A 60,948-nucleotide genomic window follows, 5' to 3' on the forward strand; every position below is an offset into this window, starting at 1 on the left:
ATGTTGCTCAAATCAGTGACTCGTTCAAACTCCTCCAAAACCAAAATCAGTTTGTAAAGTTACAGTTGAAATGTGTCCATTTTTCACTCACATTTTCACCATATTATTCCTACATTTCAGGTCTGGGCTAAATAATTTTAGAAAGTAAACATTTAGTTTGAAAATGAAAAGTTTGGTTTGGATAAGTATTTATCTAACAATACACATATAGTTTAAGAACTAAATGTATGGTTTCAGACTAAATATTTTACATGACAGAAATATAAAATATCAGTCAGAAATGAGGAATGCAAGAGACATAATTTTGAGTAATCTTAAAAGGGCGTATTTATCTATTTACAACAATCCTGGTTTAAATATCTGTTTAGATGCAGTCTGAGTAACTTTCCACCTTTAACTGGTTGAAATGTGTCATTAATCTGATCTGTACTAAGTGAACAGCTCTCTGCATCCCTGACCTGAAATTAGCTAGCTTTATTTATGGGTGGTAATATTCAGCGATGCTGCCGACAACTCCTCTGACAATGCAGCGGCTGAATTTATGAAGTAATATCTGTCGACCAAGAAAAAAATAGAATTACTTTTTGTTGCTCAGATGTGTGCGTCCCAACATCTCCCATCATAACTCGTCTCTGAGAAAGTTTTAATGAACTCGGTCGCATGAGGATGCAAGTGTTGGTGAAACAGTGGAGCACTTACATCATTAGGAATTGCCAGCTCCTGTGTACTGGTGGGTGCAGAAGCATCCAGTCCTGCAAAGTAGGACAAGAAGCGCTAATAACAGCATTGTGCTGGTGGTTCACACATTCAGGACATGAAACATCAACGTGGCTGGGTCACGACTACTATGCATCTTGAACATATAAATTACAAACATATACACAGAGCTCATCCTTTTTCTTGCTGCAGTTTTAAATCGGAGTTGAGGATTGCTATCGCATAAAACCTGAAATCTAATGTGCAGCTGCTTCTCCGTCTAATGGAATCTCATCAAAAAGTTCATTTATTTAAAAAAAATGAAACTCAAATGAGTGTAAGCACTCATTACACAGAGTGATTATATTTCAAGCACTTAATTCTGATTACAGCTAAAGAAAAAAAAGCTAATTTAGTTTAAGAGCAACAGAAAAGGAGAATTTAAATAAAGAAATGTCGTAGTGAGATGGAAACTTGCGGCCCACATCCTGAAGAAAAGGAGGCTGCACTGCAAAAACAAAATCTTACAAAGTATTTCTGCTCCACACTCTAATGCCAATATCTTAAAATAATATCTTCATTAGAAAGATGAAGGAGCTTGTTTTATGTCAACTGTGTCTTAATATTAATGAAAAAGTTTTAGTTCCACTGGCAGATTATTTCACTGACGAGACATTTTTCCATGTAAGAAGTGAAATAATCTGCCAGGAGCTTTAAGCTCCTATCTTTCTGAAAAGTTACTTGTAAGTCTTTGTCTTCAAGTGCACTAAGATATGATAGAAACTCGACCAGATTTTACCTGGTAACATTTTTTGCAGTGAGGTGATCTATTTGTTCATACAGAAATAATGAAATTCATGTTGAAGCACAGCATATGCACTCAGCATATGAGGCTCGTTTTGCATGAATTACTCCATCAATGCGGCGTGACATGGAGCCGATCAGCCTGTGGTTCTGCTGAGGCCTTCAGGAAGTCCAGGTTAAAACCTTCAGTTCATCTCATCCCGTCCTGACAGCCACACCCACCCATCGGCACCAAGTCCAGGCTTTGAGTTCTGCTGCTGCCGCTGTTTGGATGAATTTCCTCCTGGACAAGTCAAGACGTTTTGAAACCACCTGAGCAATCATTTTTCCTTTGATTCAGCTGTATAGAAAAGTTGCAGAACAAAGGACTAAGTTGGAGACTTTTTCTCTCTGCTCAATTTTAAAATACTGTTCTTGCACAGATCACTCTGCATACACCAAAAGCTAACCTTTTAGAAATATACCACTCTGTGTTTTGTATCTCTATAATTTGAGTTTCACTTTTCTTAACTTGAAATTGTAAAATAAACCAAACGTTTGATGACGTTCTAAGTGACCGAGAAGCACCTGGATGTGGATCTGTGTTTCCGTTTGCTGCGTTTCCAGTCCAAATAGGCGCATAACGTCGATATTCCACGAATGTCAAGAAAACACTTTCATTATCGCGGTGTTTCCATTAAATAAGAAACGCAAATAAAGTCATACATAAATAAGTTTGTTCAGACAATAAATCATTAAAAAGCATGTTGCCGTCATCCTTCTGCCACTTCCTGTTGCCTTTTTTCATCTTTCCGCCTTTACTAACATCCGGTTGTTGATCACATGAAATGTGATGCAAAAAAGATGTTTATATTGCAGTTTTATATATTGATACAGCTGACAAAACAACTCATCCTACAGCAAAAACTTATTAAAATGCATGAGGATTTTTCTCTTTCAAAACTGCCGTGTTTTTATTTTGCACAATAATATGGTGAACGGAGACGCAGCTTGTGATGCAGTGTAATGTTTGTGGTTAGTCGGGGCAGATTAAATGAGTTTGGGACGACTGAGGTCGGGGATGATGTGGCCAAGATGATGTTAGATTTATAGGAGAAATGTTGTGAAGGTAAAGGATTTTTTGGATGGGGGGGTCACTGGGTGAATGGGCTTAAACTTGATGAGAAATTGTGAGGAATATTTACTGATCTGTAAATATTCCTGTCATTTTTCCCATTTTCCTCGCCCAAAGAAGCTGCCAGGACTCTGAAATATCTCAGTCTGTCTGCTTCCGTCTAAAATATTCCCCTTCAGAGTGTAAATATCTCAGTGGCTAACTTTCAGGATTATTGATGAAACAATACTCTGGTGGCTTGACCTTTAAACTGGCTGCCTTTTTCTCTCTCCTTTCATCTGCAAAAAGCAGAGTACGACTAGAAAAGCCACCACCTACAAAGATAAAAACCTGAGAGAGTCTGTAAACTCCGAGTATGGAGACATCCTTGATCCTCACTGAGGTAACGGCGGTGATTTCCGAGAGGAGTGAAGACAGAGGGATAGATGGACTTCCCCGGGGAGCCGTGGGTACGTACCAGGAAAGGTAGGGTTGCTCTGCCCAAGGGAAGGGAGGGGGATATGCTGCATAGCCAACTGGTGAAGCTTGGTCAACTGCAGGGTAGGAAGGAAGTTAGAGCTAACCAATCAAAGTGGATTATTTCAGAGGAGCTGAAAACTACAATCTGAAGTTCACAAACATCACAGATGGTGTCAGTGTGAAAGAGATCAATCTGCCTTTAGAAAGCATGCAGAATACAGTCACAACTGATCATAAATGAGATCATTTCCATTTCAATCAATGCAGGTTACTACAGTGGGTTAGTGTTAGTCATGTCAACAGATCAGGGTTACTGAAGTTTCCTCTCTGCAGAGTGGGACACAGAAAGGGCGTATTGGTGCGCTTGGAAGGAGTGGGCAGGAGTAGATCGTTAGGACGGACGGCGGTCGCTCAGACTGGCTCTACTTACATCTTGATGTGCAAATGCATACTGTCCTGGAATTGCAAACGCCTGGAAGGACACAAGACACAAAGAGTGACTAACTGACATGTCGGAACATGAAACACGAAACAGAAGCAGCCGAGTCTGAAGTGTGACCCGGCCGGGCGCAGTGGAAATCCATTCCCTTCCCGCCTCTAATGTGTATGGATCTGATGGAATTTCATCTAAATGTCATCTGCTGTTTTTCTGCCCCCTTTGACTGTGGCTTGAAATCCAATAACATAAACAGATGTCTGATAGGTCAAAGCGCACACAGCCAAAATTTAGGACAGCAGCTTGCCAGGCAGACCAACACGTGAACTTTACACGCAGCCCGTCTTCCAGGTTTCTCTCTGCCGTGCAACAACTCATGTCTCTCACTTTTTACACATCTTGTTATGCAGCAGCCACAAACCTGTGGATATTTTAATAGCTTGGTACATAATTGTGAATTGAAGGGGAAGCAATACATATTTTTCACTGAGAAAAATAAGAGGATGTAGTGTTTGTTTTGTATTCAACCCCCCAGAGTCCAAACTTTGTTCCAGCTGCAGTTCTCTACTGGCTTTGAATGTCTGCAAACTGAGATCTGTTCATCCTCCCTGGCAAAATAGCTCAAAAGTATGTGTATGGTTTATTCATTAGTTGTTCCATTTTTGGAAAATATGCATGTCTTTTTTTTTGTTTTCTTTTTGAAACATAAGTGTAAAATTAACCCAATTAAAAATACTCAGTATTTGATTTTTGCTTCAGCTAAATCCAAAATGAAGTGTAGTTTAAATTATTTAGCGGTTGCTGAAATGACGGAAGTGTCTGGAAGACGGCGTAAAAATGGAAATTTCACACAGATGTCAGTGATGTTGTTCATGGTGAAATCCTGGGCTCTCACTGAGATGCGTTGACTCAAAGACAAACAGCTTCATGTTGAGACTTTGGCCGTTTCTGAAGTGCTAAATGAAAATGTGATGCGTGTTAGTTCATCGTGAGGGTGAGCAACCTGCAGCTCTCAAAGCCAAACAAATGGATGCAATAAGAAACGGTCAGATGAGGAGCTTTTCAGTAAGTTTCTTATGCAAAATTTGCATTTAATATCTGTAATAAACTAACTGGCTTCAAACTATGTGACCTTTCCGCCTTCATTTTTCAGATCACTTCATTCTAGAAAATAGTTTTTGTTTTGTAACAAACCATTTTGGTGTAAAATCTGAAAGCAAAAATACATTTTAAATTAACTTTGCTGGCTTTTTTAGTAAAACGTAACTAAACATTGAAAAGGTGAGGGTTTTTAGCTGTAGGTGAGTTTTATTTTGTTGTTGCAGGACAGAAAAAGTTGCTAATCTGGTTTATCCTTGAAATCCTTTTAAAATACAGTAACAATTATGTGACAATGTAAAAAGTGATGCAAGACGTTGCAAAAGTCACATATTTCCACATAATCTTCTGCCTTCAGCCTCCTTAACATCTTTCCTTTATTATGTCTCTACATGAAGATATTACCTCAGAGCACTTTGTTCTCACAAACGAGTCCCTCTGGTGATTATTGACCGGTGTTATTCAGGTGCTGCATTTGTTTAATTTTCATATACCTTAAAAGACTGATTACTCCTGTTTGACCACTTACTTGTGCAGAGTGCTGAGGGGCCAACACAGCGTGAGCTCCGGCAGGAAGGAGCTTGGGACGGTAAGGAATAGTTGCTCCTTTCGGTGGAGACTGGAGGCACAGGCGAGCAAACCATAGAGGAGAAAACATTATGCACTCCCACAGCTGGCAGCGGTGCATTTGATCCGCTACTTTATACCACTCAATCAGCATTTTTAGGCCCTGTACATCTGCAGTGAAAGGAACATGAGACCCTGAAGCATAGAGAGCTGTGAGCAGAACCCATAATTAGGAGCAAGTTGAAGCTCCAATCCAAACCCAGAGCTGCGCTTGATGCAGCAGGAATACATTAACAGTAACTTCTCCAGCTGACAGGCTGCAAGAAACACTAAGAAGCAAAACAAAGAGGTTCATACACTCAGCAGGCAGCGACTGATAGAATGGATAAGGAATTAGAACATGAATGCAAACCTGCTGCCAGTAAAATATGACAGAAAATGCACCGACGTTTATTTCTGTTTTGGATTTTTTTAACAAAAGCAAAAACCTTCATTTTGCTTTCGAGGCTCATTAGTACTGAACATATTCTATATTTCCAGATTGAACCCGAAACGTTTCCAGCCACAGAACCGGCAGCAGAACTCACCTCCAGCATTACGGAGCAGATGTGCCTCACACACTGAGTGATGGCCTGTGGAGTGCCGGAGATTGTGACGGCCCGCTCTGTGGAGTCCGGCAGCATGTCTCCTGCCACCTGAACCTGAGCGCCTGTGGTCTTCACATCAACCCAAAACACAGACGAGACAAAGGCTGTTTATTCCTGAAAATAAGGCGCTGAAAAGCTGTCAGAAGATTATCCCAAACACTGTGTGACCTGCAGGGAGCAGCTGCAGCCTAAAAGGCAAAGCATGCTCCAATATTTGAAGAGACACTCGCAAATATTGTCCATTTGGACCTGAGGCTCAAACTGATCCATACAGGCACAATGCAGGATCTCACCAAGTATCTGCAGTTTCTAGTGGAAATAGAGCTCTTGAATAAGACAAAAATAACTTAAAAGTAACTTATCGGGGAGATGTAGAAGCTTAATTTAAGTAACTCCTTGATACTGATTTAAAACAACTCTAGTTCCATTGACAAATTATTTCAGTAGAAATTACAAAAGTAAAAACAACCAGAACTTTTACGTCAACATTAAGAAATAATTTACTTGTAAAATTCCCTTATGTCTTGCTGAAGTAATTCTTGTCAGTTAGTTTTGTCTTATTTCAAGTGCAATAAGATATTAACACTAGGAATCAGTCCTCATATCGAGGACTGCAGATATTTTGTAATATTAATTGTAATATTAATTGTAATATTAATTGTGCATACAGGGTGTTATTTTCAGACGCAGCAGAAAAAACAAGAATTGTTTGATTTCTGCGTCTCAGAGGATTTTTTATTCCTGTGTGGGTTCAGACGAACGAACGAAAAGAAGGAGGACAAGCAGAACCGTACCTCCCTGATCTCTTTGATCTTGGAGCCTCCTTTGCCGATGAGCGAGCCACACTGGCTCCCTGGGAAAACCAGACGAAGTGTCACAGGTGGCTTGCTTGTCACGTTGCTGTTTGTCATGGCTGCGGTGATATCCTGGGGGGAATTCAAAAATATGTCGCAGTTTTTTCCTCTGTTGAACCGACAGAACGTCAGCTCAGCTTGACGTGTCCTTTTCAGTTATTTTGCAAAGCCGGAGGAATGAAAACGCTTCTGGGAATGTTTTTGTAAAAGAGAATGATGGACGTTGATATGGAGTCATGGCGGAAAGAAAAGAAAGTATTCACTTCTAGGATTTTACCAAGTTCTGATATCATATAATCCCTTCATTCCTGTTTAATCTGGGCTGATGGATGTATTAATGTTTATCATTTTTGTTTTCTTTATTTTCTTATTTTTTCTACTTTTGCTTTAGTTATACAGTACAAACCCATTCAATAAATTAGAATAAACTGAAAAGTTCAGGAACTTCATCACTAAGTGAAACATATAATATGGATTAACTGCACACAGATGCATGGTTGAAAGCTTAAGTTCTGTTAATTGTGATAATTTTTCCACTTCCAGTTGATGAACAAAATATTACATCAGACCAATAGAAAAAATATTTCTAATTCCTGCCAAGAGGTTATTTTCCAAAGGTAGATTTAATCTGACAAACAAGACTCATCATGTATTTTAATTTAACAAAGTCTTGCCGAGTGTTTTTGGTTTCTGCTGTAAATATCTTTGTAAACTTGAAATGAGACAAAACTAACTTATAATTAACTTTTCAACAAGATATTTGATCTTGTTTTAAGTTAGTAATTCCTTAATATTGATGATGGAAAGTGCTGGTGGATTGGCAGATTATTTTGCTTATAGAAAAAATGTGAAATAATCTGACAATGGAGGAAGAACTTTTTCATCGATATTAAAAAAACTGATTTAAAACAAGCTCCTGAAAAGTTACTTGTAAGTTAGTTTTGTCTTGTTTCCAGTGTCTAGTGATAAATGTACTTTAAATCAGTCCAAAAAAGATTTTGTGTTTTTGCAGTGTATGGGAAACTTTGCAGATCAAATGTACCTCTGACGCCGCCGGGCAACCATTCAGTTTGCTTCGACATGAGACATAAAATATTAAAGTTCATGGCAGAAATGCAGCAGAAAGACCCAATGTCAATGGCTTGTTTGGACATGTTGTCAAGATGGCAATATTTCTTGAACAATCTCCTCTGGAGACTTTTGGTCATAAATACAGAATAAAAACCTTCACACTGTTGAGCACGGTGGGGGAGGGGTGGTGATTTGGGCTTGCTTTGCAGCCACTGATCATCCATGAGTTAATGTGTCAACTGAATTTGATTTTAAAGTCAAATGTGAAACTGATGGGCCAAACTGAATTATGCAGGAAATGAAGCACTATATGAGCTGAAAGGCCCATATATGGAAATCAGCTGTCGAGCTTTTCAATCTTTGGTGCACTTAGTTTCTTGAATACATTTTTTTGTATTTGCTTCATAACCTGTTAGTGGCCTTTGGGTAGAAAACATCCGACTTTCATCTTGAGATCAAAAGTCAGAATTCTGAGATAAAAGTCTAAATAATATTTACAAATCTAAGGTGTGTTTTTGTATTCTGGAGTTGGAACTCATTAACCTTTGACCCGATAACTTCTGAGGATGAATCTGTACCTCTTCAAACTTCTGTGCGATCATGGAGAAAGCTCTGAAGATTCCCTCTGTGGGTCCGGTGATGGTCACTATCCTCTCAGGAGACGACCCCTCTGATATGTTGATGCGGGCGCCGCTCTGCAAACCCGGGCTGTTGGTCATTCAAACTTTGTTTTGTTCTGACTGATGACTTCAAACAATACTCACCTCTTCCCTCATCTTCTTCACCGTTTCTCCTTTCTGAAAGCAAAGAGATTAAAAATATACATGTTGTGTTTTAAGGCAAATTTAATTAGCAAGTACAAAAACAATAAATGTAAATGAAATTGACCTTTCCAATGATGCTGCCCACTTCCTGTGAGAGAAAATAAAGGAATAAGAGGTGAACAACGTGGCGTCAGAATGAAATCACATCAGATGGGCTGCAGAGGATCTGCTGATTACCTTTCCGTGCATCAGCAGCCTCAGCGTTAGCGTGACGTTCAGGCCGCCGTCCAAGGTCATCTCTTCCTTGTCGGACATCCTCAGTGACTTCAGATCTTTGTGGTGAATACTGTGCAGAGAGGACGAAGACGTGTCTGTGTGTTAGTGGTTTAATGCTTCAGGATGTGGAGGAAATGATGTGTAAAATTGAGGAGGAAATCAGCCACATCCGACGGTGCAGTTTCATCTGGATTTCTTCTTTCTTCAGGTATCACTGAGTTTCTGTTTGAGGAGAAATGATCAGGTATGCGTCTATTTCGGGCTCTACTTCCATGTATTTCCACTTAAGAAGATTCAGATGCTCGTGCTAATGGCCATGTCATACATTGGTATCAGCAAAGGAAAAATGAAGTGAATCATTTCCTGTCTTCAACCGTTCTTCTGCGAAAGAGCAACCTGACGAAGCAAAGGTAAAAGCTTTTATTCTGTGGTAGAAATGGCAATTCTCTTGAGTCGTTATGGATGGACCTTAATAACACCTGCAGCTCTTGGCAAAAGTATGGACGCCCACTTAACTTTACAGCACATTGTCACATTATAATTCTTAGCATCAGTGTGTATTATTGGGATTTTATCTGACAAACCAACACAAGGCAGGGATGGTGAACGGGAATAATAAATTAATACATGTCTGAAAAAGGAGCTGAACATTTTATTAACAGCCCTTTGGTATAATGTCTTTACAAAAAATCTTTTCTTAACAAATACCTTCACTGTAAAAATCCAAAATCTGACCAAGTATTTATGTCTAAAATCATAAATAGTGCAATTTATCTTAGGACACTGGAAATAAGCAAAAATGTTTCAAAAGTAACTTTTCAGCAAAATATAGGAGCTGATATAAAGTAAATAAATAATACTGATGATAAACATATTAGTTTCATTAGAAAATGATTCCATTCATAATATTTTTCTCATATTTTCATATCGAAATAATCTGTCAGTGGAACTAGAATGTTTTATCAATATTGAAGAATTCAACATAATTTTACGTTTGTCTACCAAATAAGAAGCAAATAAACTAAAGCAGCTTTTTAGGTTGTAACTTGCAGAAAGTGAAGCACGTTCCAAAGTTTGAGCCGCTGCTTTCATCCTGTTTAAAGGATTCTTTGGAGAGTTTATCAGGGCTGGATGCTGTCTGAGGCGTTATGGATCGCTGCTGTTTGGCTTCTCATCGTGGAGCTGTGAGTCGGGGGTGGAGATAAGCCTATCACACGCTGCAATCTTCACGTGTCTTTAGTTCCAGCTAAATAAAAGTTGTGTGACTCCCTGGGATAAGATGAGACACAAAGGAAGCCACTTGTGCTGTCTGGAATCAAGTGATCAGAGTGTGACTTTCCTCTGAAACACCACACAGTGTCCACTCTGTTTCTGCTGCGTGTCCAATTCTTTATATTTGTGGAACAAATAAAGAATGGTGATGCATTACAGCAGTTTGTTGGACCTCACAGCTGCAGCTCTATAAAGTCATAGTGTTTGTAAGATTATCAGAGTTCTGAGAAGTTATTCTTCAGACTCTTACGAATGACGATGCATAACTAATTAGCAAACTAATCAAAGCGAGGGAGGGAAGTAATTTCAGTCTGAGACAGTCTGGATTTCAGTGAACATTCCCACCAGCTCCCTTTAGTTTAATGAAACTCCAGTTCATTAAACTAAAAGGTTCAGTTTGCTTGGAGAGATGTGAATCTGTCCTCGAACTGATGTGGACCAGTAAAGTGAACTCTTGTCCTCTGATAAACCTCGGTCCAGATTCTGTCGAAAAGAACCCTAACCCTACTGTAACCCTACCATAACCCTAACCCTACTGTAACCATAACCCTACTGTAACCATAACCCTACCATAACCATAACCCTACTGCAGTGCTTCTCAAATAGTGGGGTGGGCCCCCTTTGGGGGGCGTGTGATCGTGGGGAACAGGCTTTTTTTTGGCCGAACTAGTATAAAGTGTAATTGCGCACAGTAGGCGGCAGTGGCGCTCTCATTGTTACTTCTGTCACGTTTGCGACAGTGCAACATTTTACGACTTACAAGACAACAGGTTTGCCTTGGTTAGCAGTGTTAAGTCAACAAAAAGCTCCGACTGCGTTCTGTCTATGGCCTCCGTTATTCAACAACCCCCAACATGAAAAAGTTTTTCACAGGGATGAAAAGAAAAGCGGAGAGAGACAAAGATAATGAAACAACAAAAAGTCAACCGAAAGCTAAGAAGAGGAAATACGACGAAGCGTATTTAGCGCTTGGCTTCACTGTGACTACAGTTGGAGAAGAGGAAAGACCGGTGTGTTTGCTGTGTCTAAAAATGCTCGCAGCGGACAGCATGAAGCCAAATAAATTAGCGCGTCACTTAAGTACGTTACATCCCAATCACGCCGATAAGCCGCTAGAGTTTTTTCAGCGAAAAAAATGTTAATAAAGAAAAACTGTTATGCAGAGATGGATAGTCACGGTGGGGAGTGGGGGGCGCGAATAGTTTTCTTCTTGCTAGGGGGGCGTAACGGAAAATAATTGAGAAGCACTGCCCTACTGTAACCCTATCCTAACCATAACCCTACTGTAACCCTATCCTAACCATAACCCTACTGTAACCCTATCCTAACCCTAACCATAACCCTTACCACAGTTCGAATGCATAGTGTGAGCACCAAACTACTTGTAGAGCATTCTGGGTAAATACAATCAAAACAAATGTGCATTTCTAGCGCTGGCAGGAGAAATGATTTGTTGTCTTTTGCTAAAGAGGAATCCCGCTGACAGACAGATGAAGTCCTTTTCTGTTTGTCTGTATGAAGGTCAATGTTTATATGACATGAAACATAAGTTTTTTCACTTCCGATGTTCTGCTTCTGATGGCTTTTCCAGCCAGATCTCAAGACAAAAATGAAAAAAATAATAATAATAATACTTTTTTTTACCAGCTGTGCCGATGAAACAGAACTTGGATATCTTGCTTTGTTATTGCCAGACACAATCAGGAACGTGTGGTTTACATGTCCAGCAGAACTGGAGTAATGGGCGGAGCTTCACTGCTGGTAATCCGGTTAAAGGATGTTTTGATGTTGCTCTGCCATCCTGGACATAAACCGCATATTAATACATGGCTCTTAAATCTTCCACTGAATCGTTCTTTGGCAGGGAATTAATGTGTATACACAAAACAACTGAAAGCTACTGTCAAGGTAGGTATTCAGCACTGTTTAGTTCACGTTCATTGAATTCTGGTTGCTGTGTCTGGAAAGTCTGGTTCGTTTGCAAAGGTGTGAATGACAATCAAACTCTGATGCGAACCAAAGAAGCTGACTCTGTCCACAAACCTCAGTCTCGGCTCGGTTGAAATGAACTCTGATGCAGTTTGAATGCATATGTGAATGCCAAGTGGACCGGAGCCCAGTCCAAAAGTAGGAAGTAAAACACAGGGCATTCTGGGTAAATGCAACCCAAACAAACTGCAAAATGGACAATAACCCTCAGAAGCTAAAGTGGATATAAAGTGTGTGATTGAGGCAGCCTGCCCACTTTCACCAGATCTGCAACCAGAACTGTTGAGAAGGATGAAGGAAAACCAAAACGTTTGACCCAAGTCATGCAATTCAAAGGCCAAATACAGAAGAAACATATGCAAATTTCTGGTTTCCAAAATATAAATCAATAAATCTGATATATTTATTCATCATTACCACTTTTAGCAAACAGAACTAAATTTGGTGATTCTAACTGACCTAAAACAAGAGAAATTTGGTCTGGTTTACAGACAGAAACAAAAAAATAATCTCTGTGTTTTTTTATTTGTTGGATGTAAACTTCAGGTTTCTGCTGTATGTATTTCAGTAGTTGTTGTTTACTTGTGTAATTTACAACTTCTAATTCAAACTCCTCCATAAATCCACCAAAAACTGAGTCAGTCAGTCAGACCACCGACAGCACAATCCAGTTAGCAATAATCATCATGAAATGTGTCAGGATCAACTGACCCAAATAACGCAGTAAATTAACAGGATCAGGAAATGAAACAATCCCAACCGATGAAGCTGCAAGGAGCTCAACCATCTGATCAAACACACACACAAAAAATAAAAGAGAGACGGACATCTTTCAGCAAACATCCACAGCGTTCCCGTCTCTGTTGGTACAATGGCTACATCAAACAAACAGCGGCGTCTCGCTCTAATCCTGCAGGCCCAAGATTTGTTTAGTTAATGCTAAGACCCTTTTGACCTATTTCTGTCATCCGAAGCAAGTCAAGACTTCTGAACAAAACCCCGATGCACAACGGCAACCGAAGAGTTTACACGATAAAAAAGAGATCACCTGTGGGGAAACTCTGCTCTGTGAACGCTGACAGACAGAAGTATTCCTCAGACAATTAAAACACACACACACTCACGCACACACACACACACACACACACACACACACACACACACACACACACACACACAGGGCCTTAATCCTGGAGGGAAATGGGGAACAATGTCTAAGTGGATTACTGGAGGGATTTTGTTAGACTATGAATTCAAAATCTAAGAGTAAAACAAGGAATGTCTAATTTTGAACAATGTGATACCATGAGACACTATATTACAAACTGTATTCCACTTTGTTTAAAGGGGTCTTCAGATCAACAAAAGCACACTTTATATTTAATGAAATGTGACAATTACCACATTAAAAATGTTCAAGCAACCCATGAGAGAGATTACAGCGTGACTATCTGGAGTGGCGACTATTTATAGCATTTTGTGAGCCTCCTCATATCATGAGGTGATACAGAACTCAGCATGAAGGTTAGAACAACGGAGATACATCAGAAGTTTGGCTTTAGGTCTAAATTCAAACAATCCTGGGCTGTTTGAAGTGGAGAGTTTAAGAGAAAAACCCAGGAGAGGAGAGAAAAACAAGCTGAAGCTGAAAATATCTGAGCCTAATAGGAGTCAGGGGCAGCGCGTTAAAACAAAGCCTCGCTTTGTCTGGCGCCCATTAGATGTGCAGAAGCAATACCTTCAAGTTTCTCTCTGGCTAAGCTTCAGCATTGCCATTAACAGCCATCTGAGCAACCTGCAGCCACGAAGGCCGACTCTTGACCAAACTGACCTTGGAGTGGGAGAAATTCCTACTCGTCTTCTTTGGTTCTGGTATCTTTGGGATGAAAGGCCTTTTAGTTTGAAGTCCGAGTTCGGTGTTTGGTCCCTTTGTTTTTCAGTGATCCACAGAGTGGACAGATGGCTCCCTGTGCCCTCAGAGCGGCTGGAGCGAAGGCAGGCTTTGCTATTAGTCCCTCAGCTTAGACCGAGATAAGCCCCTACGCAGGCAGGGCGAGTGGGCCCGCATCTCTCGCCTAATTCCCCCTGTCACAGCCACCGAGGAGGCGTTCCTCTGACCGGAGATCCACGAGGCCCGGCGGCAGGCAGGGCAGGGCGAGGGGTGAGGAGGCTCACCGCCTGGAGACCGTCCAGCACAGACACAGCGATCAGCAGCAGCGAAAAACCCAAGAAGATCAAGGATTCTCAGAGAGACAGTGAAGAGACGCCCTGTTAACCGATGAGTCTTTCTGACCCTGCAGGACGGCTGCGCCTCTCATTAGGATCTCAGAAAGATTCCTGCCTGCTTAAAAATAACCTAACTGATGGAGAACAATGTGGCGTCTGAAGTATTTAGTGATGTTAAGCACAATGTCTTCATGGGGTGCGCCCCCCGGTGCCCCCCCTCCACGCGGCCTCTGCCCTCCCCCCACAACAAGCCCTTGTGGCCTCGTAATGAGGCCAAACTGGATACAATAAAACCATTCTGCGCTGAAAAATGTATTCATCTGAGCTCAGAAACTGTGAAGGAAATGAAGCAGTGAAGCAGAAGTGGCATGTTTAATTATCACTCAGTCTCACCAAGACAATAATGGCCTCATGGCTTGAATAGCACATATCTAGAAACACATTAGATCCACTTTACAAGTAGCATCCTTCTTCCGCCTTGCATTGAACGGAGCGGCTTCAATTACAGGTAATTCTGCTCTTATAAGAAGGTTAGGGTTAGTTTTACAGCTTAACTGTGAGCTAAGTGTCTACTGTAGACACGTTTTGGTTTATTAGAGCCAAGTGCCATGCAAACATAAACATTTTTAGGTTACAATTATGAATGTATTCCCATGAGATTCTATGTGCCAATCGTTTAACTTTAAGATATTTTAATATTTCAGTTTCCAGAAGAAAAAATGCAAACTATTTACAAAATATGAAGAGATTTTAATACAAGTGATGTGGCTCAGCACCCAGGGCGACGGGCCTGGAACGACCCAAAAAGGTTTTCTATTGCTTGTCTGCTAATTTGGAGGAAACTGGGAGAGTGGGCGGAGCTCAAAAGTAATCCTGGATAACCAATTAATATCTGTTCTTAATAAGAGTGGATCAGTCTGGATCCACTGAGCGGTACCACACAGACAACGAGCAGCATCAGATAGTTGCTATGGTAACACAACAGTCAATCAATTAAAACTATTCTTTGAACTTCTACAAAGGAAACTTCCCAAGTCCTTTAAATTTTAAATTTCTGTTTTAAAAAATTTGAAATCTATTTTTTATTCATGCTGAAACTTTAACAGTATTCTGATTGTCGTGAAGTAAATATTTTAATTTTAGATCTAAGTTCTGTGCTAAAATTCAAGCTGTGCTGGGAGGCCCATGATGCTCTGGGGCCCTGAGCGTATTCTTTGGGCCGGCTCTGTGCTGATCCTTTGGGCCGGCTCTCTGCTGATCCTTTGGGCCGGCTCTGTGCTGATGCTTTGGGCCGGCTCTGTGCTGATGCTTTGGGCCGGCTCTGTGCTGATGATTTGGGCCGGCTCTCTGCTGACGATTTGGGCCGGCTCTGTGCTGATCCTTTGGGCCAGCTCTGTGCTGATGATTTGGGCCGGCTCTGTGCTGATTCTTTGGGCCGGCTCTGTGCTGATCCTTTGGGCCGGCTCTGTGCTGATTTTTTGGGCCGGCTCTGTGCTGATCCTTTGGGCCGGCTCTGTGCTGATGCTTTGGGCCGGCTCTGTGCTGATTCTTTGGGCCGGCTCTGTGCTGATGATTTGGGCCGGCTCTGTGCTGATGATTTGGGCCGGCTCTCTGCTGATCCTTTGGGCCGGCTCTGTGCTGATGCTTTGGGCCGGCTCTGTGCTGATTCTTTGGGCCGGCTCTGTGCTGATGATTTGGGCCGGCTCTGTGCTGATGATTTGGGCTGGCTCTGTGCTGATGATTTGGGCCGGCTCTGTGCTGATGATTTGGGCTGGCTCTGTGCTGATGATTTGGGCCGGCTCTGTGCTGATGATTTGGGCCGGCTCTCTGCTGATCCTTTGGGCCGGCTCTGTGCTGATGATTTGGGCCGGCTCTGTGCTGATGATTTGGGCCGGCTCTGTGCTGATGATTTGGGCCGGCTCTGTGCTGATGATTTGGGCCGGCTCTGTGCTGATGATTTGGGCTGGCTCTGTGCTGATGATTTGGGCCGGCTCTGTGCTGATGATTTGGGCTGGCTCTGTGCTGATGATTTGGGCCGGCTCTGTGCTGATGATTTGGGCCGGCTCTCTGCTGATCCTTTGGGCCGGCTCTGTGCTGATGATTTGGGCCGGCTCTGTGCTGATGATTTGGGCCGGCTCTCTGCTGATCCTTTGGGCTGGCTCTGTGCTGATTCTTTGGGCCGGCTCTGTGCTGATGATTTGGGCCGGCTCTGTGCTGATGATTTGGGCCGGCTCTGTGCTGATGCTTTGGGCCGGCTCTGTGCTGATCCTTTGGGCCATCTCTGTGCTGATGATTTGGGCCGGCTCTCTGCTGATGCTTTGGGCCGGCTCTGTGCTGATTCTTTGGGCCGGCTCTGTGCTGATGATTTGGGCCGGCTCTGTGCTGATGATTTGGGCTGGCTCTGTGCTGATGATTTGGGCCGGCTCTGTGCTGATGATTTGGGCTGGCTCTGTGCTGATGATTTGGGCCGGCTCTGTGCTGATGATTTGGGCCGGCTCTCTGCTGATCCTTTGGGCCGGCTCTGTGCTGATTCTTTGGGCCGGCTCTGTGCTGATGATTTGGGCCGGCTCTGTGCTGATTTGGGCCGGCTCTGTGCTGATGCTTTGGGCCGGCTCTGTGCTGATCCTTTGGGCCATCTCTGTGCTGATGATTTGGGCCGGCTCTCTGCTGATGCTTTGGGCCGGCTCTGTGCTGATGATTTGGGCCGGCTCTGTGCTGATGATTTGGGCCGGCTCTGTGCTGATCCTTTGGGCCAGCTCTGTGCTGATGATTTGGGCCGGCTCTGTGCTGATCCTTTGGGCCAGCTCTGTGCTGATGATTTGGGCCATCTCTGTGCTGATGATTTGGGCCGGCTCTGTGCTGATGATTTGGGCCGGCTCTGTGCTGATGCTTTGGGCCATCTCTGTGCTGATGATTTGGGCCGGCTCTGTGCTGATGATTTGGGCCGGCTCTGTGCTGATGCTTTGGGCCGGCTCTGTGCTGATGATTTGGGCCGGCTCTGTGCTGATCCTTTGGGCCGGCTCTGTGCTGATGCTTTGGGCCGGCTCTGTGCTGATTCTTTGGGCCGGCTCTCTGCTGACGATTTGGGCCGGCTCTGTGCTGATTCTTTGGGCCGGCTCTGTGCTGATTCTTTGGGCCGGCTCTGTGCTGATGCTTTGGGCCGGCTCTGTGCTGATCCTTTGGGCCGGCTCTGTGCTGATCCTTTGGGCCGGCTCTGTGCTGATGATTTGGGCCGGCTCTGTGCTGATGATTTGGGCCGGCTCTGTGCTGATGCTTTGGGCCGGCTCTGTGCTGATGCTTTGGGCCGGCTCTGTGCTGATTCTTTGGGCCGGCTCTGTGCTGATCCTTTGGGCCGGCTCTGTGCTGATTCTTTGGGCCGGCTCTGTGCTGATGCTTTGGGCCGGCTCTGTGCTGATTCTTTGGGCCGGCTCTGTGCTGATGATTTGGGCCGGCTCTGTGCTGATCCTTTGGGCCGGCTCTCTGCTGATCCTTTGGGCCGGCTCTCTGCTGATCCTTTGGGCCGGCTCTGTGCTGATGATTTGGGCCGGCTCTGTGCTGATTCTTTGGGCCGGCTCTGTGCTGATGCTTTGGGCCGGCTCTCTGCTGATCCTTTGGGCCGGCTCTGTGCTGATCCTTTGGGCCGGCTCTGTGCTGATTTTTTGGGCCGGCTCTGTGCTGATGATTTGGGCCGGCTCTGTGCTGATTCTTTGGGCCGGCTCTGTGCTGATGCTTTGGGCCGGCTCTGTGCTGATCCTGTGGGCCGGCTCTGTGCTGATCCTTTGGGCCGGCTCTGTGCTGATGCTTTGGGCCGGCTCTGTGCTGATGATTTGGGCCGGCTCTGTGCTGATCCTTTGGGCCGGCTCTGTGCTGATGCTTTGTGCCGGCTCTCTGCTGATCCTTTGGGCCGGCTCTGTGCTGATCCTTTGGGCCGGCTCTCTGCTGATCCTTTGGGCCGGCTCTCTGCTGATCCTTTGGGCCGGCTCTGTGCTGATGCTTTGGGCCGGCTCTGTGCTGATGCTTTGGGCCGGCTCTGTGCTGATGATTTGGGCCGGCTCTGTGCTGATGCTTTGGGCCGGCTCTGTGCTGATGATTTGGGCCGGCTCTGTCATCAATTCTAATGTCTAGCTTAATATTGAACACAGTTTGAAGTGTTTTGTACCAGCCTTTGTATTGGATTTTGCTCTGAAATTACAAACTTTATTTAAAGTTTTTGTAGAATTGAAATGTCAATCATTTATAGTTGATATAAAAGTCTCAACTTGTTTGTCTTTAATAATACGCTGCAGGAAAATAGCATTTATTTGAATGAACTCTCAAACTCCTGAACTGTGCGGTAAACATTTTGTTCTAATCTATCAATGTGGAACAGGAAGTCCTTCGGGTAATGACAGATGATGGGCAGGGACACTATTCTTTACCACGAAAGTACATGAGACAGCATCATAATGGAAATATGCAAACAAAAACAAGAGCTGGGTGTACTGAAGTAGAATGAAAATGCACGCATCTCCAGATGAGCAGTCTGGACTTCAGGAACACAATCCTTTTGTGTCAGTGATAGTAAAATCTGAGGCAGCCTGGTTTTACTCGGAGACACGGCCTCGTTGTAGAACGGAGACAGAAAGGCTTCTGTGGCAAACAGCCAGGGGAAATTCATACTTGGACCCGTCAGATGATGGGAAAGATGGAGATGACTCATCTTAGTGATCTTTGCACATGCATTACAAGATGACGTGAGGAAGAGGAGGAGGATACAGACACTCTGTGAACATTTAACTCATTGTCGTAAATTCAACCCAAAATATTATCCATCAAAACTATTTGATTTTTATTTATCAAAATTATGTAATCAAAAGTATCTTATGTTTCTCCTACATATTATAATGTTTCTAAGTTATTTAAGTGCCCAAAGGTCTGTATTATCATTATTATTATTATTGTTGTTTTCATTAATAATAATGAAAACAAGTGTTTCTTTACAGTGATTAAAATAAATAATACTAACAAATTTGGTCAAATATTTCCAAAACTTTGGTTTTCAAACTATTTCCAGTAACATTTATTGTTTTCTGCATTACTGCAGCTCCATATGGCTCAGGATATAGATAGATAGATAGATAGATAGATAGATAGATAGATAGATAGATAGATAGATAGATAGATAGATAGATAGATAGATAGATAGATAGATAGATAGATAGATAGATAGATAGATAGATAGATAGATAGATAGATAGATAGATAGATAGATAGATAGATAGATAGATAGATAGATAGATAGATAGATAGATAGATATTCTCTTCATGTAGGCAGATTTTCTGCTAATTTAATTTCCTGATAAACACTGAACAGAGATTAATTCCAGTCTTTGTTTCTGTTAATGAATAATATTTTTCACTAATGAAAAAAAATTAGCTGTTAAATTAAATTAATCAATTAAGACTTGAATATTACATCAGACAAATAATAATTTAAAAAAAAATAAAAACAGAATTTTGAGCTTAAGGAAAAATCAGACCTGTACTGCTTAAAGGTTGTTATCAATCAAGTTTCATTGGACCAAATTTTCTAAACTAATTATTGGTTTCAAACATGGAAAAGTGCGATTCAGGGATTCTGCTTTAATGCTTGTCTTATTGTAAAACACTTTGGTTCTGCATCAAGAACGTTTCCTGGCTGAATCCTGAGTGAATGTATTCATTTGCAATAAGGTCAATTATTTAACATCCCTTTTTATTTGATAATATTCTTAATAATTCCCAAAACCTTTTTTTCCCTTTTGCATTTTTTTCTTACTCCAGTGTTGATGCTTTTTCTTTCTATTGGGGCAACAGTCTGTCTGCCCCCCATGGCACTGGGAGGACTCGCCCCCATTTCTTCTAGAACCGCCTCTTACCGACACAGTTACTGAACCAAGTATCTGAAGAGCGTCAGATTGGAACTTCTTCTAATCTTTCTTTTCATTTGTTTGGACTGAATGAAGTCAGAACCGGAGGGAAGTCGCTCTGATGTCCGCATGTGACCGCAGGTTCTGGTTCCGGACGGTAACAGGACACAAAGAGCGACTTTAACCCAGACAGTTTATCTCTGGACTTTGGAGCCGATAATGACAGGAGCAGCGAGCTGAAGGGCCACGATGGATTTCCACGATCTCACTTCTTTTGAGTCTTTCCAGCAAAGCTGCGGTCGGTACGGCTACGGGCGGAACTTCCGGGCCGAGGTGGAGCAGGAGTTCCGCAGGTCCAAAGGTAGAGAGACGGTTCGCGGCGCTGATCGGAGGACATCCGGGTCCAGCTATAACAGGCCTGTTTTCTCTAACAAACAGGAGTCACATATCTGGACCATGCTGCAGCCACTCTGTACCCGGAGTCTCTGCTCAGAGACTACTTCCGGGACATTTCCACCAACATGTACGGTGAGGGAAGTCAGAAAGAGACATTTTGGTGCTTTTTGTTTCATTCGGTACCAGAATTCAGGTCATGAGTTAATAGTGCCACCATCAGGATGGGGAATGACCCACTGGACCTCCAGGTCTGTCCAACTGAACGCAACCAAACTATTTGAACGGTGCAAGAATTCTAGGGAAGACAATTAGGACCAAAAAAGTCCGAATTCAGATTTTAATACCAGATTTCTGAAAAATTTGCCTTTTTCACAGTTCTGACATGAAACTTTTTTCATTTATGAAGAGCTGTTTTATTCAACAATAAACAAATATTATTTACAAATAACTAATAAACACTCCAATAAATAATCATTCTAATGAAATGAAATAAAAATATATTGAGTAAGTTTCATTGGGAACTTTTCCCATCTATCACATTTACTGTATTCATTTCAGGATTGATTTATGTCCTATCATTTATAATTTTTTTAAATATATTTGTTTATTTTAGAACATTAATTATTTATCCACTTCACAGAGAAAACTCCACCCTCTCATTTAATGCTGTAGCAATGAACATTTTTTAAAAATTGTTGAAACTGTCTCTATGTTGTGAGAGCATGGTGTGACACAGATAATCTGTGAAAACATCAAACTTTGCCGCCTTATTCCAGTGCTAAATAAAAACAACCAATCAGAGCCAGGAGGCGGGTCTTAGCGCAGTCAATCAAGCCTATGTATGCACTGCTCGCTTACCAGCATAATTCTTGAAATGTTTTTTGGTTTTTTCCCCTTCAGGAAACCCCCACAGCCACAGTCCCAGCAGCAGCTTGACACACGACACTGTGGAGCGGGTCAGAGACAGGTAGCGCCTCGCCGTGTAACGCAGGAGCTCTGACATACTCCGGTCCAAAACACTGAAAACCGACTGTCTTCTTGCAGAGTGTTGCAGCATTTCAACACCACCTCCAAAGAATACTCAGTGATCTTCACTTCTGGCTGCACAGCTGCTCTCAAGTTGGTGGCTGAGAGCTTTCCCTGGAGCTGCGATGCTAAGAGGGAAGCTGGCAGTTTCTTCTGCTTTCTCACCGACAGCCACACGTCTGTAGTTGGCATAAGAGGACAGACTGCAGCTCTGGGGGTCGTTGCCCTTCCCGTTGCCCCGCAGGAGCTGACCGCCAGGGCAAAGGACAGAGTTCAGGGAGAAGATGCTTCCTGCCAAACACCGCACCTTTTCTGCTACCCGGCGCAGAGCAACTTCTCAGGGAGGAAGTATCCTCTCAGCCATGTGAGAGGCATCCAGGCGAGACGCCTCTACCCGGCGTGCGACCTGCCAGGCCGCTGGTTCGTGCTGCTCGATGCAGCTTCGCATGTCGGCTGTTCCCCTCTAAGCCTTCAGGACTGCCCCGCTGATTTCATTCCCATTTCCTTCTACAAGATATTCGGCTTCCCAACAGGTTTGGGGGCTCTTCTTGTCCGTAACGACGCAGCAGGCATACTAAAAAAGTCTTATTTTGGAGGAGGCACAGCAGCAGCTTACCTTTCTGGAGAGGATTATTATGTGCAGGTGGAAAACATTTCTGACAGGTGAAGTGCTGCAGTAAAACCGTCTGGATCCTTGGTTTTTATTCTGAGCTGTAGTTAGGCCCATCGCCATGTACAATAAATCACTTAATCGCATAATAAATGAAAACAAGCTCAGTCATTTCTATTTGCATGATTGATTGTTTTTCTCTTTTATCTCTTTCTACTAAAACTGGATAAGAAAAGTCTTCAGTCTGGTCCTTTTTGTAGGACAACTTTGTTTTAATGTGGAACGTCTTACAGTTTGAGAGATAAATATTCTTTGTTCTTGCATTTTTATCCCTTTACTGTTAAATTACCTGAAAATGTTCTCAAAACAACAATATTATCATTTATTGCAGTAATTAATGCAATTATCATCCAGTAACATTTATTACCGAGCCGGGCCTGATGGTAATATGTTTCATTTCTCTGATACAGATTTGAAGATGGCACCGTCTCCTTCCTGGACATCATCGCTTTAAACCATGCGTTTGAGTCTCTTTACAGGATAACAGGTCAGAATCATAATGCATCCAGTTTATTCCTGATGGGAACCTGAAACTCTGATCGTCTTCATCTGTTTTCGCCTGCAGGGAGCATGCACAGCATCCAGCAGCACACGTTTGGCTTGGCACGCTACACTTACATGCTGCTCTCAAGTCTTTGCCATGGCAACGGTAGGCCGGTGGCGCAGATCTACGCCGAGAGTCAGTTTGAGAGTCCAATCACTCAGGGAGCAATCCTGAACTTTAACCTCCTGGATTCAAGTGGACAGATAATTGGGTACTCACAGGTACAAGTGATTGAAGGATTCATTTCATATTTTAATTGCTTAATTAATGCGTGTTTATGCATAGGAAGCTCTAGGAAATACTACAGCAGTCCTCTCTCTCTCTCTCTCTCTCTCTCTCTCTCTTTGCTGCTAGGTGGACAGAATGGCCAGTCTGTACAATATTCACCTGCGAACTGGCTGCTTCTGCAACACCGGGGCCTGCCAGGCTTTCCTCGGCATCTCCAACCAGCAGATGAAGAGAAACCTGCAGGTAGGAAGCGCAAACGTTTTCACGTCTCTTCAGCTCTTTTATATTTTAGCATTTTACTGAAAATGCTAAAAAAAATGATGAGACAAAGTAGCACAGAATTGTGAACTAGAAGAAAACAATACATTTCCCCCCCAATCCATATCAAATAACTCTTTGACTGGTCCACTCTAACTCCTGGAAATAGGCTTGTTTTAAGATAGAGCCATAATGTTTTTCCTCTTGGACTAATTCTGGTTATTTCCTGAGTTTGCTTCCACTCCTGGGTTCCAACACAGGGCCACCCGGAGACTTTAAATCTGCGATATTGATCGACACCTCATATAAAGTCTCTACAAAATCCATGAAAAGCTGTAAAAACAACTCAGACTTCCTATTTTTTCTCTCTTTTGAGGACAGAAAGGATGAGAAAGTGCTTTATATTCACAAGATATAACTCTTCCCAGTAGAAATAAAATCGTTTCAGTGTCACCCATAGTTTGTGACGCTTTAAGGTATTTCATAATTAAATCCTGAGAGATGTGCCCCAAGAACAGAAACTAAACTCAAAATCTGTTAACAATCCACTGAGATTAGACTTGTTTTTATTTTTGCCTCAGAAAATAATCTGGTTAAAGCCCTAAAATATCACTTTGAATAAAAAGCCAGGCTGTGAACTACTTTAACCTGATAAGAAGGTGCATTAAAGCTGAGAAATGTAACTTATTCTAAAGGTTTAGCACATTTTAACCTCAACACTCCAAAAAATAGTAACTGGAAAATAAAACATTTAAGTTTTTGGTTTCAACGTAACAAAATGTGAAAAAGTTTGAAGGATAGAAATTCTTTTGTTGCATGAAAATGACAAAAGGTGAATGTTTCCTGAAATGAAGCGTGTTTTTTTTTTTTTATTTTACTCTACAAGGCCGGTCATGTCTGCGGGGACAACATGGACTTGGTGGACGGCCAGCCGACCGGATCCGTCCGCGTGTCCTTTGGCTACATGTCCACCTTCGAAGACTGTCAAAAGTTCCTGAAGTTTGTTGCCGAGTGCTTTGTGGAGAAACCCGTCATGGTAGACCAAGTCAGGCTGCAGAAGCTGAAAACAGCTGGGCCGCCATCAGAGGAATCCAATCAACACCCTTCAGATGAAATCTCTAATGGACAAGTCCACAAAGGAGCTGAGAAGAAATCCACAGAAGTGTCTTGTAAAGGATTTGGACATGGAGACTCAAAACGCTCTGGGGAGGCTTACACTCTGACCAACGTCTATATATACCCCGTCAAATCCTGCGGCGCATACGAGGTTGGAGCGCATAACTTAGCGCATCCCTTCTCGTCTTTGTGCGGTTCTCCGAGTGTGATTGGACTCTGCGGTTCTTCGTGCAGGTGCAGGACTGGCCGCTGGGGCCGCTGGGTTTGCTGTACGACAGAGGCTGGATGGTGGTAAACCACAACGGCGTGTGTCTGAGTCAGAAGAGAGAGACGCGTTTATGCCTCATTCGCCCACAAGTCAACCTCGCTGCAAATAAATTGTTCCTGCAGGCTTCGGGTCAGAGAGTCTCTGCACGTCTCACTAAAAATAATTCACTTCCTAACAAGAAAAGTCTCAATCAGGCAAATTTTCCTGAGAGGATTTTCCCTGTTCTCCCTCTGCCCTGCAGGGATGGAGACTGTGTCAGTCCCCCTGGAAGACGACGCTCAGCGGCACGCAGACTCTCGTGTGTGTCGCAGTAAAGTTTGTGGTGACAGGTGAAAACACATCAACATTTTTCTCTTCTCTCAGTGCTGCCTTGTTTTTTGTTTTCTTTTTTCTTGTCTTGGCCTCCTTCTCTCTGCTTCTTAGAAAAGTCTTGTTGCCCACGACTTTTTATGCCCAAACAAACAATAGGAATGAGATATTAATCTCCTCTGACATATCCCCACATGACATGTCACCATAAAAGAAGAAGAAGAAGAAGAAACACCATTTGTTCACTGATTCTTGGATTAGATGTCGCAGCAAATAGCAGGAAGCATGAAGCTCTGAAGAAATGCCTCCTGGGCCTCCTGAAAATAATCCTCTTCTGTCTCCCAGGGTGGAGACGATGGACTGCGGAGACGAAGCTGCGTCATGGCTTTCAGACTTCCTGGGACAGCCGTGCCGCCTGATAAGGCAACGTCCTGATTACACGCGAGAAATGAAGAAGAAGAAGCCGGCCGACGGTAGCTACAGCAAAAATGTCCATCCAGTATCTGTTTATCCGGGCTGAGGGGGGGGGCTGGTCTCTGTCCATCACAGACCAGACAAGCTAACAGTGATGTATGAAAAGAAACCAAGCACACATGGGGACAGGGCCGGTCCAAGCCTTTTTGGGTCCCCAGGCAGATTTTCCCCCCCATTCCCCACCCTCATCACCATTTATAAGCTGCTTTATGTGTGCAACATACCTGCTATCATTAGCATCATTTTAAATTAGCTTACATCACACCAGTGTTATTAAGGCTGTTGAAAAATATATTTTGAATTTGAAAGGCAGACTGATATTTAAAAGTACCATGTTGTTTTAAAATCAGCTGATACATTTACAGTTAACAAGTTTGGTATTTTATATTTCTCCTAAAATATTTATATTTATATGTATATTTATATGTATATATATTTATATGTATATTTATATGAGGCCACTGCTGGCCTCCTGTTGCAGTGGCCAGCAACAGGAGGGTATTAACATATTATTTGTGTAACAACTACAAAAGTCATATTGAAACTCTTTTTAAGTGTCATTGCACTTAGTTTGAATTATTTAATGCTATTTTATTTATTCAAGTCAAACTAGATATACCAGCTCAGAAATTTAATAATTTGTCAGAAAAATACACAATCAACTTCATGTTTTCCTTCAGTTTTTAGGGCTGAGTTATTTTCACACTTTTGAAAGTCTGTGATTTTTTCACATTTTGTCTTGCTACAAACAAAAACTGGACCGAGATTTTCTGTGCAAAACCAGAACAAAGTTGTGCGTAACTGTAACCTGGTGGGAGCGTTTCAACCTTCATTCCAAATAATCATTAGGAGTTCATCGATTGCATTTTTCTGGCCGATTTTTATGTCTGAAAAGTTGCTAAATGTAAGAGTAACTTTGTGGTATTAGTTGAGTTTTCGATAAATTTTTCACAGATATCTGATATCAAAATAGTTAAAGTACTAAAGTCCACTTTGCATTGCTTTGGTGTGAACTGCTTTGGCATCGCTGACATTTTCTCTTAGTAAAATAAAATAAAGTCACAAATCAAGTGAAGATGAAAAAATGAAGGCGACAATAAAGCTTTTAACTTTGGCTCAAATAGAAATTTTTAAAAATTCTATGTTCAGGATACCAACTTTATAAAGAAGTTAGATTTTTATCACAAAACCGCAAACAGGATCAACGTTTAATCACATTTTAAAGTCTACTGATATTTATTTCTGCTCTTATGGAGAAAATAATAAAACTAACAATCTGTCGTCTTTGACTAGAAGTTATGCATTTATGTAAAGTTATCATTAAAATGATAACAATAAGAATATATTTTTATTTGTATTGCAATTTTGAAACAAACAAAAATTATAAAATAAAAAACCTTGTTTTTATAAAACAGGTTAAGTTGAAATATTACACACATTTAATAATAGTAATAGTAATAATAATAATGCATGCATCACCTGCCATGGTCGCTCTGCAGAACGCTGGTTTGCATTCATGTATTGTTGCAACTCTTCATAACTCAGTAAAGCTTTACTGAAATTGAAACTGCTTAAACTTTGGGATATTTAAGGGATTTATAGCGTGCATTGCTCAGAGGCTTGGAGGTGCAATCAAACAAACCTTGATGATAAAATCAATACCTCCATGTTTTCAATTACAAAAGAATCTGGTGTTTTCTCTAGATTTAAATGCTTCTTTAGAGATCAGTCGTTTTTCGCTGTTCCAGCTTTATAATTTCAGATTTTATGTTGATTGGCTGAAAAACAACACCAACCATGAATATAAAAGGTGTTTTTTTTATTGCCTCATAACTTTATCTTTGTTCCTCTGTGACTTTTAAACCCACCGCTGTTCCACAAATAAACAAGACTTCTGTTGATCCCTCGTCTTCAAACGTTCATAGATTATGCCCGTTCTATTGATTATCATCCTACTGTCTGGAAACACCACATTTTAATTTCTTTCCAGTTTCCCACTCCCTGTGGAGCGTTACGATTATCGTCAAGGATCCACTAAAGTAAAATATTTTCAAGGGCGCTCGCCTTCTCTGATTGTTACTATTAAGAGATAATAACTGAAAGAAATTTGTCAAACAGAAGGATATATACTGAGAATTAAAGAGGTCATGTTATCCGTCTGGGTTAGTAACTTTCATTTGGTGGATTAAATGCTTCTTGTTTTATGTAAAACTTCTTCAAGGTCACAAAGGAGAGACAAAAAATCAATGCTAAAAGCTGCAGTTCTCCACAGGAAGCTCCTGACCTGCGTGAACCGCCTCTCTGCAGCCGTTTCAGACTGATTGACTCTGTTATGCCTCAGACTTTGAGTCAAAACATTTTCAATTTACATGTCAACAAAATAATCACCAGGTGAAAAATTTATATTTTGGCTCCTGATAAAATTGCAGATTTTTAAGACTTTGGAAATTCACCTAAATCATTTGTAGGTTTTCAGATCGGCTTTAACATCGTCTGTATCGCTGCGACAGTTGAAACTAAACACCAATGATTATTTACATCTTGTTGCTGTTTGCTACATAATATTTGTTTAATTGCTAATGGTGATGCATCGATGATTTCAATAATCGTCGATTAATTTAGAAACAGCTTGTTTATTTTTTAGTTGAATTGTACAGAAAATTATTTATTATAGTTTGCAAAAGCTGTAGTTTGAACATTTGAGGGAAAATGGTAGAATTGTGGAAGAGTTTTATAACTTCTTACATTTTTTGCATCTGTTTTAAACTTTTCACACCCTGAGTGTGTGAAAAACCTCAAAGAAATAAATGTCAGATGGATTTTTTTTTCCCATCAAGAGCTAATGAACTAAACCCTGAGAGTTTTTCTCCTGGAGCTTATGGAGAGTAGAGAGCGTATATTCTGAAATCATTGCCTCTGCCGCAAGTCTTTTTCCAGCTTAAGCTAAAAGAAATCGAATATCTCTTCCACTCTTCATTTACCCACAATGCAATAGATACATCCTTTTCGCTGATCCTCCATTACTGGTACAGACCCGTGTCTTTCGTCATTTGTAATCCAGGCTCTCTTTTCAGTGTTTTGTCTTCAGACTCAGCGTGAGATAGTCGAGATGGCGTCATCCGGGCGATCCGCTCTGCTTTAACTCTCCAAACTTTCCTGTTTTTAAGTTCAGACGTTCATCCCCCAGCAGAAAATCCTCAACATTTATACCTGCTTTGGGCCGCTGTTAGGAATGTTATAGATGAAGAAATATGGCTGCACATTAAATAGATTGTTTTCGCCTTTATTTCACTTAATTATTCATTTGAAACACATATAAAGAACCTAAATTGTCCTTTCAAGGTTTCTTGAAAAAGTGTTTTTATCCTTGTTCACATTTACTCACCTCATATTTACAAACCTTTATGTATTTATTGTTATTTATCTCAATAGAAAGTGGAAACATGATTTCTGAAAAGTTCTACAAAATACAAAATCTGACAAGTGTGGCAGGCATTTGCAGCCAGCCTTCCTGGAGAGTCAAACCATAAATGGTTTTCCTGTCGTTTCTCTGCAACAAATTTTAACAAATACACAAAAAATATTTTGTTACATAAATCAGCCTTAAAGAACCAAGCTGTTTCTCTCCAGACTGTGAGCTTATTTTATTTTATTTTTTACATGGAGATTTTGGAAGGGGTCAAATGTAGCAAATATCTCTAAAGTACAACCACAAAATCAATCTCAAAATCCTGAAATTATGCATTATCTTTTTTGGTTGTAATGTGACAAAATGTGAAAAAATAGCTCTGCAGCTGCAAGGAAACATATTCATGACAGATGTTTCTGTCTCACTCATAATTGCCTTTCACTTCTTATTTTCCCAGTAAACATTTGATCAGCATTGATGAATTTACAGAAATCACTTTTTTATCCACTAATCAGCATCAGTTCGCAGAAACTGTAAATGAGAATGTTTTTTCTGAAATGAAACAAATCTTCAGGGTGATATAAAGTCTTTCTTCTCTAGCTGCCGACTCCCCGCTTCTCTCCCTGGTGAACGAAGCTCAGTATCTCATGATCAACCGTGCCAGCGTGGCTCTCATTCAGGATCTAATGAGCAGCAGGTTGGAACACACAACACTTTATTCATCGCTCCGGGACGCGTTGACGTCTGCACATTTACATTACAGTGGCTCTTTTGATGCGGCGCAGGGAAAAATAGCATGTAATTTCCACACGCGCTCCCTTCTGCAGGCAGGACGGCTGCGAGGCCCATCAGCTCCTCGACACGCAGAGCGTCATCAGCCGCTTCCGCGCCAATTTAGTCATCGCTGGAGCAGAACCCTTTGAGGAGGATAATTGGTCACACTTGATTATTGGCGACACACGGTTCATGGTGAGCAGAGGGGACATTTTCCACAACACCTGGTGGAAGCAGGAGTGAAATTAACTTCTCTGTGTGGTCAACCAAAAGGTCGCAGGCCGCTGTGGGAGGTGCCAGATGATTGGAGTAGACCAGGACACAGGGACCAAAAGCAAAGAGCCGCTCATCAGCCTGTCTGCCTACCGGGCTGGGAAGGTGGGTCCAAACAGTCACAGTCACCTCCGTGCTGTTTGGTGGTTTTATTGAACAAGTGCTTGAAAATGTTTTCTAATAAGTTTATTTTTGTGGATCGCAGGTGACCTTTGGTGTGTATCTGAGTCACCAGGATCCTGAAGGCTCTGCCGGCGCTCACGTCCTCTCTGTTGGGTCTCTCATCCGGGTCGAGCCGCACAATTATTGAACTGATCGTCTGTTTATTCCACACTGCAAAAACACAAAATCCTACAAAGAATTTTTTTATTGACTTTCTAGTTCAACTATCTCAGCACACATGAAAGAAGTCAAAACTCACTGGTAACGTTTTTTATTGGAGCTTGTTTTATGTATAATTTCTGAATATTGATGAAAATGTGCATCTACTAAAACAGACAAAATGTATTTTTAGTGAAATAATCTACCAGTGAAACTAACACCCTATTTTATGTTTATTCAAGAATTATTGATTTAAATCAAGCTCCTGTGTCTTACTGTAAAGTTCCTCCAAGGTATTTTTGTTTCATTTCAAGTGTACTAAAATATTTGTGAGAAACTAGACCAAAAATACTTGGATAGATTCATTTTTTGCAGTGTAGGCCTCTTATCCTGCAGATTTTCTGCTGTGATTTTCTTACTGGTTCTTGTCCAGTCAGCTCTGTCAGGTATCATGATGAAGCTCTGGTGGATTTTCTATTAAATAAATCAGTTTAGTGTCATTGATTTAGACACTGAGGCTCTCATACATAAAAAAACCCCAACAAATATATAAACTTTAAAGGAAATAAAATAGGAATAAAGGAAAATATGTCCATATATTTGCTGATATTTAAGAAATATATATTAGAAGAAAATACATGTGATTAGTTTTCCTCAAAGTAATGCTTTATTCCCTTTACCTTTTTATATAATGTCATTTGTTTAAGGTAGCCACACAAGCATTTGTAGTGCATTCTGCACATTTACCAGGGAAACAGTGGCTTCCCTGATCCCCCCTCCCTTTTCCCGGTGTTTAATCAAATCTGGAGTCAAAGTGCAATGGCCAAACCAGGCTGTTGAAAACACTCAGTGGGGAAGAATTACTGCAGTTAAACGATGAAAAGGAGAAACGTGAAACAAGACGATTCGTCCCCCGACAGGAAGGACAGGAGGGCGGCTGGAGCAAAGAGGAGCAGTCAGTGAGTAATTTTTGTTTAAACTATATTCATCCGTCTATCCATGTTGTGTATACCCTTGTCCCTAGTGGGGTCGGGATAAACTATATTAAATTTAGCAAAAAAAAAACACATTTTTCTATAAATTAAATTAGCAAGTAGCAGCAGTAATTTTTCTTAATATTCTAAGTTTCTTGTCGTTAATCCCATTGGACTCGTTCAATTCTTTTAGCAAACAGGAAGTTGTGAGCTTGTGTCAGGACAATAAAATGTTCTTAATGAGCATCAGCTAATGAAGAAACTGGAGGTTTGGCTTGTAATAATAAATATTGCTACAAAACCCATGATATTGTTTTCATTTTTGCTGGATAATGAGTATTCAGAGTCACTGAGGTCCTTCTACACACACACTCACACACACACACACACTCTCACACACACACACTCTCACACACTCACACATGCATATGTACTATGTAGTTACTCACTGACAAGATGCATTATCCTGCCCTTTGTATCCGAGTTCTTTATCTCAACTTTGAACTATTTCCTCCTCTAACCTTTAGCCACAGCTATAGTCCAGGTCAGAAGTTTACGTCTTCAAATCACTGGCGTGAATGTCGTTTTAATTTTAGTGATTTATTTTGTTTTATTTTTTTGTGGCCAGATTAAACAACCCACATCTTCAATCTTTGAGTTTATTAGGTTGGTACCAAACCAGAGGCTTAATGTTAGCTTGATTCAGCCGTTTTAGATCCAGTTTGGATGTGTTGTAGATCATCATCCTCTTCCAATCTGTTACAGTTTCACTTCATATCTAGAATTTCTGATTCTTCTTTCTTATCCACTTAAAATAAGGTTTGCTGCCATTTCTTTTTATATTGTTTTGTAGGTTTTCTTTGTTATTTATTTTCCATTGGATGTTGACTCCTAATAGCACTGACTGAATAAATTACAGATGTTATTACATATTTGACCAAGCTTATGAAGCTACTGCTGTATTAAAGTGCATAGTGTGAAGAGCACAATTCAGAGACTGAGGTCCAGACAAAAGTCAGGGAGCAAAAACAATCTTTAATACATCTGCAGACGGAGAGCAAAAATACACTGCATTAGGCGAAAATCATTCTGCTCTAACGAACTCAGAGTTTCATAGTTGCTTTATTCATCTCTCTCTGCTAACAGAGACTCGATCTACCAAGACCAAACTAAAGAAACAAAGGAAAACAGACGGAACAGTTCAACCTTGTACGCTCATTCACTATCATGTCAACGGATGCAAAAACTAAACACTCTTTCTCCATGCGGGAAAAACAGCAAGTTCCCAGACACATCTTGTTCAATTAGTTTGTACACCCTCTCTGCAGCTGCAGGAAAAAACATCTTGACTATGTTACACCGTATGATGCAAATAAAAGATTTTATCTTTTTTTAAAAATCTACTTCACAATAGTTATCAAATAAATGTATAATTTAGTACATTTATGTCTGTTTAGAAAAAGAAACATTTTAAGTCAATTCAGCATTGGGTTTTTTGTAGTGCATCGGTGGACTGATACTAAACCTCACACATCTGTATCAGTATTAGAAGTGAATAAAGTGATTTTGTCCACTTTAAATGAACCAAAACTGGAGACTGAGTATCTTTGCAGTTGGTTCATTTTCATGATCCAGCTCCATGTGATGAATTTGCCTTTAGTCAAACATCCTGACAGTGTCTTCAGAAAAACTTCAGGGATGTCAAATGAAGACTATTTTCCACCTAACCCTGTTGCACTTTTTAAAGTTTATTAAAAGTATCTGGCAAAGCTTTTGGACATACTTAACAAAGATATAGACATTAATAATGAAGCGTGGCGTTAACTCATGGCAGACTATTGGATTTTGGAATGAATGACTGCCGGTGTGTTTCCCTTGAGCTCAGTAAAGAGATCGTTCTTCAGCTAAGAGGGCTCTGCTGGCTGATTAGTGCCTTAATAGAGGGATTGAAGGGATGTATTGTCCATTAATTGGCTGTAGTCTGGAGCCTCTGGGGAGTCAGGACTCTCTTCAGTCACAGCCGCTCGTCTCTTCTGATCGCTGCAAACCGCTGGTGTGTAGCAGCTCGGAGTCTGCATCCAAAGATGCGTCAGAGTCCCTCAGTGCTCCTCAGAAAGATGCCAGAGGCGGCAGCTTGGTGGGTCAACGTCTCTGGACTATGTTTCCAGTTTTGTTTGACTATTTTTCAAGATACAACTGGCAGGGAACAACTCTCTTCAATGACTTTCTAGTCAGTAATCAATGGGTGATGATGTACTATTCTCAGGCAGCAGCAGTTTGCTGTCCTGGAGCAAACAGGTGTGTTAATATACCACAAAACCAAGTCAACCAGTTATCAGTAGTGACATTAGGTAAATAGGCAGCTCTTGCCTATTTACATTTCAAAGTCCACAAAGCTGCAGTCAAACATCGTATATAGATTTTAAAAATCAACCAGTCATTTGTAAATTAACCCGAAGACTTAAGGGACGACGTCCTCTCAGATGTTAACTTTGTGTTCTCACCTGGTCTGATCAGGCGCTCGGTCCTGTCTGTCAGTGTTTGACTCCATCTCAGTTTCACACCAGGAGTTTCTGAGGTTTGGCTGAGATCGGCCTCCTTCAAAAACCTTCTGGGTCTTTGCAAACAGCTCTGTGACACTGGAACATCTTCAGATCCAATCCATGAAAATACAAGCTTTGAATTTTCCTGGTCATAGTTTCTTCTTCTTTTGTTAGTTTTTACTTTGTTTGGCCCAGACTCTCTCTCTTTTTTCAGGAAATAAAAATCTATACATTTTGTCTTCGGCACAGTTTTGGTTAAGTTCACTAAATGTCCACAGTTACTTTTTCTGGTTCATTTCTTTTCTCATGTTGTACCCCACATGAAGACCTCTGGCGCCCCCTAATGGAGGCACCCTCCACACATTGGAAAGCAGTGGAAGGTGCAACAAAGTGGCTGGAAAGTAAAACAATTAAGGTGTTTCAATTATGCAATAAATCAAAGAATCTCAGGATAAATTAAAACGATCTTGATAATTTCCATTTACATAATTTTTTTCTTTTTTACCAAAACACTTTGTCAAAGGTTCCAGCTTGGTGTTTCTGTGTCAACCAGCTTCATTCTTTTATTCACAGAGACTTCAGTATCTATTTTATCTGCTGTTTTGTTTTTTTATATTTGGATATTTCAAATATCTTCCAGCAAAATATTTGTTGAATTATACCTTTAGGATTATCACATTTCTTTAAAATGACCTCAACACAATGTTATTGTTTATCACAATAACTTCTGGGACAATTTTTAGAAACATTTTGTCATTGTAACAGTTCTAATGGTCCAGAAAAATCCCATCCTGAAACCAGATTAAAATGCTATAAATTCCAGGAGAGTTGTGTTAAAATAGATTTTTGTTAATTGATCAGCTGAAGAAGCAGATAAATATGAGATTAATAAAGTTTTCCAATGACTGCGTGAGTAAAATAAGTGTCTTCTGATTACAGCTCCCCCTGGTGGTTAAAACGGGGATTCCTGGCTGCTGTTGCTGTCTGCATCCTGGTGCCTGTCACATATAAAATAATCCCTACATTGATTCAGGACATTATTCACACCTACAGACGTGAGTAAGGATCCTGTTATCGAGTGTTTTCCATCTTGCAGCGCTAGAACAACGGGTCTCCTCCTCTCTGTGTGCAGTCAGCGTACCGTTCTTTGAGGATCTGAGCCGGCCTGCCGATTTCTCCCTCAATCACACCATCAACATGTATTTAACGTCAGAGGAGGGCATTTCCCTGGGCGTATGGTGAGCAGATGCTGGGTTGTTGCTTTTCCTTTCAGATTAAAAACTTGTAGCTCTGGGGAAAAATGAGTGTTTGCTGATGAAGATGTGTTTTTTCCAGGCATACAGTTCCTGAAAGTCGGTGGAAAGAAGCTCAGGGGAAAGACCTGCTGTGGTACCAGAACACATTAAATGATGGAAATCCGGTTTTTATATATCTGCACGGAAACACAGGATCAAGGTAGGATACTTTACACATTTACATGTGATTCATAATGTTTTATCATAATAATGTATATTGATAATTCAAGCTAAAATGTGAAACTCATATAATTCAGAGTAGGGATACATGATATATCGGTATTTGCAATGTTTGTCTAAGTTTCAAAAGTTTTTTATTTAAGAAATTGATTTTGAACTTTTGTAAATATTACATGATTAATAGTTTGATCAGTTACTCAGTGACTTTTTACTAAATACTTTTTTATTCTAAACAAAAGCAAATACTAGATTTTAACACATTTAACTCAGATCTTCCACCTCCAACCCAAAGAGGAAAAAATAAAGTCAATAATCCCACATAACAGATTTAAACACTTTAGTGTCTCATACATAATAATCAACACAGAAATATACAAGATACAGAAGTTTCTTTAATTTTTCAGTTATTTAAAAATGCAAGAAAAGGGGCTACAAACCTCTTTAAATTTAGATGATTTTTTATTTTCTATGTCCTATTGATGCACCTCTTCATAATATTTAGCACATGAAGAGAGAAAATACACACGTATTGCTATTGTTTTTATTTTTTATTAATTTTTTTGCTAATTACTTTCCACAGGGCAGCTCCACACCGAGTTGGAGTGGCAAAAGTGAGTAATCACCAACACTAATGAATTGATATTTTGCTGAAGAGATGACTGTGTGGTTTATGATTCTAGATAATAATAATTTATAGTGTGTCAACAGTTACTGAGTGCGCTGGGTTACCATGTGGTGGTGCCTGACTACAGAGGTAGGAGCTTTTTACGGATTCATGTCTCTGTTTCCTTCTCTACACCCAGATCCACAGCATTTTGCTTTAATTGTTCCCTCTCTGAAGCCATATGATCCCTGTAGACCAGTGCAGTTGTTCTTAATGAGTTGTTTGCTGTGAAGAAGTCAAAAAGACAGCAGTTCAACCTCAGGTCAGGTCTCTGTCTGAATGACAGTACTGCCCTCTAGTGGCAGGGAAACGCAGCGTCTCTGGTTGTGTGGTTGTGTGAGTGAACAGGTGCTGATGTGAAAACCTTTGGCAGGTTTTGGAGATTCCACCGGTGAGCCGACTGAATCCGGCCTGACTACAGATGCTGTGCATGTGTACAACTGGGTCAAAGCACGCAGCGGGGACAGCCTGGTGGTCATCTGGGGTCACTCTCTTGGCAGTGGGTCAGCTAAAAAAACACACTGGCACTTAGACAAACTATTGGCATTTTTATATCCACCATTCTGAACAGTCAGGATTACCTAAATTATTTGCAACAACTAACTTACATGATATACTAGCAGTTTAAATTTCCCAGTTTTGGCCCCTAGGCAAAAAGTTTGAACACCATCGCCTTAAGGAATTTTCTTTCCATTTCAAAACTTTTCACACATTTTGTATTTGGTAGATTTTCTGTTTAAACTTTTAGCTTCTAATCTCAGTTTCCTGGGATTTCAGCCCATTCCTCAGAAACTGAGAAACAGAGTCAGACTTGTTGTTTGTAGGCTGCCTTGGTTTGTGATGGTATTTGTCATGGTCACTCCTAAACCTTTTAGTTTTTTGTCCCGGACCTACTTTGTAACTAATTTAATAATGTTAAATCACAAAACCCAATCGATAAATCAGAACATTATTATTATACTGATTTAAGGCCAGACATTGAGAGATATGTGTTGTATTTCAAACTGTGTGGCAATATATGATTTCAGTTGTATCACATACCAGATAAAGGTTTAAGCTTAACTAAAATTTGCTTGGTAAGGAGGTGAAAACTCGACAAACTGAAGCCTGTGTTTCTGTGTAGGGTGTCCTCTAACACTGCAGTCAAACTGCTTGAGGAAGGTACGTTTAATGACCTCTGAACTTCAGCAAACGCAGAATCTGAGGGCATGATGCCACAGTCTGAATGCTAATTTCTTCTTTCCTGTTTAGGTATTGTTTGTGATGGTGTGATCCTGGAGGGGGCATTCAATACTGATCAGCAGCAAATCCCATATAACATTTTCACCTGGGTACGCTACACTAACCAAGCATTTTTTCACATTTGATGCATGTGCTGTTGCTAACAACTTTGCAATATTTATTTCTGTGTTTAAAGTATTACTGGAGAATTCCAGGCATTAAGCGCTTGTTCAGTTTCCTGTGGGAAGGAAAAATGCCTGTCTTTCCCACAGAACATAAGTGAGTTAGTTAATATTGGCAAATATCACAAGAAGAGGATTTTCTGTCAATACTGTTCTTAATCATATTCCACAGTTTGAAGAAAATGAAAAGTCCGATATTGTTCCTTCATTCAGAGGACGATCACTTAGTTCCCATTCAGATTGCTCGTCAGGTACTGCTTTTTATTACTCTAGCATGAAGCAATATTTTCAGTAATGACTATAATGGAGTTGTTTTTGTTGTTTTTAGAGCTATGAGGTTGCTGCAAAGGCCCAAAGTAAAGACAGAGTCAAGCTTGTGACATTTGACGGTTCTCTGGGGTATCTACACAACGGCTTATATCGGGATCCAAAGCTGCCTGGCATCTTAAAGTAAGAAAACATTTGTCAGACACTGTTTAGTGTCAATACTTTATTTTAAACAGAAAGTACTCTTTAAGTTCCTGTTTTCATAACAAGACAAAATAAAAGCCTAGTCAGATTTTACCAGGTTCTGATTCCAAGTGTGCTAAGCTTCCAGGAGTCCCACAACATCACTGAAAGCCAGATTTATAGAATATCCAACAAATAGCTGTTGTGTCATCAGCTACTTTAGAGTTACAATTATCTCTTGACTGCTTTTCTGATCAATGTTCCCCGACAAGCCCCCAATTGTTACCATACTACAAAAGCAAAGAGCAGCCAATTGTTCTAAAATCCCGGACGAGCCCCCACTTTGTATGACCAGGCCATATAATCAGTGTAGCAAAGGGAACATAAATGCCAAACCTAGCCACCAGGATCATAATAGCTCTTCTTTTCCAGTTTCAGTTTTGGAAAACCTCCACACCTTGATAGGCCTGGAGTTCAACAGCCTCTCTTCATGTTCAGATAATGGATTGAACAGAGCTCTGAGACATGTTCAAACCTTGAGATATTGTTTTAGAACCTAACCCTGTTTTAAAAGTTTCTACAACTTCCTCCCTGACCTTCCTGCTGAATTTATTGATCTTCAGGATGATGTTCTGTAATTTTTTTCTGAGCTCTACTGTTTTCACACAGAGTGAATTGCACACATTTGTCTTTTTAAATGCTTGTGGTTCTATGCAATTTTAGAACCACAAGCATATAACCAGAAGAGCTATATGCTTTTATTATAAACCTAGAAAGAAAATGTACTGCATTTTAAAATTGATCTGATGTTTTATTTCCATAATATGAACAATGTTTTCTTTCATGTCCACTCTACAGGGAGTTTGTGAAGTCGTTGTAGCATTGGAAACAGCACTGGGAACTTGGACAAAGAGTAACCTGAATGCAACATGAACCTAAAGTATCTTTTAGGGTGTCTTCCTAAAAATGATGACTGTAACAACTTCTGAGATCAATTAAATACAAGCCAGAACATCAAGGAGCCCTGGAAATTACATCAGAACAAATAAAGTGATTTCGTTATCAATTGCTTGCGTTTTCGATCCATGTTTTAGCTACTTTGCTGATCTTTTTAGACATAAATAGGAGTGTATTTACATTCATACTGAACAAATTTAAGTATTTTTTCCTATTCAAGGATAGACATGTATTGTCTATCAGCCCATTTTCATCTTCATGATTTATTTAAAACCAGTTGGTCACCAGTCCTCAAACTGGATGGGTTACTCAATTGTGATGTTAGCAATGGTCGCATTGACATCTGGGGGCACCACACAAAGTTTGATTTTTGTACCGTGGACACACACATGAACTCAGAACGCACCTGTGCTACCGTTCAATCTACGCAACAGATTCATTTGCTAATAAACTACCAATCACACAACTAAACAAATGTTACTTATAAAATGTTTTAAGATTAAAAGTGAAGACTGCTGAACTGAATGCCAACAAATAAATATTTCACAACCAACTGGAGCTATGCAGTTTGAGTCATCAAACCGCAGTTATTTTCTGTCCAGTGTGGATTCTGATGTGTCTACTTAAATGTGACTTGCAGCTAAAACTGTGTCCACAGAGATCACAACAGAAAGGCTTCTGGCCTGTGTGGATTCTCATGTGTTTGTTTAAGGTAGTTTTACGGCTAAATCTATTTCCACAGAGATCACAACAGAACGGCTTTTGGCCTGTGTGGATTCTCATGTGTGTGATTAAACTAGATTTATGGCTAAATCTGTGTCCACAGAAATCACAACAGAACGGTTTCTGTCCTGTGTGGATTCTCATGTGCGTGGTTAAAAGTGATTTTTGTCTAAATCTGTGTCCACAAACATCACAACAGAATGGTTTTTCTCCTGTATGGATTCTCATGTGTGTGTTTAAATGTGAACTATGGCTAAATCTGTCTCCACAAACATCGCAACAGAAAGGTTTTTCTCCTGTGTGAATTCTCATGTGTGCATTTAAATTCCATTTTCCAAAAAAGGTTTTGCCACAGTCTTCACAGTTAAACTCCCCTCCTGTCGTTACCTTCCTTCGTGGGTTAACATTTTTGTTCTTTGTAAAACATTTAATATCCAGTGAGCTTGGAGAGACTATTTCTGAATCTTTGTTAACTAGGTTTCCGTCTGACTCAGGAGTTCTCCTCTCCTTCCAGTCATTGTCCATGTCCTTAGTTTCCAGTCTGGAGTCTGACAAGTCTTTCATTTCAGAGACAGGGTGCTTTACATCATCATCCTCTTCATCGCTTTCGGTGTCTTCAGACTCTAAGGAGTTGGAACAATCTCCGTGATCTTCTATCCTGATGGATTCTCCTCTGTTTTTGTCTGCAAGCTCTTCGTCTTTAATTTGGTCTTGATAAAGCTGTGAGGGCAGAGGGGACTGTTTATCATCCTCACTCTTCATGCCAAACTCCTCTTTCACTTTGTGCAGCTCTCCCCCCAGACTGATGCAGACATCCTCATCTTCTTTCTTTATGTGGTAGAGTTTTGGGTCATGGAGATCAGAGCTGTGATTTTCATCTTCTGAGTCTTCTTCTTTAACTACCAGGATCGACTTAACATTTGCAGGAAACACTGAAACAAGTAGTCAAAAAGGATTTCAAAAGTTATTTTTGGATCACAGTGGAAATTTCAGTCACAGCTCTGACTACTTGGATTTGTTATTCCAAATCAAGGATTTATTTGGGGACATTTATGCTTGTACATAAGGAGCTATCATAACAGTGTAAGTGATGGTAGTGTCTAGTGTTGCAAGGAATGGAGAACAAATAGCCACACATAATATTGACTTTAATCAACAAATTCAAATACTTGAATTTGCTTTAATCGGTACTTTACCACATGTGGTGAGACTTACCCATGATGGTGGGCTCCAGCTTCATACTGACGGCCTGAGGGATGAGATTTCCAGAACCGGTCTCAATGGAGGAATTTCCTCTTCCAGACATTTTGTCTCTAGGAATCCATCCATCTGGTTGCCTCCCTATAGCCAGCGTCAGTCTGAGCACCAAGAAAACATTTTAGCATCAAAGAGGGAAACTACCAAATGGATACAGAAAAATCAACGTATCACATAATTACTATAGAGACATTGTAATCAATCCTTAGCCAATAAATTGAAGAAGCAAGAAATTTGATATTGCGAATGAGAAGATGCAGCGTGAAGTGGAAATGTTACAGGTTGACACAGACCTGTAATTTGTTTTTCTCTGACTTAATTGTCATTTTAGCTGCTCTGTCTCCCTGCTTGGTTTTGAATATATTCAGTAAGAAATGGACAACGTGTAATATTAACTGTAGATATTGTCCTTTAGCTGAAGACATTCATTACTGCTGCTGTTATTATTATTATTGCTGCCGTTTATGCATCTTTGCCGTTTTAGTTATGCTCTTCTTGTATCCTCATGTGTGAACTGGAAATAGCCTGTAGCAACTTTAACTGCGTTCTTGCAGGGAAATGCTTGGCACTGAATGCTGCTCTGTAAACATCAGAGATGTTAAACTTAATTGTCATTTGTGGCTACAAAAATATATTCTTGGAACTGAAAATATGAGGGAATTCAGAAAACTGATTTGTTACGTTCGCAATATTTTTATTCAGGCATCGACGTAGCCACCTATCCTTTGTAAACATTGCTTTGCGCATCGAGCTGCTACTTTCCATCACCTTATTACACATCTTACATGGTTTATTAAGTATTAATCAAGAACATCACTTTATTATTAAAGTAATTATCGAGTAGGAAATATAGCTACCCGTTTGCCGAAAATGGCTTTATGTTCAAAATGAACGAAAACATTTGGAGTTAAAATATTAGCTTTGCTTCCGATTCGCATTTTGAAAAAACATAAATGTTCTTACCATTTTCTTTATTTCGTGGTCCTGCAAAAAGGACGCAAAAATTAGTAAATGCGTAGATTTATAAGACCTCCACCTCCGTCCTCGGGTGTTTTATTGGTTGTTGGCAAGTGACGGTAAATTTGCGTTACTGCCACCTACTGGTATGGAGTAGTGATGGGTCTGGCGACACTGAAACCTCGGCGCATGCGCTAAGCAACCAAGGCGAAGCCCCTCTTTAAGAAAAACCACGTGACCGATACAGTTCCTGTGTCGTTTGGTTGTGAACGCGCCAAATTGTATTGATAAACATTTTATTTTATTTTTAATATACATCTACTGTTACGTCTGGTAAAATACAAGGTGGTATCACTGATATTGGTGTTGTTTGGCTGATTTCTAGGCTATTCATTTGAAAATCTTTCCTTTTAAATTATCCATCCAAATTCAATTCTTCTTTTTTTCTGAGCATGAATTTAAAATGTCCCGTGTTGGACGACCCAGGGTATTTTAATATTTATAATTAATCTGCTCAATTTGTGAAAGAGCAAATGAAGGGAGCCAATTCTAACACTTTTAGTTTTTATTATAATGCCAACCTACACCAATCACCATACAAACATGACAGAGGATTAAAGCAGCTCCCTTTTAAAAGGCACAGGATAAGGATTCCAACATTTCCAGTTATCTAATCAAATAGAGACAAAAAATTTACATTCTTTAACAGATTTAAGAAATTTTTCTGTTCGTTCATGGATTTGATTAAAAAAAACAAAGACAAAATGGGTCTCTCAACACACAAAGAAAAGCAAAGTTCAAACATAAAGAATTATTTCCAAACCATTAACAGAATTTCAAACTCCTTCAAGGCTAAAACATCTCGTTAAAATCATCATTGAGCAGTTCACTTCGATAACAATAAATGGATAATAATACCAACACCGCCCCCTCAAAAATAAAGAATGTGACAGCATGAATACTTCACAGAATGATGAAGAAGAACTCCTCATCGTTCTTCCTCCACAGTTCTGAGACGCGTTTCAGAGCGACTCGTTGGTCTACGGTCTTTTTAAATGTGAATGATGCATTTCATGTCTGATGCTGGGGAGCGTGTATTAACCCACCAGACATTTTTTGAGTTCATACAAGCTAGAACCAAACATTTTGACTTCTCTACTTGCAGTTTCAACACAGCAGAACTTGCACTACAAAAACAATGCAAAAAATATGGAAGAAGACATAAGGAATAAAAAAAAAAAGTTAACAGACTGAAAAATATGATCCAAAAATAATTTAAAGATATCTAAGCAGCACAGGAAAGAATCAATTAAAACTTTTTGCAGTCCTAGACACTCAATGTACATGAAAAAGTAGATTCTGAAGATACAGTAGGTTCCCTTTAACTCAATGTTGACATCTTGTGTATCACACAAACATTTTGCCTTTTGTACCGTGGAGAAACACATGAGCTAAGAACACACCTTTGCTACAGCTCAGTCTGGATATTACATTTAATATGATAGAAAAAAACGTGCCTTGCTGAATGTTTCTCAGCAAATCTGTAAATGATATTAAACATCTTGAGATTAAAAGTGAAGACTGTTGCCTTAAATGACAACATGAGGCGTTGCAGTGTGAGTCATCATAAAGGAGTTATTTTTTGTCTACTGTGGATTTTCATGTGTGCGTTTAAATGTGACTTGCGCCTAAATGTATGTCCACAGAGATCACAGCAGAAAGGTTTCTGTCCTGTGTGGATTCTCATGTGTGAGTTTAAATTTACTTTTTGGCTACATTTGTGTCCACAGAGATCACAAGAAAAAGGCTTCTGTCCCATGTGGATTCCCATGTGTCTGTTTAAGCTCGACTTGAGGGTAAATCTATGTCCACAGAGGTCACAACAGAAAGGCTTCTGTCCCGTATGGATTATCATATGTCTGTTTAAACTTGATTTTTGACACGATCTATGTCCACATACTTTACAACAGAAAGGTTTCTCTCCTGTGTGGATTCTCATGTGAGTGGTTAAATTCCGTTTTTCAAAAAATGTTTTGCCACAGACTTCACAGTTCACCTTCCGTCCTTTCTGGGCCTTCCTTCGTGAGCCATTTTTGTTCTCTGCAAAACCTACTTCTGCATCGAGTTTGCTACCAATGTCTCCATTTGACTCAGGAGCTCTGTACTGAAAACTAAGGACATGGACTGTGATTGCAGGGGGGGCAGAGTCTGACAAGTGTTTTATCTCAGGGTCGGGATACTTTAAATCATTGCCATCCTCTTCATCCTTCACAGTGTCTTCATGTTTGAAGGACCTGGAACCACCTTCAAAATCTTCTACCTTGATGGATTCTCCTTCATTCTTTACTTCTGGAGGTTCTCTGTCTATAATTTGCTCTTGGTAAAGCTGTGAGAGCAGAGGGGACTGTTCATCATCCTCACTCTTTATGGCACTTTCTATCTCCTCTTTCACTTTGAACAGCTCTCCCCTCAGGCTGATGCAGACCTCCTCGTCTTCCTCCTTTATGTGTTGGGGTTTTGGGTCATGCAGGTCTGCATTAGGTTTTTGGTCTTCTGTGTCTTCATCTTTAACCTTCAGCATTTGCTTAACATCTGCAGGAAACATTGAAACACATTTTGCATTTTAGAAAGAATCTAAACTGCAGCCTGGACTATTAACATTGTGGAAATAAATACTTGAAAAAATATCCTTAGCCTCCAACGACTACACCTATGAATTACCATCAGGGAATCCGCACATTATTTTGAACCAGAGTGGGAACTTCAGTCACTTCTCTGGCTGCTATGAAGATATCGGTCAGGCACTTTGCACACACATCCACTGAGGACTTCATGAAGGTAGTCAGAGTGGGACACTGAATGTAAATTTAGCTCATTGACCACTGATTGAGGATTGAAATGTTTTAGCTGCTGAAGGAGGAACAGCTTATTCCTATTCATTCACAGATATGCATTGGATAAAACACAAAGGCAAAACTGTTTTTTAAAAATTTATTATATTTGTTATTTCAAGTCAAGTATTTATGTGGGGAAATTTATGCTTGTATTTAAGGGTAAATATACAATGTAGCTGCTGGTAGGTCCCAATGGACACACCTCATCTTGCAAGGGATGGAGAACAAATAGCCACACATCATATTGACTTTAATAAACAAATTGAAATAGTTGATTACTTTATTCAGTATCTTTACTACATGTATTGAGACTTACCCATGACAGTGGGCTTCAGGTTCACACAGACAGACCAAGGGACGTGATTTCCACAACCAGTCTTGATTAAGAACGTGTTGGAGGAATCCTCTTCTCTTCCAAAGGTCTTGTCTAGAGGCATCAATAAGTCCGACTGGATGTGATCCGGCTCCCAACAACCAGCGTCAGTCTGAACACCAATCAAACATGTCATTTGGCATCAAAGTTAGAAACTAAACATCTGGTAATCAACCTCTAGCTAATAAAATCAGCTTGCTTGATGTTAAGTATTTATGAATATTTGCAAAAAATGTGGCTGTGGAATGATGGAAGCGGCGCAGTTGAAATTTGGCATCGATAGAAAGAGAAGCTGAGGTCGATTCAGCAAGAAATGTGATATTTAAATCTACTGAAGGAGGAGATGAAGGCTGAAATTGTCAAAATTGGCAATAAAAATTAAAATGTATGTGTTGATAAACTAATTAATGTTGCAGATAATTCATTCATGTAAAAAATATCAGTTTTTTCTTTTACTGTCCAGTGGGACATTGTATTTAACAATATCAGTCATTTAATTTTACATTTTATTTCTAGTCTTATTTTTTTATTCAGTAGTTTATTTTTTAGCCAATTACTTCTATTGCATTTATTTTACCTTTGTTAATTTTTTATGTCACTTTTTTAAGTGATGCATTTTATTCATGTTTAATTTTTTAACTAATTATTTTTATTCCTTTTTCTAATCGGTGTTAATTTATTTTTTCACTCTTAAAGCATATAATGATTTATTTTTTTCTTCTTTGTCTCTGTATTTAGAGGTTAAGGTACAAAGGAGTAAATAAATGGTTATTAAGTTTGTCTGCGGAAGCTTGACCCGCCACTCTAATTTGTTGTCTTTCTGACTTCGCAGCTGCATTTTAGTTTTTCTCTCTACCTGTTTGGTTTCCTCTAACTCATCTGTTTTAATCTTATAACAATGATATGGGAAACAGTGAATTGGGAGCATCCCAATTCTTAATTTGTAAGGATTGGGATGGATTCAGTGAGAAATTGCACTACCTAGACGTGAGATTAAGTATAGTTAGAGTCCTAACAAGTTATTGTTGTTTATTAATGTTAATTAACACCATAATTGCTGTTCCTTTTAATCTTTTTCTCTAGTAATCACAGCTGCATCTGAGACTTTCTCTTCTCTTTCGGTTCCATGATGAAAAACATATGCTGACTCCAAACACTGACAGAAAAGTGCAGCGAATCACACCAGCTCTTACAGGCTGGTGTGTTTTGTTTCAACAATGCAGCTCAGACTTCTGGTACTTTGTGAGCAACACGTGTTGGGATCTTTGCAGTGATGCCTGATTGGATTAATAGCCAAATGAGGAGTTTTTCCTGAAACATGCTGCTCACAGAAAGCCTAAAATGCCGACTTCAGTTCATAGCTGCTCGCTTTATCTTTTGGTTCCATGATCAAAAGGTGTTTTGATTCCAACTGCAACTTACCCGCACTGAGAAAAAATGCAACAGAAAATGAGATGCGTGGCACTGATTGCTGCTCAGAGACGTAAAACATAATTGTCATATGTAGCAACAAAATGTATTGTTTAAAATATATAATATAAACTGGAAATACAACAGCACTATGCAAAAGGTAGTGTAATGTTTTCAGTATTTTTAATCGGGCACCAACACAGCTGCCTATCCTCTATAAACATTCCGTTGCAGAACCACTTTCCATCACAAGTACGTGCAGTCACCTTATCACGTCTTACACCGTTTATTAATGGTAACTATTGACATCATCGTCTTTTTAAAGTAGTTATTGACTAACAGGCAATATAACTAACCCGTCCTGCCGAAAGGCGGAGTCATCTTTTTTGTTCAAAATGTGCGCGCGAATTAAGGAAGTTAAATATAATCTGTGTCCGATTCACCTTCTGAGAAATGTCAAGACACATTCTTACCATTTTTCTTTATTTCGTGAATACACGAAGAGGAGGCGAATATTTATAAATGTGCAGCTGCACAGGACAGTTCTCTGCTGCTGCTTTTTCCTTCGTCTTCTTCTTCTCCTTGTTGGAAGAGTGCAGACCACTTCAGAGGTGCATACCGCCACCTATCGGACACCAGTATGTAACTTCATATCCTCCACCTGTTATGTTCAGTTTGGGTTTTGTATTGTGCGTAAATAATAATAATTTATTATTCTGATTTTCTCTTCTTTCCCCTTTGTTCATGAAATTCATTTCAGACTCAGCTTTCTTCCCTTTTCTCCTTTATGTCTTCCTTCATCCTCTTTCAGTTGCATATTAAAAGCAATGGATCCAGATTTCCCTGGGAACATTTTGATATCTGGTAATAAAAAGCTTTGGACACATTAATTGTAGTGGGGATTGTTTGTCAAACCAAGAAAATTGACAGTTCTTGTCTAACTTAGAATAGTAAATAAACAAAGAAACAAAAATTGTCAATAAAGTTACGTAAATAACCCCTAAAATATAATATAGACCAAGCATCACATTTGCTACAATTAATTTTCCTTAAAGTAAAAATGTAATTAATTAAGCGAGACCTACTCTTAATCTTTTCATTATTACATCTTCACTTGTGCTTTGTTCCCCACAGATCTTTGTTTTTACAGATTGTTGTATTATGTGGAAATTTTCTTGATCTTCATTGCTTTGTTTGTGGCCATGTTTCTATTCCTTAATTATTTATTTAAAATCTAATTTCCATAATATAGTCGCTACAGTTTCTTTCTTTACCCCAAGCCTGTTTTGCATGTTTTGTGCCCTTTCTGCTCTGGCTTAACAACAGGTTCCTTATTTCAGGTGAGGCCAGATGTAGGCAAAACAAGGAGATTATTAGTTATGATTAAAGAAATTTTAATATCAGAACATATGTAACAAGCTAAACAGAACAAAACATAATCAATCAAGAAGAAAGATACAGTTTTATGTATTATTTTGATATTTTTCATTTTTGATGGCATCTCCTGGATTTCCCCATGAAGTTTTGTATTTTGACATGCCAACGAACTCTAACCATCGTAAGGAGGAGGCAGTATAACATTACACATTTCTCTAATATAGTTTTCAAACATTACTCAATCACCATAGAAACATGACAGAACAGTAAATCAGCTCCCTGTTAAAAAGCACAGAATAAAATTTCCAACACTTTCCAGAATTAATCTAATCAAATAAAGAGAGACATTGTTTTTACATTCTTCCTGACCAGATGGTCTTTTCCTATTCTCTCACAGACATGTATTGGAAAAACAAAAGACAGACATTTAAATACAAAGTCAAACCATAAAGAATTATTTTCAAACCACAAACATTCCCCCCCAAAATTGGCTGCAGGCTACTGCTAACATTTCAAACTCCTTCAACACTAAATACGTTAAAAATCATCAGAAAAGACAGAATAAAAATCAATATCATGAAAATAATAAATGGACAATGACACCATCTTTCCCAATAACCCCCTAAAAAATAAAGAATAAGATAGACCAGCGTAAATACTTCGCAGTCAGTTACAGGATCTTACAAATGTATTCATGTCCTTTGAACTTTTCCATATTTTGTCACATTACAACCAAACATTTAACTTTATGAGAAGTTCAACACAAAGTGGTATACAATTGTGAAGCTGGAAGAAAACTATGTATGATTCCAAACATAAAAAACTGAAAAGTGCAGTGTACAATTATATTCAGCCATCATGACTCAATATTTTGTGGAAACATCTTTTGTTACAATTTTTGTTCAGTTTAGTCCTGGTCTGACCAAAGCTCCTTCCACATGTTTATTGGCCAATACGGCTTCTGCCAAACTGCAAACGGGACATTTTATGGTTTTCTTTTAACAGTGTTTATTCTTGCCACTCTTCCATAAAGACTATTTTTGTGCAGTGATGACTAATAATTTCCCAGTGAACATTTTCCCCCACTTGAGCTGTGGATCTCTGCTTTTGGTCCAGAGTCTCCAAGCACCTCTTGGCTGCATCTCTGATCAGCGCGCTTCTTGTTAAGCCTGAAAGTTTGAGTGGACAGCCTTGTCTTCGGAAGTTTGCAGTTGTGCCATACTCGAATGATGGATTTAACAGTGCCCCAAGACATGTTCACTGCTTGGGAAATCTTTTTATAGTCCAAGTCTAAACGTCTCCACAACTTTCTTCTTGATGTGTCTGGTGTGTTCGTGGAAGTTCATGATGCTGATTGTTCCCCAATATTCCCTTAATCAAACTCTGAGGTATCACCGAGTATCTATATTTTTACTGACAAGAATTTTCACAGGAAGTGGCAATTAGTTGAGCTGGAGATAAGCACCAGCATCCCTCCCAACCCCACTAGGGAGAAGGGTATTAGAAAATAGATGGATGGCAATTAGTTGCACTCAGAGAAAAGTGGTCTCTTGCATATAGCACTTTTCAGTATTTGATACATAGAACATGTTTTGAATCGCATCTTTTCTTTGTACTTCACAAATGTATAACCCTGTGTTTTGGTATTTCATATTAAATTCCAAAGAAATCTGTTTGTAGTTGTGATGTGACAAAATATGGAAAAGTTTAAGGGGCATGAATACTTTTGCAAACCACTGTAGATTAAATATGTGATAAAAGATGACTGAAAAAGTTATAATAAACTACCTGTTACACAACTGATTTTTCTCCTGTGTGGATTCTCATGTGTGTGTTAAAGCTAGATTAACACACACGACATTTCCAACGACATCACAACAGAAAGGTATCCGTCTTGTGTGGATTCTCATGAGTCTATTTATCAGTAAATTTATGTCCACATACGTCACAGCAGAAAGGTTTCTCAGTGGATTCTCCTGTGTTTTTTGAAAATTGATTCATCAATAAAACTGTGTCCACAGATTTCACAACAAAATGGCTTTTGTCCTGTGTGGATTACCTTGTGTTTGTTAATATGATGTTTTTGTTGAAATCTATGTCCAGAAAGATCACAACAGAAAGGTTTCTGTCCGTTGTGGATTCTCATGTTTTGTTAAATTAGATTTTTCAGTAAACCTGCGTCCTCAGAGATCACAACAGAAAGGCTTCTGTCCTGTGTGGATTCTCATGTGTCTATTGCTATGTGATTTATCACTAAATTTACGTCCACAAATGTCACAACCGAAGGGCTTCTGCCCTGTGTGGATTCTCATGTGTGTGTTTAAATGTGCTTTTCGGCTAAATTTATGTCCACATATGTCACAACAGAAGGGTTTCTGTCCTGTGTGGATTCTCACGTGCGAGTCTAAATGCGCTTTTCGGTTAAATCTGTTACCACATAAGTCACAACAGAAAGGCTTCTGTCCTGTGTGGATTTTTGTGTGTTTGCTTAATCTTGATTTATCACTAAATCTATGTCCACATATGTCACAACAGAAGGGTTTCTGTCCTGTGTGGATTCTCACGTGCGAGTCTAAATGCGCTTTTCGGTTAAATCTGTTACCACATAAGTCACAACAGAAAGGCTTCTGTCCTGTGTGGATTTTTGTGTGTTTGCTTAATCTTGATTTATCATTAAATCTATGTCCACATATGTCACAACAGAAGGGTTTCTGTCCTGTGTGGATTCTCACGTGCGAGTCTAAATGTGCTTTTCGGTTAAATTTGTTACCACATAAGTCACAACAGAAAGGCTTCTGTCCTGTGTGGATTTTTGTGTGTTTGCTTAAATTTGATTTATCATTAAATCTATGTCCACATATGTCACAACAGAAGGGTTTCTGTTCTGTGTGGCTTAACATATGTGTGTTTAAATGTTGTTTTTGGTTAAATTTATGTCCACAAAGATCACAACAGAAAGCTTTCTGTCCTGTGTGGATTCTCATGTGTCTATTGCTATGTGATTTATCACTAAATTTACGTCCACAAATGTCACAACCGAAGGGCTTCTGCCCTGTGTGGATTCTCATGTGTGTGTTTAAATGTGCTTTTCGGCTAAATTTATGTCCACATATGTCACAACAGAAGGGTTTCTGTCCTGTGTGGATTCTCACGTGCGAGTCTAAATGCGCTTTTCGGTTAAATCTGTTACCACATAAGTCACAACAGAAAGGCTTCTGTCCTGTGTGGATTTTTGTGTGTTTGCTTAATCTTGATTTATCACTAAATCTATGTCCACATATGTCACAACAGAAGGGTTTCTGTCCTGTGTGGATTCTCACGTGTGAGTCTAAATGCGCTTTTCTGTTAAATTTGTTACCACATAAGTCACAACAGAAAGGCTTCTGTCCTGTGTGGATTTTTGTGTGTTTGCTTAAACTTGATTTATCATTAAATCTATGTCCACACAGATCACAACAGAAGGGTTTCTGTCCTGTGTGGATTAACATATGTGTGTTTAAATGTTGTTTTTGGTTAAATTTATGTCCACAAAGATCACAACAGAAAGGCTTCTGTCCTGTGTGGATTCTCATGTGTCTATTGCTATGTGATTTATCACTAAATTTACGTCCACAAATGTCACAACCGAAGGGCTTCTGCCCTGTGTGGATTCTCATGTGTGTGTTTAAATGTGCTTTTCGGCTAAATTTGTTTCCACATATGTCACAACAGAAAGGTTTCTGTCCCGTGTGAATTCTCATGTATATTTTTAAGTTCTGTTTTTTAATAAATGTTTTGCCATAGTCTTCACAACTAAACTTCTCTCCTGTTTTGATCTTCCTTTGTGAGCCACCGTTTTTGTTCTGTGTAAAATAATTCTTAATATCTATCAGGCCTTGAGACCCTATTTCTGAATTTGGTTTGTTAAGTTCTTCATCTGACTCAGGATTTCTGTCAATGCCTTTAGTTTTCAGTCCAGAGTCTGACAAGTGTTTCAGCTCTACATCATCATCCTCTTCATGCTTCTTGGTGTCTTCACACTCTAAGAAGTTGGAATCATCTCCATAATCTTCTGTCTTGATGGATTCTCGTCCATCGTTTTCTTCTGGAGGTTCTCTGTCTTTAATTTGGTCTTGATGAAGCTGTGAGAGCAAATGGGACTGTTCATCATCACTTTTTATGGCACTTTCTATCTCCTCCTTTACATTTCGCAGCTCTACCCCCTGACTGATACAGACTCTCTCCTCTTCCTCCTTTATGTGGTGGGACTTTGGGTCATGCAGGTCCACGTTTGGTTTTTGGTCTTCTGTTGTTTCTTCTTTAACCATCAGCATCTGCTTAACATCTGCATTAAAACATATTATGCATATGAGAAAGTATTTACACTGCACTTTAAGTAACTCAAGAAACTGCACAGGCAATATCAGCTGGTTTTTGATGAACTCTGATTATAGGAAGGGTTTTCTTGACGAAAGCTGTGCACAGTGATACAATTGATCAAACAAGAGATCATCACAAAAAATATAGTAAAACATTCTGTACAAATGGTAAAGCTTATATTTGTGTTATAATGGTCCATTGCCGTTGGAAGATAAAAAGTCCTGGACTGGAAAGAATAATTTCACCATTAAACACCATGTGCCCCTGGTAAGACGTCTGATAGAGTAAAAAGACTAAGAAAATATTTATTGGGCAATAAAATCTTTGAGTGGAGACCTCCATCACATCTCTAACTGATATAATGATTTTAAAGAGGCAGTGTGGAGACACATTCACTGGGCACTTCATGAAGTTAGACAGAGTGGGACACTGAACTGTAAATTTAGCTCACTGTTAGCTGCTGAAGGAGAAGCTATTCTATAAACACATGTTCAAATGCTTGATTTTATTTGTTTTATTCAGTAGTTGTTCCACATGTATTGAGACTTACCAATGATGGTGGGCTCAGGGTTCACAAAGACAGTCCGAGGAGAGTGCTTTCCAAAAACGGTTTCGATGAAGGTGTTGGAGGAATCTCCTCTTCCAGTGGTCTTGTCTAGAGGCATCAATAAGACCGACTGGATGCGATCCGGCTCCCAACAACCAGCGTCAGTCTGAACACCAATCAAACATGTCATTTGGCATCAAAGTGAGAAACTAAACCATTACATAACCAAACAAGGAATACAGAAAATGCAACATGAAAAATAATTACTTTAGAGACATCTTGTAATCAACACAGAGCCAATAAAATCAGCTGACTAAGCTGAATAAATTTTTTTTACATTTGCTAAAAATATGGCTGTGAAAGGGTGGAGAAATGCTGTCTAAATTACTAAATGTTTGTCTTTAACAACAGAAAGATGAATGGATTGTCATATCAGTGCCAGGAAACTCTTCCCGTTAAATAGGCACCGCATTTGAGGCGTTGCTGATGCTAGTGTTGCCGATAATGACCTAAACAGTTAGCATAAGTGGCAGTAATGTCACCAAGCACATGGGGTGCTTGGTTTTAAACCAAGGGTTCCCAAACTTTTTCATGCCATAGACAATCAAGCAGCCTTAGCTTCTGGCCAAGGCCCCCACCTGAAAACCAACAAACAATGCTACAAAAAATGAAAAGAAACATACATTTTTAGAATGTTCTAACTAGGCCTGTCACAAAACGAAATTTTGTCGAGCGATTAATTGTCTCAAAAATTATTGCGATAAACGATAATATTGTTTGAAGACATTTTTTACATTGATTTAATGGAAATGATGTAATAATGCATGCCTAATCTTTATTTTCAAAAGAACACAACACTGGAACTGATAAAACAACCAAAAACAAAAATAAAATGGATTATCAGTCTCCATCAACAAAAAATGTACTTGGATAAAAACTCAACAATATAAAGCCAAAGTGGAAATAAATACTGCATTCAACCAAAATTGTGCAGATTATGAAGTCTGTATACTATATGGCCTGGTAAACCCAGTAACTTTTCAGCTGTTCTTTGTTAACGTGACATAAATAGGTTATCATGATTTTCATTCAGTCGGGACTGACACTCGCCATATGCATTGCAGTAAAGCATTGATTAATGCCTGGTTTTAAAATTAGTTAACTGGACTTGTAGCCGTTATTTACACCATGTAACAGTCATTATACTGCTTGGTTCCTAGAGATGAGCAGGTATCACCACAAGGGGGCGCTTATTCCCTTTTTCCTTTGTTGTACTATTGTGCAGAGTGAGAACTCTTGCAGAGGAGATGATCGGCGATGAAGAGGAGCACAGGAGTAAACTGTCGTTACTTTTCCCATATATGAGAGTATAATCTTAGTACCATGGAGATCTGGCTTTAAATGGACGAAGCGAAATAAAGTGAAAGTGTGGAATACTTCAACATTGCGTCCTGCTGTTTTGGGTTAGAGTGGCTAACCGCCATTGCTAACTCCTTCTCCAACCGTCACAACCACACGATCGAACCGTTATACCTCCTGTTTCTGTCGGCTAATGTGTGGCCTCTCAGGCTTTGAACATTTTCAAATCAACAAGACCATATTGTAGTATTCATACTGGTTGACAATGAGCACGAAAAATGTGGATTTAAAATATCAGCTCTGCTTCACGTTCTGAGAAAATGAGTCAAACTGAGAAAACAGAAAACTATTCTTTCTTACCATTTTCTTCAGTCCTTGGACGTGCAGCAGTGAGGTGTTTCTGTCTGATCCAGGAGGAGGAGCTATAGATTTGGATGGAGCACGTGGAGTCACGTGGTTCGGCCGGTTTAGGCCGAACCACGTGACTATCCAGGAAGTGGCTCGTCAGTTTGCTTGAGAATCAAAATAAAACGGAGGAAAAAAGTTGCTATTTTCTTGTTTTGATATTTTATTTCATGTGTGTTTGGACTTTATTTAACAATGGATCCATGTTGATTTCTAATTAAAAGCTTCGGACATTATTCATGATGGGGGAAAAAGTAAAAAAAAAAAAGATGTTTGGTGGTCAAATTTGTTTCCTAATTTCTAATGTTTTAAAATGTTATTGACTTTAATGCTGTGAAAAGTTCCTACTCTCTGAGGCCCAAGAAGACAAACCGAGTGGGTTTAGTTATTTTAAAATGAAAAATGAGACGGTTTGAAAACATTCTGGCACTAGAGACATTTTCGACATTTGAAACCCCAAATATGTAAAATATTCGACTTTTGGAACTCAGAAATTTCCCAATTTTTTTATGAGGCTAATGTAAAAATACATCAGCTGGAAATGAAGCTGCACGTTGTGAAAAAATAAAAAAAGCTGCACATTATAAATGTTCTACATTTTTTATTATTGCATCCAGTTTGTTTTGTAATTGTGACAAATCCAGGAGTGTACAGTGTAACAGGGTTTTATTTATAGTTTTGGGGGGTTTGTCAAAATTGGTTCCAATTAATTTTGGTTCGTTAAAAAGTGATTTTCTCCAGACATTCAAGTTTTTGTTATGTTTTGGTTGTGATTGCTGGTTACCGTAGCAACCTCCAACCGTCAGCTCCCTGTTTTCTGTTGCCATTTCCATCTGTGGTATGTGTTGTTTCCTTTACAAATATTGCATCTTAACATACATTTTAGACAGATTTAATTAGATCACAGTGTTTAAAAACTGTTAATTATGGAAACTGTTTTTAACTGTTTTCATAATTAATGTTGTGCGTTTTAACTGTGTTTAATTTTACACCTGCCACCTGCTAACTGTTCATTTGTAACCATTGATCTGCAGTGGGAGCTGTCTGGGGTCACTGATTGTGTTTTTATTTATTGTGCAGGGGCAGAAGCTGCTGGACTGACTTTAAACTTCACTTTTTCTCTTGTTAGGTATGTTTTAACTTTTGGTGCAAAGTAATGTTTAAGTTACTAATAATGTGATGGTCTTGGACTGTTAAATGTGTGTTATATGTGTGGTTATGTTTCCTGTACAAAAATACATATGTAGTAATTGGTATTTATGTCAAAGATAAGATTAGTGATATGGATTTACATTAATGTCAAATGCAGTTGTATTGCTGTTTGTAACCGTGGGGCAGAAGCTGCTGGACTGACGTTAACTGCCAGTTTGAATTTTCTCTTGTTAGAATAAATACTGTGAGCCTTAATGTGCCTGTTGTGAGGTCAGTCTTCTGGACTGGAGACAAACAGCTGGACAATTCAAGACCCGACAGAACAATGACTTCCTGTTTTGAACAAAGCAAGCAGGAAGTGAAGCTCTTTTGACCAGAGTAGTTGTGAGTTTGGTTTGCTGATAAGCAGAGGAAGATCGTAGCCTTAGTAAGATTAATTGTTTTATACTAAGTTTGTTAATTTATTGTTAATGCCAGAACTTTGATGTTTTTATTTTATTTTTTCTTTCATACATTTGAGTCAGGAAATTTAAATGTAACATTTCTCTACGATAGTGTATTAGGGTAGAAAAAAGTAGATTTTCTTTTTTTTTTTAATCTAAAAATGTTCTAAAAAATTAAAATAAGTAATTAATAGTAATCTCTGAGATAATGTCAAAGAAATTCCTCAGAAAATCCTCAAATTTGTAGATTGATCTCAAATCTTTCTGGGGGAAAAAAATCATGGTTTGAAGAGATGAAAATGTTAACTTTTCAAACAAAATTTCCAAAAATCTAAGTTTTTGGAAATTCAGAAATTTCCAATGTTTTTTCTAGAGATTAATCTCAGTTGTGGTGGAAATTTACTCCTGTTTTTGGCTCTAGTACTCTACTGTATTCCTCTTACATAATTTGACATTTTAAGTAATTATCGGCCGTTATCTGAGCTGAACTTTTCCTTCATGTTGTCTCTGTGAGCTGATGGAGGGACTTAGAAGCGTGATGGCCGCCCTGTCTGAGAACATCCTGGCAGTGCTGACAGTCAACTTGTTACTGAGTGTGTCCTTTCTTTCAGGTGAGCTGTTTGTTTTCTGATGTTGAACCATAAAGTCTCAAGTAACGGATCCTGTTCTTGTTTAAAGACTCTGCAGCTCTGATGGACTTTATGGATCAGGAAGGTTTTTCTTCAGGCACACTTTGCTCTGCGTTGTCCTCATATTTATGTTGCTTTTACAGGAAGACCGACTAGATGTGAAGAGGACAAAGGTCTCTTCTTTACTGCACCGAGACAGATCGAGGCACTGAGTGGAGCCTGTTTGCAAATCCCTTGCAGCTTTACAGTGAAACCATTTCATAAGTTTGATTCTCGGAGAAAAACATTTGGAGTTTGGTTAAAACCTGGAGGCTCGATTCTCAACAGTCCGAAAAACGTTGTTTACAACAGCAGTCAGCAGAAAAATAAATATGACATGGTCATTACTGGAAACTTGAGGGAGAAGAACTGCACCACCGTGTTTCATAACATAAAGTCAGAGCAAGCAGACAAATACTTCTTCAGGATTGAGAATGGGCCGTACAAACTAAGCGCTCTTTGTAAGCCTGTTAATGTAAACGTTAGAGGTGAGAGCATTTTCTTTTTATTTATCTCTAATATTAATGTTGAAGACTAAATTAATTATGAAGCATTTTTTGTGTAAAACAACAAACTCCATTAATAAGTCTTAAGGAGTTTCCATTACAAATATGCATATAAATTTGTCAATTTTTTGGAGTGTTGTCATTAAATAAGAAATTAAATTTAAATCAAACGTGAATAAGTTTGTTCCCGTGATATTTTATTAAAAATCTTGCCACGCCATCACCTTTCTACTACTTCCTGTCGTCTTCTAATTTGTGACTTGTGTCAGCGGCAACATTGTCGATCATGTGAGAAAAAAGTGCTTCTGTTGCAGTTTTGTGAAATTACAATTTAGTATTAGAGCCATTATCGAAGGGAATAAATTTCCACCAAAAAAACTCATACATTTTCAGATTAATATCGAACTTACAAATTTCTTTTGAGTTTTGAAAGTTAAAACTCTGACTTTTTAAAACATTTCTGAGTTTCATGAGAAAAAGAAAGTCACCTTTTGAAACTCAGAAATGTACAAGTTTTTTTCTAGAAAATGTTTGACATTCATTCAATTTTTTTGGCTGAAATTTACTTCTTTTCTTTCTGTCTCTTGCAGCCCTGATACAGTGTTGTTCAAAATAAACAAATTATGATATGGTCAAACAATCCACCTCAACTTAGCCCCAAAGCTTTTTATCGAAAAATGAAAGTTTGTTTATTTAAAATTGTTGTGTTTCCATTAAGCACGTTTATTTTCAAAATATCAAATTGCACAGTTGTATGCACAATGGAAATGCATATAATGTAAAGTTAAACATCTGCTGTAGGATCATCAATAGGACCACAGTTAAAGTTTGTCAACACAAAGTGACTGTTTTACCTAATTTAATTTTTCAATGTGTTCTTCATTTTTAATCATCCTCCATCTTTTTATGCTCCACATGTCGAGTAATTCTGCTGTATTTCACTTTGAGAAATGTCTGTGTGATGTGAAAATACAGAATCTGCTTGGAGACCCAGGATTGAAAGCTCAGGTGACATGAAGGAGATGTCCTCCGTCCTTATAACGTGCTCAGCTCTCGCTCCCTGTCCACAATCACCTCCTAAAGTCACCTGGAACCTCGAACCAGACCACCGCAGTCTGATGGGGAAGAACAGAGACGGAACGCTTACAGCTAAAATCCAGAAGAACATCGTGCTGTCAGACGAACATAATGGATTCAACATCACCTGCTTTGTGAGATATCCTGTGGATGGAGGAAAACACAAGTTTGCAAAGGCAGAAATGATCCTCAGTGTTCTCTGTAAGTGACCCGGTCAGAACATCGGCTGGTTCTCATCAGTAAACTGAGCGTGTGTCACATTTTCCACAGATGCTCCCAAAAACACTTCAGCTTCCATCAATTTGACCGAAGATGGTGGGGTGATCATGACATGCTCCAGCAGAGCCAACCCTCCCGTCAGCCTCTTCACCTGGTTCAGGAACAGCACAAATGGAACCATGCAAGTAGCTGAAGGAGAAGTTTATGGACTCAATATCACTGAGGAGGGGATTTATTACTGCATGGCCACCAACAATCTTGGTAATCAGAAATCCCCAGAGGTTCTTCTGAGAAGTTCAGAAAGAAGTAATCAGAGAAACATCGAAGGTGGTTAGTGTGCCTGAATGCTACAGTAAAAGCAGACTTAAACAGTCTGACTGATTCAGTCTTTGTTTTTCCTTTCAGGGAGTGTGGAAGAACATTCTGAAAGAACAGGTACTCTGCTATTTCACTGAAAATGTTCTTTTTCCTCAATTTTTCTAGTTATGCGCTACTTTATTTTATAAATCTGTGGCTATAAAGTGATGGGGGATGAAATATATGAACTCTAAAAATATCTTGCATGTCTTTGTTTTTTTCCACATCTTATATTCCCAGGAATCATGAGTAATCCAGTCAAGACTTCACTTGTGTCAGCATTAGGAGTTGTTTTGCTTGGCTGCCTGATCAAAGTCCTCATTTGGTGAGTATGAGAATGTGAGTTTGTATATACATAAGCTATTCTCAGCACTCTGCAATTAATCTCTTTCCTAAAAACTCTGCCCACAACTACCACATTATTAGCAAAATTATACTAAAATAAACAAAACGAGCCCCCATCTGTTTTCCCCCTTAACAGTTGAAAATCTAATGAGTTCTATAGAGAGGACCCAGGAATATCCTCAGATTTTAAAATTCACACCTTGAAAATAACTGCAGCAAAGTGGGACTGAATCAGTTGAAGCATTTGCTCCACACAGGTTTTATGGTAGCTGGCATCTTGGCACAATTTAGCCATTTGCATCCAAAACTGTCAAATGCTTTTTTTTTCACCTCATAAAAGAGAATCTGGTCAAATAAAAATGCTAATTTCTATTGTAGGACTACTTGCACATGTCACAAAGCCTTTTCATTTTCTTGGGGTGACATCAAAATGAACCATTCTCCATTTTGTAATCACAAGAATGAATAAAAAATAGCTTTATCCTTTATTGGAAGAAAGAACTGTCAACAAATAACAATAACAATAATCACTTTAAAAAACTGTGATTATTAATCCAGACCTTTGCTGAAGACTAAACCTGACTTAATCAAAATAGCATATGAAAAATGAAGTTATGTCTAAAAGTGAATTAAAACACAAAGCTAACAATGAAACAATGCTTTATGCTTATTATGTAATCAGAATGGTAAATCAAACAGACTTCTTTCTCACCTGGAAGAAGAGAAAATGAAGGCTGGGTTCTGTCTCCTTCCTCCAAGCTGTAAGACTATGTAGCTGCAGTACGTTATACACTATAAAACAACTAATTATTTCCAATTCTCTAAATATCCTGACCTGTTTAGATTGTTCTAAAATAATAAATAAATAAATCATGTTTTGCCTGCTTTTAGAGATGGCGACCAATGAGTGCCAATGGTTGTGCTAATTAAACAAAGGCTGTGAATATTCATTTAAATATGATTCATTTGTTTTCTAATTTAATAATTTCACAAAACACACAAAAGCATTTTTTTCAGCATTGTCATAATGTGTAGAATTTTGAGGTAAGAGATTAATTTAATACAATTTCCACAGTAAAAAAAAAAACAGTGGATTACTGTAAATACTTTCCAGATGCAGTATTTGGAGTTTTAAATGTAAAAATATTTTTGTAGTTTGGGCTCCAAAAAAGTCTGCAACCCAGAAAGCCTCTCACTCCTGACACAGGAGCTGGTTCTTGTTTTTATTATAAAATGCAACAATTATTCTGACCCCTCTATAATTTCTTCCAGGTTTCTTAAGGTCATACATCTATCTCCAGAAAAGTCCCAAATAGGTGTGGTACTACACAGTCCTCATTATAGACAATATTTATGAACAAATAATTCATCAATATGCTCTTTAAGTTACCAGTTGGTATCATGAGTATTTTATATTTTTTATTTTTTCTTCTAATTTCCCACATACACACATTACTAAGGACTACTTTGAAATGTGAGTCAGAAGAACTGATGTTGGGGATGAGGATCTAAACTCCTGGATAAAACAGTCGCAGGAGACGACCTACACACAATCAGGCTCCAGGTCAAATAGCAGCTGAGCAAATAAATAAACATTGACCTCGCTCTGTCTGTCAGGTGTTTGTTTCATGTTGCAGAACCTGAAAAACCCATTTGTTGGGATTATACTGATAATTGTTAAATGATTGGAAGCTCCAAGCTGTCACAACCAAAAGAATGTGCATTTCTTTGCAATAATGGACATTAGTACTAACATGTTAGATGATGATGTTTTTGTAACACAACTACAGAAACATCAAGAAAAAGCATGTGGTGCTTTTATTTGGT

General features: G+C 39.4%; 7 protein-coding genes across 13 annotated transcripts in view; 3 read left to right on the forward strand and 4 right to left on the reverse strand.

The window, feature by feature from the left end:
• zgc:110045 (uncharacterized protein LOC664755 homolog) overlaps positions 1-14,437 on the reverse strand; it is an 18,078-nt gene extending 3,641 nt beyond the window's left edge. Inside the window, exons 1-11 of the mRNA XM_055021650.1 lie at positions 13,879-14,437; positions 8,748-8,856; positions 8,635-8,658; positions 8,511-8,543; positions 8,325-8,441; positions 6,616-6,747; positions 5,762-5,890; positions 5,137-5,226; positions 3,504-3,545; positions 3,072-3,147; positions 700-752 (exon numbers count right to left, since the gene is read on the reverse strand). Coding sequence (XP_054877625.1) covers positions 700-752; positions 3,072-3,147; positions 3,504-3,545; positions 5,137-5,226; positions 5,762-5,890; positions 6,616-6,747; positions 8,325-8,441; positions 8,511-8,543; positions 8,635-8,658; positions 8,748-8,825 — 774 coding nt within the window. The 5' untranslated portion in view covers positions 8,826-8,856; positions 13,879-14,437. The remainder of the gene's footprint in view (positions 1-699; positions 753-3,071; positions 3,148-3,503; positions 3,546-5,136; positions 5,227-5,761; positions 5,891-6,615; positions 6,748-8,324; positions 8,442-8,510; positions 8,544-8,634; positions 8,659-8,747; positions 8,857-13,878) is intronic.
• A 5,732-nt stretch (positions 14,438-20,169) lies between these two features.
• Positions 20,170-31,506, forward strand: mocos (molybdenum cofactor sulfurase). The gene is made up of 15 exons (XM_055021651.1): positions 20,170-20,522; positions 20,600-20,689; positions 21,458-21,524; positions 21,602-22,246; positions 22,664-22,740; positions 22,819-23,018; positions 23,152-23,268; positions 24,170-24,550; positions 24,634-24,796; positions 24,909-24,996; positions 25,322-25,449; positions 29,460-29,556; positions 29,687-29,828; positions 29,907-30,011; positions 30,112-31,506. Exons 1-15 carry the CDS (start codon positions 20,411-20,413, stop codon positions 30,214-30,216), a joined length of 2,517 nt encoding a protein of 838 aa, XP_054877626.1. The 5' UTR covers positions 20,170-20,410; the 3' UTR covers positions 30,217-31,506.
• On the forward strand, positions 31,091-38,687 carry si:ch211-117n7.7 (Monoacylglycerol lipase ABHD12-like). Its single transcript, XM_055021656.1, has 13 exons — positions 31,091-31,186; positions 34,684-34,799; positions 34,877-34,982; positions 35,080-35,199; positions 35,800-35,830; positions 35,928-35,973; positions 36,257-36,386; positions 37,007-37,044; positions 37,135-37,214; positions 37,301-37,383; positions 37,459-37,537; positions 37,615-37,736; positions 38,595-38,687. Exons 1-13 carry the CDS (start codon positions 31,104-31,106, stop codon positions 38,614-38,616), a joined length of 1,056 nt encoding a protein of 351 aa, XP_054877631.1. The 5' UTR covers positions 31,091-31,103; the 3' UTR covers positions 38,617-38,687.
• Positions 37,762-41,730, reverse strand: LOC129352590 (zinc finger protein 3-like). Its single transcript, XM_055021653.1, has 3 exons — positions 41,637-41,730; positions 40,632-40,774; positions 37,762-40,348 (listed from the first exon to the last, which is right to left on the reverse strand). The coding sequence occupies exons 2-3, from the start codon at positions 40,720-40,722 to the stop codon at positions 39,270-39,272; spliced, it is 1,170 nt and encodes a 389-aa protein (XP_054877628.1). The 5' UTR covers positions 40,723-40,774; positions 41,637-41,730; the 3' UTR covers positions 37,762-39,269.
• Positions 41,731-41,982: 252 nt separating this feature from the next.
• Positions 41,983-46,869, reverse strand: LOC129352591 (zinc finger and SCAN domain-containing protein 2-like). Of its 2 annotated transcripts, XM_055021655.1 has the most exons (3): positions 46,781-46,869; positions 44,841-45,009; positions 41,983-44,222 (listed from the first exon to the last, which is right to left on the reverse strand). In XM_055021655.1, the coding sequence occupies exons 1-3, from the start codon at positions 46,781-46,783 to the stop codon at positions 43,255-43,257; spliced, it is 1,140 nt and encodes a 379-aa protein (XP_054877630.1). In that variant the 5' UTR covers positions 46,784-46,869; the 3' UTR covers positions 41,983-43,254. The 2 variants fall into 2 exon arrangements, with proteins under 2 accessions (XP_054877630.1, XP_054877629.1); XM_055021654.1 differs by lacking the exon at positions 46,781-46,869 and having other exon boundaries at positions 44,841-45,033.
• An 846-nt stretch (positions 46,870-47,715) lies between these two features.
• LOC129352593 (zinc finger protein 260-like) lies at positions 47,716-54,415 on the reverse strand. 3 transcript variants are annotated; one of them, XM_055021659.1, is made up of 4 exons: positions 54,310-54,415; positions 52,594-52,756; positions 51,902-52,008; positions 47,716-51,805 (listed from the first exon to the last, which is right to left on the reverse strand). In XM_055021659.1, the coding sequence occupies exons 1-4, from the start codon at positions 54,310-54,312 to the stop codon at positions 49,868-49,870; spliced, it is 2,211 nt and encodes a 736-aa protein (XP_054877634.1). In that variant the 5' UTR covers positions 54,313-54,415; the 3' UTR covers positions 47,716-49,867. The 3 variants fall into 3 exon arrangements, with proteins under 3 accessions (XP_054877634.1, XP_054877633.1, XP_054877632.1); XM_055021658.1 differs by having other exon boundaries at positions 47,716-52,008; XM_055021657.1 differs by lacking the exon at positions 54,310-54,415 and having other exon boundaries at positions 47,716-52,008; positions 52,594-52,780.
• A 710-nt stretch (positions 54,416-55,125) lies between these two features.
• LOC129352582 (sialic acid-binding Ig-like lectin 7) lies at positions 55,126-60,732 on the forward strand. 4 transcript variants are annotated; one of them, XM_055021638.1, is made up of 11 exons: positions 55,126-55,192; positions 55,435-55,483; positions 55,741-55,933; positions 56,464-56,560; positions 56,722-57,105; positions 58,099-58,401; positions 58,471-58,749; positions 58,825-58,854; positions 59,017-59,101; positions 60,394-60,437; positions 60,582-60,732. In XM_055021638.1, the coding sequence occupies exons 4-11, from the start codon at positions 56,467-56,469 to the stop codon at positions 60,590-60,592; spliced, it is 1,230 nt and encodes a 409-aa protein (XP_054877613.1). In that variant the 5' UTR covers positions 55,126-55,192; positions 55,435-55,483; positions 55,741-55,933; positions 56,464-56,466; the 3' UTR covers positions 60,593-60,732. The 4 variants fall into 4 exon arrangements, with proteins under 4 accessions (XP_054877613.1, XP_054877617.1, XP_054877615.1 ...); XM_055021642.1 differs by having other exon boundaries at positions 58,471-58,746; XM_055021640.1 differs by having other exon boundaries at positions 55,741-55,890.
• The last annotated feature ends 216 nt before the right edge of the window (positions 60,733-60,948 follow it).

Source organism: Poeciliopsis prolifica, unplaced genomic scaffold, assembly GCF_027474105.1.
Source record: "Poeciliopsis prolifica strain line A6 unplaced genomic scaffold, Auburn_PproV2 SCAFFOLD078, whole genome shotgun sequence".
NCBI classification, from domain to species: Eukaryota; Metazoa; Chordata; class Actinopteri; order Cyprinodontiformes; family Poeciliidae; genus Poeciliopsis; species Poeciliopsis prolifica.

What these genes read in the sequence shown, in the direction of transcription:
- mocos (XM_055021651.1), top strand. Translation starts at nt 20,411, where the DNA reads ATGGATTTCCACGATCTCACTTCTTTTGAGTCTTTCCAGCAAAGCTGC. An exon ending in AATCCTGCGGCGCATACGAG is followed by an intron (nt 24,551 to 24,633) that starts GTTGGAGCGCAT and finishes TTCTTCGTGCAG; the next exon opens with GTGCAGGACTGGCCGCTGGG. An exon ending in AGTAAAGTTTGTGGTGACAG is followed by an intron (nt 24,997 to 25,321) that starts GTGAAAACACAT and finishes TCTGTCTCCCAG; the next exon opens with GGTGGAGACGATGGACTGCG.
- si:ch211-117n7.7 (XM_055021656.1), top strand. Translation starts at nt 31,104, where the DNA reads ATGAAAAGGAGAAACGTGAAACAAGACGATTCGTCCCCCGACAGGAAG. An exon ending in CACGGAAACACAGGATCAAG is followed by an intron (nt 35,200 to 35,799) that starts GTAGGATACTTT and finishes TACTTTCCACAG; the next exon opens with GGCAGCTCCACACCGAGTTG. An exon ending in GTCTTTCCCACAGAACATAA is followed by an intron (nt 37,384 to 37,458) that starts GTGAGTTAGTTA and finishes CATATTCCACAG; the next exon opens with TTTGAAGAAAATGAAAAGTC.
- LOC129352590 (XM_055021653.1), bottom strand. Translation starts at nt 40,722, where the DNA reads ATGTCTGGAAGAGGAAATTCCTCCATTGAGACCGGTTCTGGAAATCTC. An exon ending in GCTGGAGCCCACCATCATGG is followed by an intron (nt 40,349 to 40,631) that starts GTAAGTCTCACC and finishes TACTTGTTTCAG; the next exon opens with TGTTTCCTGCAAATGTTAAG.
- LOC129352591 (XM_055021654.1), bottom strand. Translation starts at nt 45,033, where the DNA reads ATGACATGTTTGATTGGTGTTCAGACTGACGCTGGTTGTTGGGAGCCG. An exon ending in CCTGAAGCCCACTGTCATGG is followed by an intron (nt 44,223 to 44,840) that starts GTAAGTCTCAAT and finishes TGTTTCCTGCAG; the next exon opens with ATGTTAAGCAAATGCTGAAG.
- LOC129352593 (XM_055021657.1), bottom strand. Translation starts at nt 52,780, where the DNA reads ATGACATGTTTGATTGGTGTTCAGACTGACGCTGGTTGTTGGGAGCCG. An exon ending in CCCTGAGCCCACCATCATTG is followed by an intron (nt 52,009 to 52,593) that starts GTAAGTCTCAAT and finishes GTTTTAATGCAG; the next exon opens with ATGTTAAGCAGATGCTGATG.
- LOC129352582 (XM_055021638.1), top strand. Translation starts at nt 56,467, where the DNA reads ATGGAGGGACTTAGAAGCGTGATGGCCGCCCTGTCTGAGAACATCCTG. An exon ending in AATGATCCTCAGTGTTCTCT is followed by an intron (nt 58,402 to 58,470) that starts GTAAGTGACCCG and finishes CATTTTCCACAG; the next exon opens with ATGCTCCCAAAAACACTTCA. An exon ending in TCAGAGAAACATCGAAGGTG is followed by an intron (nt 58,750 to 58,824) that starts GTTAGTGTGCCT and finishes TTTTCCTTTCAG; the next exon opens with GGAGTGTGGAAGAACATTCT.